Source organism: Lithobates pipiens, unplaced genomic scaffold, assembly GCF_037356315.1.
Source record: "Lithobates pipiens isolate NorthernLeopardFrog02 unplaced genomic scaffold, aLitPip1_a1.2 Scaffold_1, whole genome shotgun sequence".
In the NCBI taxonomy this organism is placed as follows: Eukaryota; Metazoa; Chordata; class Amphibia; order Anura; family Ranidae; genus Lithobates; species Lithobates pipiens.
Window position 1 is genome coordinate 490,917 of NW_027507685.1, and position 72,089 is coordinate 563,005.

At 41.7% G+C, this 72,089-nt stretch overlaps 3 protein-coding genes across 3 annotated transcripts; all 3 read left to right on the forward strand.

The window, feature by feature from the left end:
• The first annotated feature begins 18,962 nt into the window (after window positions 1-18,962).
• LOC143987948 (taste receptor type 2 member 40-like) lies at window positions 18,963-20,260 on the forward strand. The gene has a single exon (XM_077487156.1). The coding sequence runs from the start codon at window positions 18,994-18,996 to the stop codon at window positions 19,969-19,971; it is 978 nt and encodes a 325-aa protein (XP_077343282.1). The 5' UTR covers window positions 18,963-18,993; the 3' UTR covers window positions 19,972-20,260.
• Window positions 20,261-29,630: 9,370 nt separating this feature from the next.
• LOC143987956 (taste receptor type 2 member 40-like) lies at window positions 29,631-35,954 on the forward strand. Its single transcript, XM_077487168.1, has 3 exons — window positions 29,631-29,878; window positions 34,537-34,783; window positions 34,862-35,954. Exons 1-3 carry the CDS (start codon window positions 29,688-29,690, stop codon window positions 35,915-35,917), a joined length of 1,494 nt encoding a protein of 497 aa, XP_077343294.1. The 5' UTR covers window positions 29,631-29,687; the 3' UTR covers window positions 35,918-35,954.
• Window positions 35,955-58,730: 22,776 nt separating this feature from the next.
• On the forward strand, window positions 58,731-59,276 carry LOC143987065 (olfactory receptor 5V1-like). Its single transcript, XM_077485553.1, has one exon. It carries the CDS (start codon window positions 58,731-58,733, stop codon window positions 59,274-59,276), a length of 546 nt encoding a protein of 181 aa, XP_077341679.1.
• Window positions 59,277-72,089: the final 12,813 nt, after the last annotated feature.

Consider the following 72,089-nt stretch of genomic DNA (forward strand, 5'->3'; position numbering starts at 1 on the left):
TAATAAGCTTCAAAAAAAGGGTGGGCTCAGGGCACAAAGCACTGCTCCCCAATCCCACCCAGTTGTGTGCCGATAGAGGAGGCAGGGAGGAGATTTAGTGTGAAAATATTTATTCGCCATACAGAATACGGGTTTAATAAAGTATTCTGTATTGCAAATGGAAATTTGCTATTTTTACACTAAGTCCCCTCCTCACCAATCAGGAAGCGGGTCATGAGACCAGTTTCTCGATTGTCCAAAATTAAGGTGATCCTATTGGATGCCTAGCACCTAGGATGAGGAGAGAGGAGACAGGAGACACCAGAGCCGCTGCCCACCACCCAAGCTGGAGGACACCAGAGCTGCAGGAGGAGAGGAGGAAAGAGGAGAGGTGCCGCAGCCCGCCATTGTCTGCCATGCTGGAGGACACCGGAGCTGCAGGAGGAGAGGAGGAGACGGAGAGGACCGCAGCCCGCCACCTGCCACTGTCCGCCATGCTTGAGAACACCTGAGCCACAAGTGAAGAGGAGGAGAGTGGAGAAGGAGAGGTTCGGCAGGCCCGCCACAATCTGTCATGCTGGAGGACACCGGAGCTTCAGGAGGAGAGGAGGAGATGGAGAGGAGCTGCAGCCTGCCACCATCTGCCGTGTTGGAGGACACCAGAGCCACAGGAGGAGAAGAGGACAGAGGAGACAGAGAGGACGCCAGAGCCGCAGCCTGCCACCCACCACCTAGATGAGGTAAGTGCCAGACCGACCCCCCAAGTTTTTTGCTGCCCCCCCCAAAAAAAAAACTTTCCGGCAGAAAAGGTCCAATGGAATAACTTCATCTGATATTCCAATTGTGTGTGGGCTTCAGCTGACTTTTTTTTCAAAAAGTCTGACGGACCTAGAAATAGAACATGTTTAAAATGTTACGTTCATTTGTATGCTAGTCCGATGGACCAAATACGATGCAAGGGCAGCTATTGGCTACTGGCTATTGAACTTCCTTTTCTAGCCCCGTCATACGTCATCGCGTTCGAAACAAATGGAAATTTCGGTCTTGTGTACGCGGCATAATGGTTACACTACAGATTCCAATAGATACTGTGCAAAAGGAGGAGAGATTTTTTTTATTAAACTGCCTGGGAAAGTTCTTATGCTTGACACCAAGAGAGTTAGAGAGACAGCACTCCTGTGTGAATATTCACCTGCCAGCTGGAGACCATACCAGCGGAGACCGAGCCTGAGACTGGGAGCAAGGACACCCAGGGGCAGAGCAGTATTGCCCACATTACAGCACTTGAACCGCTGCCACAGGGAGACTGGAGTGTCCACTCTCCCCCCTGCTTCCCACTGCTGATCCCAGATGGCTTTCGGGAAGAGACTGAGTGGGCCCCCCTTCTACAGCGAGAGGTCATCGCAGCATCCCAGGGACTAATGAGAGCCATTCTCTATTGCTGATACTTCTAGCAGGGACTAATCCACTCAGAGCAGGATACCAGGTGTACCCAATTCATACCAAACCCATACTGCACTCTATAACTCATTTATTCCAAACCTGGACTGCACCCCTATTATAGTGAAACTTTACTGCATCTAAACTCTATATTGCACCTGTGCCAAGATTATGCCATACCTATACTGTAAAAATAAAAAAAGAATGATGGGATGGTTGACCAACATCTTACAGATGAATGGTTAGAGTTTTTCAATCAATGTGAGAAAAAGTTGCTGGGGTTAATTAAATACAGGAGAAATGCAAATTGAAAAATATTGAACAAAAAATGGCAGAATTAAAAGGGACATATGTTACCCTTTATGGATATGGTAGAATACCAGGAGAAACAAACTAAACTACTAGAAGCAGTGCAAAAAATAGAAAATTACACTAAAATCAAGAAACTGAAAAAGTATGCAAGGGATAAAAAGGATTTTGGCAATAAAAAAATATACAAGTGGCAAGAAAATCCAATAACTAACACTGAAGGCAACTCAGTAAAGACTAGACATGTCTAAGTCATACAAGACAGTTTCTCCAGACCCCAAGCAACAACAACAATTTAAACCTCCTATGGGAAGAGTAGATTCACCACATCACCCCATCTCCACTCATAACAGATATGAACTATTACAGAATGCTCAATATCAATCATCCAGCTTATACACAGGCCCACCAGCCTACTCAAGACCATGGAGAGGCAGAGGCAGGGGTAGCGGTAGAGCCAAAAATAACCAATACCATTATACAAGAGATCCACAATGGGAGGGGGTGTGGAGGGAATAGAGAGATGCCTACAAACCCTACCCCAATATCCCCAATTCTCCGCCCCAATGGGAAGACACAAATCAAAGCGTACCACACAATGTAAACGGGGATGTAGAGGAGGACAATCACGAAAAAAGGAAAAGAGAAAATGAGGAGATGCCATTTTTAACTTAACAGACATTGTATTATCAGACCAAGAGCTACTTGTACTGGAACAGGGACTAAAATATGCACCTACCAAAAATATAGATGAATTCAAGGCATTTATAGACTTGCAAAAGTTTGGAAGGAAATTGGGTATAAAAAGACATTTTGCCACCAAATAAGGTACAACCAGTACAGCACCATGACTAAATACACACATACGCAATGCAACAAATCCATTTTTAATTCAAAGACATCGGCACATCAATATATAGATGTATTTAAAAAGTTGGTAGAAGCAGATATAAGAGGAATCCCAGTACAGAGAGACTTTAAAGATAAACAAACTTGGGAAGGAATCAGAGCTATTGAACAGAGGAAGAATATTGTGATCCGTCCAGCGGTCAAAGGGTATTGTGATTCTAAATAAAACAGATTATGAGATAGAAATGGAACGTATTCTCAGTGATGAGAGCACTTATCAAAAGATTCACTGCAATCCTACTAAAAATCTGAAAATACTGCTACAAAACCTAGTAGATCGAGCGGGGACCAATAATATTCTTAGTAAGAAAGAACAATATCTAGTTCCAGATACTCCCATTATGCCGATACTCTATCAAGTGCCAAAAATGTGGACCAACCACTAGGTAGGCCAATTTTAAGTGGCATTAACTCATTATTTTCTACATTGGGAGAATACATTACATTTTTCTTCAGCCCCTGGTGGCCAAAAGTCCATCTTATCTTAAAGAGAGCAAAGATGTCCTTAACAACCTAAAACATGTAAAAATCAATGCACATAACAAATTAGTTACAGTAGATATGGAATCGCTGTATACTAATATTTGCCAAAAAGATGCCATGAGTGCAGTGAAGGGGACATTAAATAAGTACACTGCTTTAAAATATAGGCAAAAACTATTTATTCTACATGGCCTAAAACTGACTAATATTTTTTTTTGGTATGGTGATCAATACTACACTCAAGTTAAAGGTGTTTCTATGGGTGCCGAATATGCCCCCAGTGTGGCAAATATCTTCCTTAATAAATGAGAGGACAAAGTCATATTGTCACAATCACAATTGCTATAGCATTTGCAGCACTACCACAGACCAGCGGGATAGGTACACAGGCAGTCACCCTGGCAGATGATGCAGGCTCACCTGAGCTGCAGAGTCTAAGTACTAACCAATGTTCACCAGAGCTCCTGATGGTGGAGATGGATTTTGCTGTGTGTTAGTACCAGGTCACGGTCCTCAGGATCGCCCCACTAGGAGGTGAGCAAGCCGGGGTCCAGTAGCGGATACGCAGGTAAGGATCAAACAGAGGGGTGGTCAGTAAACAAGCCAAAAGGTCAGTTACGAGTAGTTGCTGGTTGGGATTAGGCAGAAGCGTAGTTGAGGAACAAGCCAAGGGTCGATAACGAGCATTAGCAAATATGGACAGCAGCAGGGAAGACAGGAGCGAGATACAGGCTGGAGATTGCAATTCCTCCTTGCCAGAATATTGTGCTGAGACATGGCTTATATCAGGAAGTTCGTCGGAGGAGCAAAGTGTTCAAATCAAGGCACAAGACAGGGTTGTTCAAAGGGTCCATCAAGATGCTGCACAGCATCTAAGATAGCTCAGTGAGAAGATTCATTGCCAGACACAGTAGATGTCAAAGGTTCAAGTCCAGGTCCTGACACATATATGGAAACATCTGGTCAGACCTACAGGTATATAGATGACAATTTGTTGATATGCAAGGGGACAGAGACCACCCTGCAAGAATTCATCAACAATAATGTCTACAGCCTGCAAATTCACTATAAACTTCCACAGGCAACATATAGGGGGTTATTTACTAAAGGAAGATTCACTTTGCACTGAAAGTGCACATGGAAGTAAAGTCACTGTAGATCCAAGGGGGGCATGCAAGGAGGAAAAGAAAACAGCATTTTAGCTTGCACATGATTAGATGATAAAATCAGCAGAGCTTCCCCTCATTTCAGCTCTACCCCATAGATTTAGTGCGATTACTCTTCCAAGTGCACTTTCAACACACTTTCAAGTGCACTTGCAGTGCAAGGTGGATTTTCCTTTAGTAAATAACCCCCATAGACTTCTTAGATGTACATATATTCAAAAGTGATGACATGTTGAACACCAAACCCTACTTCAAAAATACAGACTGGAATGGTTAAATTCTAACCCAGAGCTGTCATCACCCAAAGTGGAAGATGGCTATTCCAAAGGACCAATTTACGTCCATAAAAAGGAACTGTACAATACTTCAGGACTACATAGAACAAACCGATGTACAGATACAAAGGTTCAAAGATAAAGGTTACCCTTATGACCACCTGCTAGAAGTGAGCGACCTAGTGGGAAATCTACAGTCAGGCAAAAAAGTATTTAGTCAGCCACCAAGTTCTCCCACTTAAAAAGATGAGAGAGGCCTGCAATTGTCATCATAGGTATACCTCAACTATGAAAGACACAATGTGGAAACAAATACATAAAATCACATTGTCTGATTTTTGAAAGAATTTATATGCAAATTATGGTGGAAAATAAGTATTTTGTCAATATCAAAAGTTAATCTCAATACTTTGTTATATATCCTTTATTAGCAATGACAGAGGTCAAACGTTTTCAAACGTTTTCTGTAAGCCTTCACAAGGTTGTCACACACTGTTGCTGGTATGTTGGCCCATGCCTCCATGCAGATCTCCTCTAGAGCAGTGATGTTTTGGGGCTGTCGCTGGGTTACACGGACTTTCAACTCCCTCCAAAGCTTTTCTATGGGGTTGAGATCTGGAGACTGGCTAGGCCACTCCAGGACCTTGAAATGCTTCTTACGAAGCCACTCCTTCATTGCCCGGGCGGTGTGTTTAGGATCATTGTCATGCTGAAAGACCCAGCCAAGTTTCAGCCCTTGCTGATGGTAGGAGGTTTGCACACTATTTTGAAGCCTTTTAGAGCCTCTGGCTCTAATCAGGTGCTCCAAAAAGTACCACTCCCTCGTGCCATAGGAATCCATGCCTCCAGTGTCCTGAAAGGGGCTGGGTGCATGGATGGGGGGTGGCGCCCGTGCACCCAAAATGCACGGGCCGCCCCTTCTCCGCACTCTTCTCCTGCACATACTACTCACTGCCAAACACTTTGCACTCCTCTCCTTAAACATACTACCCACCACCAGTGGTGGCCCATCCATATGGGGCACAGGGGCGCCGCATCCCTAATCCATGCGCCTGGCCCCTAATCTACATGCAGGTTGCTGGATGCATGGATTTCAATAGGGTTTTTATTTTCTTTGAAGCACGTGATTAGAGCCTGAGGCTCTAATTGGGTTCAAAAAAGCGTGGGCTCAGGATGCAGAGCTCTGCGCCCTGAGTCCACCCAGTTTTGTGGTAATAGTGAATTAATATTCGCTATTGTCCTGATTCTCCTCCTGGCCAATCAGGAAGCTGGTCCTGAGACCTGATTGGCCAAGAAGAAAGGATGAGATTGCACTATGGAATGATATTGGGGTAATGTTAACATAATATTGGGTAAGAGCTGCCTCTAATCGATATGCCCCCCCAGTCGGATGGGGCCTATTGAAATGTGAAAAGGAAATTGGGTAGAATTGGCGCTATACCTTTAAATCAACTATATATTTCAACTCACAAAATCCTATACTCATTTGTGCTGTGAAATTGCTACTTTGTGATGTGCTTAAAAAATTATTAAAATATTAATATACAGGCCCTTTAGCAGGGGCCCCGTGCTGCTATAAATTTCAAGTGTACCTTTTTACTTGTGAAGAGAAAAAAAAAAAATTATAAAAATATATGTGAAAATTCCTTGGTGTTACAAACCATTAATCAACATTTGTAACCAGTACCAAACCAAAAAAAAAACAAATGAAGAAAATGATTTTCTTTTTAAAATTAACAAGTGAATTGTAATGTGCAAAAAAGTTCAGATCCTCCAATATCTTTTCCTATAAGTGTGGAAATGTAGGCAAATGCTTTATAATATGCAAAACAGTTCACGACAAGCCAATCGGGTCTCTCGGGTCTCAGGACCCACTTCCTATTCACCCGGGAAGAGAAGCAATGGCCCTGGAGCAAGAAGCGAGATCCCTGTCATTTGCCTCCTGCACATACTACCCGCCTCCATACACTCAACACCCCTCTCCTGCACATGCTACCCACCACCGTACACTCCACACTGTACATTCACTATTTAACATTACCACATTCTGCACTGTCATCTCAGACTCTAACCACACCCCTTTAAACCATGCCCAATATTTATTGCAATTTAAACCACACCCACTTTTTATGTATTTATCTATGCCTGGGGCCCTTTACTTATTGAAAAATGGTGTTAAGTCTGGAATGAGAAGGGTACCACATAGTATTTTAAAGTTTCTTTCCTGGGTAAGACTGGAAATAAACTTCTTGGGAGTCATGATAGGGGCTTTAGCAATTTCAGCATCCGATAAGCTACAGTTCATTTCTTTTTCACATTCCAATACGTAGCATGGAGTCCCAGGAGTCAATACAGGGAATTTAGTGTATATACCATATGCAATGGGCCACCAGCACCTAAGCATATTACCAAAAATGCTGTAAGGGGTTTATGTAGAGAGCATCTGTTACAAAGGGAGGGATACAAGTCCCTGATTTAAAAATAGGCCAACCATTGCCCTGGGGTCTGAGTTACTCTGTAATTATTCTGTAAGGGATGCATATAGTGGCACGTCAATGCTGTGTGTATTGGAGAGATATTAGTCACAGACCATCAGAACATCCTAAAAGGAGACAGCTCCAGCGGGAACTCCGGATTGGCTAGAATTGGGGTCACTGGGCCTATGGGAGACAACATTTTGTGCATCCTAATGAGCAAATCCAACAAAAAGGCAGAGAGATACAAAGGGGTCACATAGAGGGCAGGATCTGTGACAGAAAGGTAGAAAAGATGGGAGATATTAGTGATCCAATCCGGACCCATTATTTGAGTGACAAATTGAAGATCCCATCTAGTAGTCTAATAGTAAAGCTTTGTAATAAAGGATTAAATGAGGTAGGCCTATACCTCCATCCTATTTTGTTTAACTAGGCCATCCTATCGAAGCTGCACTGAGGAGCCTGCCCATATGTAGCAAAGAATATAGTAGAACAAAAACGCATTAGAAAAAAAGAAGATACAAAATAGTAAATAGAAAAAAAGAAATTATAAAGAAGAAAGAAGAAAAATTAGATGGCACTTAGTGTGTCACCCGCCAACCGCCTAGAAGCTTGACCAATAAGGTGGGTGTGACTTCAGCTGCATGGCGTATATAGTGGGAGTAAAATAAGCCCCAGCATAGATGTCATTGGCAGTAATAGTGTTTTTTTTTTCAGGAAACATTTACTCATCCCCATTCTGACAGGGGAGGAGAGAGAGATCAGCTATTCCTAGTGATTAGGAACAGCAATCTATCTCTACTCCCAGTGAGCCCATTCCCATGACAGTTAGAAAGCACCTCCCTAGGGAACACTTAACCCTTTGATCACTAGCGTTAACCTCTTCCCTGCCAGTGCCGTTTATACAGTGATCGGTGCATTTTTATAGCGCTGATCACTGTATTGGTGTCACTGGTAACCAAAAAATTTCACTAAGCCTTGTTCACATTGGAGCGATTTGTTATGCGATTTGAGTGATCAAATTGCATGACAAGTCGCAGCCTATTGGCAGCAATGACACTGTTCCAATCGGCGTGGCACCGATTTTGCTGCGCCACACTGATTTGCAAAAGAAGTTCCTGCACTACTTTTGCCAATTTCAGGTGCAACTTCAATAGACATCTGTGTATGAACCCACACAGATGTCTATCAAGTAGCACCTGAAATCATGCTGACCTTGCTAATTTGAAATCGCGTGATTTCTAAGTAGTATCAATGTGAACCAGGGTTGAGGGTCAGATTTGTCCGCCGCAATGTCGAAATCCGCTGCCATTTCTTGTAAAAACAATATTCCCTATTTTGTAGACGCTATAACTTTTGCGCAAAAAAAAAAAATGCTTTTTTTTTTAACCAAAAATATGTAGCAAAATTAATGTTGTAAAGCGTTATGCAAACTGAGTAAGTGGGATGTTTACCCGTCATTTGAAGTGCATAGAGAAAATGATCTTTTCAGCCATACTTGTAGCAATCACAGAGCTGTCAAGGGAAAGAATCAGATAAGAAAGGGGATATAATTCTACTAGGATCAAGGGATGGTGCTTGTCATAATTTAGATCTACAATTTGGAAATGTTAAGGGAATGACATGGGAATTAATATATACAATTAACACTAGGAGACCGACACACCTCTCAGTGACTATACAGTATTTATATGTAGGTTCATGTGTGTTAATATAGAGCATCAGCATGGGGATCACACACAGACTGTTACAGGAACACCAAACAGAGGTGAGGAGCAACTATATATCCCTATTACAACCAAAATAAAATCAGCATTTACAGTCACACTAACATATACTAAAACCAATGCGATATCAACATTTTTGGTGTGAGTTTATATTTACTTATGGTTTCATTTTCCCCTTAAGACTCAAAATTTCTTTTAAATCATGTTTTAAATTTGACAAATCAATGGAAATGTGAAAGTGCAGAGAAGCAAGTCAGTAGAAAGTTAGGTGCAGCTCATAAGAAACTCAGAAGTGTTTCAAACATAAGCTTTTTTTAAATTATTTGTAAAGTGAAGCAACAGATAACATTAGAAACAGATAGAAATTCCTTCTTTAGTGGTAATACCATGCTGTAATTAATCAGCAGTTATAATTATTTGAGTTATTCGTTGAATAGTTCAATTGGTGTTGTGCCATACCTGTAATGCAATTGGAACATAGCAGGCACAGTGTGTGTAATTTGCATATATTTTAAAAAGAAAACGATCCTGCTTATTTGTTTTTGCTAATTTTGTTTATTAGATGTTTTTGTGCTGAAATAAACGTAAACAAAGGAACCTGGATTGATAAAAAGATTTTTAAATGTACCTGTGAGGATAGAAATAAAGAACTTGGCATTGTTAACTTGTTCTTATAGTTGCTGGTTATAGTTGCTGAAGCTGACATCCTTCCTTAGGCTTTACAACACGACTTAGTACATGCCTTTCATACCTAAATAACTTGAGTAATGCCTAGTACACACGATGAGAAAATCGGATGAAAGTCTGATAATCTGATCATTAGTATACAGCTTTTGAGAGCCAATCATGACAGTTCATGTAAAAATATCCAAAGGTACAAGCACAAAAATTTCTCTCATACGATGAAAGAACAAATGATTTTCATGTACCTAGTGTGATATTTGTACAAAAAAAAATCATGTGACCAAGACCACACATGCTCAGAAATGTAAGAATACATTACAATACAATACAACACATTACATCACTTTGTATTCTGCCGTAAGAGAATTTATATAACTTTTGCAACCTATTGGTTTTCATGTTGAGACTAGCATGCAATGAAAAACAGACAATCAATTGTCCGACATTCTTATGGTGTGTACAAGGCAATAGGAAGGGTTAAAACCCCTATCAGGCAGGGCCAGATCTAAGGGTCAGATCTGAGGGTTCAGTAAAAAGATCAGGGGGCATACAGTATATAACCATAAAAGTAATGCGCCTGACTTTGCAACTTAAAAGTCAAAACACTGTGACAAAATATGATTATGACTAGGTTAATGAAAAATCAGGGGTACCCTAGGACAGAAGAGAGTAAGTTCTGCAGCGCACGTAGCACGCCAGAGCTGGTGATAGATGTGACAAGATGGTGGAAGTGGATAAGATAAAATTGCGCAAACCAAATACAATGAAATATATAAAAAAAAGATTGTGTTTTAAATACAATTTAAATTGTGTATATATTAAAGTCCATACAGTGCTCCAATGAATAAACCGTGACATAGAACACTCAGATAAGGCTTGGTACTTCTGTTCGGATAATGTAATAAACAGTGCCGTTTACCAGATAGGGTGGATCTCAAATTATAGAATCACATTCGCTCATTCAGGGATAACTCAGCTTTGGAATGACTCCTCCAATGCAGGTATCCTGTCAATGCAGCGGGCTCTTACATTGATGTAATGTTCCTCACGTATGCGGTGATATCTCTTTCCCAGTAATCTCCAACAGTGGGACATATTACAAGAGTATTCATGGTGCAGTACTCCAGTTTAGAAGATTTATTTAAAAACTTCACGGCACTGACTTCCAAAAGCAATGAAAAACGATGGTGGAAGTGTCTTAAAGCGGTAATAAACCCACTGACGTTTTTTTTTTTCTGACCTGCAAAGGAAAAGGCATAATGAGCTAGTATGCACCGCATACTTGCTCATTATGAAATACTTACCTTAGAACGAGGCCCCAACATCTGGCCCGATCCACGCCAAGGGAGCTGACATGTTCCCTCTGTGTTTCTTCCTGGTATCGCGGCCCCGGCACTGTGAGTGGCCAGAGCAGTGATATCGTCACTCCTGCGCATGCGCGAGGGAGATTTCTTTCTGGCAGGGTCCAGCGTCTGCCAGACTTTCAGCCGAGAATACCCTGTGCGCATGCGCCGCTGCAGTCAGCGGTGCATTGCGAGGGGAATATCTCCTAAACTGTACAGGTTTAAGAGATATTTTTTTTTTTACCTACAGGTAAGCCTTATTATAGGCTTTCCTGTAGGTAAAAGTTATAAAAATGACCATACAACCACTTTAAAGGGTGATGATCAAACAGAACCTGTGCCTATTCACAGTATACACTGCACACATACAGTATGCCAGAGCCCTTGAACCTACAAAATACTGCTAACCATGATGAAGAATTGCCCTGATGTGAAGAACGTCCCTGTGTCGATGTGAGTTTTCAATGTCATAATAATTTTAGAAATTTGTCACAGGAAGAAACATTTGTCCCACTGGATTATTTATCTCTTGTTCTGGTGAAAACTTGAAAACTTTTGATTACTTCTCACTTTCTATCTAAATGACAGTGGTCACCAGGACAAGCAGAGGGGTGAAACTCTCCAGCGGTGAATTAGACAGTGATAAAAACGTGACAGTAAATCCAACACTTACAATGTGTTATCCAAAACTAACAAAAAGTTTGTAGCTATCAAAGAGTGCCCATAATTAGGAGGGTTTGTATACTATTTTATTATCTCATCATAGTTAAGTCACTGCTAATGATCACTGCTATGAATCTAAGTTTGACATGGTTCAGTACCAGAGTACCAGCAGCCAGGATGTTACTATGAATGTAAAAGACCCAGGGCACATTTAAGAACAGGATACAGAAAATTTTTTAAGTTTGCATAATTCGCTGTGTAAAACAGTAGATGTGGCCACATTTCAATGGAGAGCAGTATAAAAGTTACATGTGTTAATTAAGCATTGGTATCACTGTATACACTACACACTATATATACGTCACAGTCTTTGTACCAACAAACACATTCATTACTGTGGCACAAAGAAGGATCATGCAGACAAGCATAAACCTCAGAACAAAGGATGATTAAAAAAATAAAAAATAAATAACCCTTTCATTACATATGATTTTCTGAACACAGAATACAAACAAAGTTAACATTTTGTCTGAGCCTACATTAAAGATAAACTTTATCAAAATAATTAGGGACTACTTAGCAACCAGCAACTACATAGACTATAAACTCTTTAATCCAGAGTATGTAATGTACAGGGCACCTTACTGAGTGCAGAAATCAGCAGTATATAACACGCAACACAGAATATAGTGTGCAGTAGTCAGGAGTATGTAAAAAGTACAGAGTTCAGGAGTATGCAACATGCAACACAGCATATTGTTTTCAGGGCTCAGGAATATCTAGTGCCCAATGTCAAGTAGAGAGCACAGTAGTCAGAAATAAGTAGCCTACATTTCAGTGTAATGCATAGCACAGTTTACACAGTGAACAGGACAGAAATATGTAATGCACAGTACAATATGCAAAGTGCAGTGGTCAGGGGTATGTAACATACAGCATAGTGTATAGAGTTCAGTAGTGAGAAGTATATGTAGTGCTACCCCCCAAGTAGCCACTTGGTAATTTGGGTTCTCTGTTCTGCACTTCGGCTTCAAGAACAACCGTAGTCCCTCTGACTCACATGGTTGAATGAAAGTTACTGCAAGCACTTGTAAGAACACAAGTATAGATACGTTTAACTCGGCTGTGAATTAACACCAGGAAATAGACCCAAAACCATTCAGTGGAATATTAAATTAATGTATGTATATGGATTAAAATAAATGTGGTTTGAGCATAAAGAAACACATAGATCGTAGGTTCAGACACAGTCCACCAGACAGTATATTCACTATGCCAAGGTAACTTAGAATAGAGTTCAGTACCTCTAGACTGGGATTAACTCATGAATCAGCAAAGTCAGCAATGAACACTGCATTCAAGTATGAACTGCAATGTGAATAACAATACTATAACTAGTCTAGAGTTCACTCTAGAAGAATTTCTAGGATATGGTGCAATGTCTCTCAAAGGTGCCTTTCACACCGAGGGCATTTTACAGGCGCTATAGCATTAAAAATAGAGCCTGCAATTCGCCCTTAAACAACTGCTCCATTGTCTCCAGTGTGAAAGCCCAAGAGTTTACACACTGGAGCGGTGCGCTGGCAGGACGTCAGGAAAAGTCCTTCCAGCAGCTTCTTTGGAGTGGTGAAGGAGCGGTGAAATCAATGGGGCATCGCGGCTATACCACTGGCAAAATGCCGCTATTGTGGCATATTGCAGGCGGTTTTAAGCCTTTCTCGGCCGCTAGCGGGGCACTTTTAACCCCCGCTAGCGGCCGAGAAAGGGTTAAAACCGCCTGCAATATGCCGCAATAGCGAAAAATTTACCGCAAATCCGACGGTAAAATGCTGCCAAAAATAGCTGCGTTTTACCACCGATTTCATCAGAGGCTCAGTGTGAAAGGGCTGTTAGCAATAACTGAAGGTCTCAGTGTAGCAGCTGTAAAGGGTCTTTAGTCCTTATTCTTAAGTCTGCTAGCTTTGAGGCCAAGTTGTACCATTGGGGCACATGAAAATAGGCCCCATGAAGCCTGCAGGCAGCAATATGGCTACTATATGGCTGTATGATAAGTTCCTAAAGGACTCAGTCTCGCTAGCAGCAGATAGCAAATCCCCACAGCAGCAGCTCAGCAGCCGCAGTGATATTGCTGCTCAATATCCTTGCATACACAGCTATTAATCCACTCACTGCTCCGCACCCAGGTCACCCTGGCTGTTTGTACATCTGGACTCCGGATCTTGCTCAGGCCACTGTTATGAAGTAATGGTGGTGCACACTGGACAGCGATGTGCACTCTCTGGGGTCCCTCATAGCAAGAGGAGGCTGTGCCCTCTGCAGCCTGAGAAAATGCAGCTCTCTCCCATCTTCCTGGCAATCTCCTTCAGGAAACTGCAGTTCAATGGTCAATAGAAGTTCACAGTGTGGCCTACCTTCCTGAATTTCATTTCCCACATTCTACTATGGCCAGCATAGAAGTCTGTAGAGCTTCTTGTCTTCCTGACAACCCATGCTGGTGGGAGGCAAACAGTGAGATGAATCAGCATATCAGTTCAGTGATAGTGGAAAGAGCCACTGCAAACTGTCATAACTTGTTCATCTTAGCCAAGTACCTGACTATACATATAAAACACAGAGTGCAGCAGTCATAAAGCACAGCATACAGAATGCAGAGATCGGTAATATGATATAAACTACCGCCTTAAATTGTAGATCAGTGTATGAGAATATTCCCGTTATATTGGTGTTAGTGGAACACTCGGTCTATAGACAGATGACACCTGAGCGGGAGCACTACAGTACTGGGTAGATGTAATATAATATCCTTCCAGTCACACGCCACCTGTAAAAAGAGAAAAAATATATAAAAATTATTATTGCAGTTCTTTACATACTGTCGCCAGTCAGCGTCCCTGAATCACTGCCATACCAGAAAAAAAAACACATTTTAATTTCTTAATTTTTCTAAAAAAGTGACACAAATCTAAAACTTCAAAAAAACTCTCCATGCCTCTTACTAAATACCTCACACTGTCTACTTTCCAAAAAGGGGTTATGGGGGAGGGGTATTTGTACAGTCCTTGCATTTTAGGACCTCAAAAAATGAGATAGGCCACCAGTACATCAAGATTAATCGATTTTCAAATATACAGTGCTGTGAAAAAGCATTTGTACTTGCCTGATTTTCTTTTCTTTTTTTTATAAATTTTTATATTACACAAAGATAAAACAAAATTGCAGTTTTTAAATTATTACTTAATTTATTAAGGGAAAAAAGTTGTCCAAACCTGGCTGGCCCTATGTGAAAAAAATAAACAGCCCCCATACCCCCCCCCCCCCCTTGCTAAATCATGAATGAACTTTGATTTATCAAAATTTTTGGTAAAACTTAGTTAAACGTCACTTGCCACACCCAGGCCTGATTACTGCCTTACCTGTTGAAACAAGAAATCACTTAAATGGAAAAGGTTAGAGATCCATTTCTAAGGCTTTGGAACTCCAATGAACCACAGTGAGAGCCATTATCTACAAATGGAGAAAACTTGGAACAGTGGTGGACCTTCCCAGGTGTGGCCGGCCTACCAAAATGACTCACAACGAAGACTCATCCAGGGGGTTATAAAATAACCCAGAAAACCATCTTAAGAAGTGCAGGCCTCACTTAAGGTCAGTGTTCATGATTAGAGAGAGACTGGGCAAAAATGGCATCCATGTGAGATTTGCAAGGCGAAAGTCACTGTTGACCAAAAAGAACACCAAAGCTCATCTCATATTTGCCAAAAAAATCATGATTATCCCCAAGACTTTTAGGCAAATATTTTGTGGACTGATGAGAGAAATTGAACTTTTTGGAAGGTGTGCATCCCATTACATCTGGTGTAAAACTAGCACAGCATTTCATAAACAGAACCTACCAACAGTCAAACATGGTGGTGGTAGTGTGATAGTCTGGGGCTACTTTGCAGCTTTAGGACCTGGACCACTTGCCATAATTGATGGAACCATGAATTCTGCCATTTCTGCGCTCTACCAAAAAAATCCTGAATGAGAATGTCCGGCCATCAGTTCCTGACCTCAAGCTCAAGTGCACTTGGGTAATGCAGCAGGACAATGATTCAAAACACACCAGCAAGTCCACCTCTGAAAAATTAAGGTTTTGGAGTGGCTTAGTCAGAGTCCAAACTTAAATCCGATTGAGATGCTGTGGCATGACCTTAAACAGGCCGTTCATGCTGGAAAACCCTCCAATGTGTCTGAATTACAATTCTGCAAAGAAGAGTGTGCCAAAACTCCTCCACAGCGGTGTGAAAGACTCGTTACCAGTTATCACAAATGCTTGATTGCAGTTGTTGCCATCAAGGGTGGCACAACCTGTTATTACGTTTGAAATGAAATCAGCATTTTGTATTTACTCGGGTTAGCTTTGTGTAATATTAAAATGTGTGTGATGATCTGAATCATTTTAGGCCCCTTTCACACTGAAGTCCCGTTCAGGCCCGCCTGTCAGTTTTTCAGGCGGACCTGAACGGGTGCTCCATAGAGCTCTATGGAGCGTCGGATGTCAGCGGTGACATGTCCGCTGACATCCGACCCGCTCCGATCCGAAAAAGTGTGACGGAGGAAAAAGCTATTTTTCTATCCGTCTGCGGATCGGATCGGGTGACGACGGGCACTGCGGTCCGTCGTCATCCGATCTCCCATAGGGGAGAGCGGCGCTGTGACAGGTCCGTCCCTGCGCAGTGTGCAGAGACGGACCTGTCATCTCCCTGCTCAGCGGGGATCGGCGGAGTGATCCCCGCTGAGCAAATGGATATCCACGGGGCGGATCAGAACTGATCCGCCCCGTGTGAAAGGACCCTAAGTGTGACAAATATGCACACAAAAAAAAAAAATCAGGAAGGGGACATATTTTTTCACAGAGCTGTACTGTAAATACAATCATTTGGAGCCTTTATAACTACCCTACAGACTAAATAATATATACTGATTTGGATTATTTTTACCAAAGAAATATAGCAGAATGCATTTTGGCCTAGATTTATGAAAACATTATTTGAAAAATTATATAACAGAAAAAAATAAAAGCATTTCTTTTATTTTGGTCTTTATTGTTAATTTAGCAAAAAAAAACCAGTAGTGATTAAATACCACCAAAAAAAGCTCTATCCATTTAAAAAAAATGTAATTTGGGTACAGTGACTGAGTAGAGTAATTGGGTGCATGGCTGAGTACAGTAATTGGCATTCGAAGTATGACAGCACTGAAATCTGAAAATTGGCTTGGGTAGGAAGGGTGTGAAAGTACCAGGTTTTGAAGTTATAGTCTTAATGATTTTTGTACAGTGAATTCAGCTCGCTTGTTCAATACTTCTATTTTTATTCGAGCAGTGCTAGAGTTCTTCACTCCACCCATGTTATCAGTATTACTATTTTGGTGAGCTGAGAAAAGTCTCCCCCTGTTGTCTATATTTTGATGATATGAAAACACTTGCTTTTGATGCAGGAGAGTTAATCCCAAAATAGTTGTCATTTATAGTACATACAAAAGTGATGATGTCCAAACTGATGGGTCAACAAGTACCCTATGCCCACACTTGAGGTCCCAACACAGCCCCTATAGACTAAAAGTATACCTGTACAGTGTAGCTGCCACTTTAAATATTGTGATAATGTGGAAAATATTTAAACCTCTAAAAAATTTGATAAAAATAGTGGCACCACAATCCAATATTAAGTGAAACATATATATTAACAAATATTCATCAATGAATATTCAATAGCTTGTGACAAGTGTGAAAGTAAGAAAACAAATGATCTATAATAAAGAGTCCATAAACAAATTCTTCCAATATTAAAACTTGTATAGTGTCTTCTCATTTCTTCCACCACACCAATATGTGAAAGTGATTCTGCTCCCCTCAGAAAATGCACTCACCAACTTCCAATGCCTTGCACTCTCGTTTGGCTTAAACGCTTTTAACCACACACAAAGGGGTTAAAGAGGAGGTACACCTAAAAAAATATTAAAAGCCAGCAGCTACAAATACTGCAGCTGCTGACTTTTATTAAATGGACACTTACCTGTCCCAGGGTCAAGCGATGTCGACAGCTGAAGCCGATCAATCGATCGGCTCTCGGCAGTTGCCGCCGCCATCCTCGGTGAGGGAATCAGGAAGTGAAGTGTTGCAGCTTCACTTCCCGGTTCCCTACTGTGCATGCGCAAGTCACACTGCGCATCCTAACTGGTCCCCGCTATCTCTTGGGACCCATGTGTGTCCCAGCAGACAGCTCCGGGGATGGAAAGAGGCATAGACTCCCATAGGAGTCTATGCCCAGAAGTGGGTGCAAATACCTGTCGGGTATCTGTACCCCCCTGCACTCTGAAAGGTGCCTATTTTAACACCGGAGGGGGGGAGGGTTTCAAAAAGCGGAGGTTCAATTTTTGTGTGAACCGATGCATTAAGTGAGCTCCAGTATCCAACTGTGAACATCAATCAGGATCTCTACACATGTAAATAACAAAGTGCTCCAGTGTGATAATGTAAAACCAGTTTAATTAAAACACTCAATCTTCAATCATTGCACTCACATCAAATAAAAAATAAGCAAAAGAAAAATGAAAAGAAAAATCACAGCAGCTCTTCAAGCAGCAGCTCTTCAAACCAGGAATAGCAGCGGTGTATAGTGGTCAAGGCAGACCCGAGGTGTAGAGACAAAAGATGACTCTCACCTGCCCATCAGACTCGGAACAGATCTCCACTTCCTAGTTCAGTGTGCGGCGTCAAAAGTTACACGTGATTGAAGTCACGCCCCGACATATTTCGTCATACCGACTTAATCATGGGATTGGCTGTACGGCACAGCAATCATACCTTTTATACCTTATCATTGAATTATTGACGTAAATATATCGTAAGCATGCAAAGAAGTATTGAAGTAATCTTTGCATACTTGAGATATATTTGTGCAATAATGTTCCATTTACTGTTGATGATCTATTCAAAGACCGGGGTATTGTGAACACGGGGACATGAGGTGAGCGCATGCGCCATTTAGTTACTTTCACACTTGTCACAGTGTGTTGAATATTCATTGATGCATATTTGTTAATATATATACGTTTCACTTAATATTGGACTCTGGCGCCACTATTTTTATCTCATTTTTTAGAGGTTTAAATATTTTCCACAAAAGTGATAATGTATCAGAGTATCAGTACTAAGATGTTTTTCCACAGCCAACAATCAGTTTAAACTCTGTGAATTTAAATGGGGGCAGGAAGCAATAAAAGGATGTTACAATGCACATTTGAAGTATACTACCCATGTCCATGTAAATTGTTCTCACAATAGCTGTAGTAGCGTGTTTCATTTCTTGCCTGAAAGTGTTCTTCATCTAAAAGCCTTCCCGAGTTCTTGTTTAAGAAACGTTAATTATTGAATAATAATTACAAATACTTTTCCCAGAAAGGATTCAACCATCCCAATGTTTCTTTTCAGCTGTCATGCCTCCTATGCAGACTGCTATAGTCAGAAAACATCACTTTTCATAGTGCAAATAATGACATCTCTCTTTGTTTTTGCATCCATGGCCATCCTGGGAGCAACCACTGTCTTTGGAATCTTCACAAACTGTGTAATTGTGTCAGTGAATCTCACTGAAAAGGCAAGGGGCAAGACAAGCCTTGGGTCTTCTGATCTTATTCTAGTCACACTTGGACTATCAAACATCATATTCCAATTAGTAATGACAGCAAATGACTTTCTGAGCCTTCTGTGGAGTGAGCTGTACTACTCTGATGAAGTTTATAATACTTTAAATACTTTGCTCTTTCTTCCAGTATATGCCAGCTTTTGGTTCACCGTCTGCCTTTGTGTCTATTACTGTTTACAGATAGTCATATTCACCAATCCCTTTCTACTACGTGTCAAAGCGGAAATACCCAAACTGGTACCATGGTTCCTAGTAATTGCAGTTTTAACAGCTATTGCAGTTGGTGTGCCATCTTTCTGGAGCACCTACAAGGACATCCCAAGTGGATACCTACCCAACAATCAGAGCTTGGACACGGAGGTTCCAAAGTTAAACCTTACTTATTTGCTAGCTAGCAATATTTTAGGCTGCTCACTACCCTTGCTTCTTGTTGGTATTTCTAATGGATTAATTTTGAAATCACTTGTGACCAGCAGCAAGCTAATGGAAAAGAACACCAGCAGCCCACGCACAGAAGCTAAAAAAAGAGCAGCCAGAACTGTTTCACTACTCCTAGCCCTCTATCTGGTCTTCTACATGTCAGAAATCATGATGTTTGTGGATCTCTTCCCACCTAGCAGCCCTGGTTTTTGCATTTGTTTGATGGTCATTTATATTTATTCTCCTGCACAATCAGTCATCCTCATTCTTGGAAGTCCAAAGTTAAAGAAGGCTTTACAGAGTTTATTCCAACTTTTGGTTTGTTGGAAAAATAAGCAAATGGCAAAATCAAATATTCTTTTCATTACTCTGCCAGGTTCAGAAGGCTCTAGATTGTCAAAGTGACCTTAAAAGTATTTGCTTAGGCTTTGCTTCTCTGTAAGGCACTATTCACATGGACATGTGACATCAAACAATGTGCAAATACGTTTTTTTTTGTTGCAAGATGTACCACTACAAACATTGTGCAACACATTCATTTCAATGGGCTGCCCTACACACAATAAATGCAGCAAAGGAGCTTGTGTGCCTTTTGAGCTTAAAGTATATGTGAACCCCCATTTTGCACAGCAATCCATTCATTTTAAAATGGAAATAGAATGCAAAACCTTTGTCTGTGTTTGTGTGTGTGTGTGTGTGTGTGTGTATATATATATATATATATATATATATATATATATATATATATATATATACACACATACAGTATGATTACACCCCACACATTTTTGTAAATATTTTATCTTTTCATGTGATAACACTGAATAAATTACACTTTTTTAGACACAGGTACTCCTCACTTCTGAATCACCTCTTGTTTCCACCCCTACCCATCTCTGAATGCTGTCTCTTGGTACCACCCCTACTTGCCTCCCAGTACTGACAATTTCAATTTTAGAGAATACACAACCAAGTATAATTTTGTGGTGGTAAGTAAAGTGTATGGAATTTGTTAATGATAACAAGAAATGCAGGAAAATAGATCCCCTGCACCTAGTAACAATAGATTCCCCCAGCAACAATAGATCTCACATATACATATGTATACATATATTTTATGAACCATTATTGAGGATCCATTATTGTGATCCAGACAGCCCTGCTAGAAACACTGCCAGGTCTTTGAGCTTCCCGAAGGCTACTCTGCAAATAAGCAGTTTAATCTGGCATAGAAGCAGCATCCTACCGAGCATAAATTCTTCGGGAGCATAAATAATAACTATCAAATAGATAGGAGAGAGAAGAATATGCTCTTCCCTTCTATAAACATGCACAACTGTGCAAAGCACCGAGACCTAATTAGGACCACAGCCTGCCCTCATGTGCTGTTGTGCAGGACATAACAAGAGGTTGATATCAAGAAAGATTTAGTTATGGATGCCACATCTTGCAGTGGAAAACCAAGGTAAAATTAAAGGGCATTCTGATTTTAGCACACTGCAGTCTTTAATAGTAATTTCATGCTCTAATTTTTTAATTCATTGATTGACTGTATCAAACCACAAAGTGATCTTGTGGATACAGTAACCGTATAAAGTGCCACATCCTGTAAATTTCAAAATAGCAAAAAAGAAATGGGGCTTGGCCTTTTTAGGCACAGTTGACAGTAATTAATAAAAAAGTGTGTTTTTATTACAATGTATCACATAAAACAAAAACTCACTACATATTCTAAAAAATCCACATTGACAATATCGTACAAAATATACAAAATACCACTACTGCACAGAACCAGATGAAGTAACACGAAGGTCAAGGGATGAAATGGAGGTCATTCCTTATTCCTTAGGGTATAAATGTCTGCAGGTATGGTCCAAAAGCAGATAATTGGCGTAATGATGTAGAAAGTATTATACTTTGCTCTACATGTTGCACGCTATGTAGCGCTTCTTCAGGAGCATAAATAATAACTATCAAATAGATAGGAGAGAGAAGAATATGTGTAAGTATAACATTACAAAATATATTAAAATCGCAATCATATTACATACCGTACACATAAGCCTGAGCTGTAGTATCTACGTCCATGTTGGTCTTTTTTGCTATCATGCTCTAATTTGTTGAATTGCTTTTTAATAATGTCTCAATGAATATGCAACTGGGTTTGTGTTGCTTTTATGTGCATGAAGTAAAATGTAATTTATGAAAAAATACTGCATAAACAGTTAAAATAATGTTGAGTTTTCTTGATATTTTCAAGTGTATGTCTGTGTTCATAAGAGCTGTACATAATTAGGGAGAAAGTCCCTAAAAAAAGCATATTAATATTGTAGTGTGTGTGTGTGTGTGTGTGTGTGTGTGTGTATATATATATATATATATATATATATATATATATATATATATTACATTTTTTTATTTTATTTTTTATTACTATGCTATAATGGGTCTTAAAGCCCAAGTTTAGTTACAAAACGTAACAAATATGCACAGTATAGGATTTATGTCCTGGGCAGAAGAAGCATAAGGTTATGAATGGCCATAAATATTTATTAGAGTTCTTAAGTACATTCTGGACTTGTCGAGAACACATTTTAAATATCTTCTGTTCACAATGGTATACTATTTGTTCACGGTGGTGAATTTACAGTTTAACATAGTGAACAGGAAGTTGTATCCAATGCAATTGGATATCCCAGCAGTTGTACAGGAAGTTGTATCCAATGCAATTTTACTTCGGCTAATTACAATGCAGATGATGTTTTTCCAGGCTTTAGAAGTGTCTTGACTTTCCTAAACCCTGTTTCTATGAAGAATGAATACTGAATAAGGAAGCATGGACAAAACAGGGAGGAGAGGACAAGGGGAAATACCAGATCAAATAATAAGCAAGCTTTGGAAGCCTAAAACTGCCACAAGATGTCAGCCTACTACAGTACCATAGAAACCAGATACCATTCAATACAATAGAATACTTGGGTCCAGTTACATTTTAATCACAGTGTAGACAGATTCAGGTAGGTCTGCTGAAACAAAAAGGTTTTTCCTCCAGGAAATGAAGAGCCCCAGGTGCTGGCTTAGGCATATAGAAAATCAAGGTGAGTAGAAAATTCTGGCCAGTCGCACTCCAAATGAAATTTCTCGTGCCTTTATTAGAACATCAGGATCACCCTGTACATGTCACAGCAAAGTAATACAGAACCAAAACTACTGACGCGTTTCACACTAAACGTAGTGCTTACTCATAAGGCATGAGAATTTTAATTTGGAGTGCGGCTGTCCAGAATTTTCTACTCATATATAGCCAGGTGCCGCCAGCTATGTGTCCACCAGCTCACCTCCCCCTTGCTGAGTCTACTGCTGGACTGTGTGTGCAGAGCTGGGCAGTTGCATGCTATATGTGCTGGCTTGCTCATCCCCCCCACTGTGTTCAGTGACAGGAGCGGCTGTGCTGCAGGCTTTCTCTTCCCCCTCTTTCCCGATAGGATACTGTGTAAATATAGAAGAAGGCAGCTGGCTTTTCTCCCCTTGCTGCTGTTGTGCGGGAGTGGAGTGCTTGTGTGTGTGTGGAGCTGCCACCATTGCACTTTGATGAGAGCTCTGTAAAATCCTCTACTCCTGGTTACCCCCCTCCCCCAACAGTGCAGATTGTATCCGATCGAGGACTGAAAAGTGTGAGCCAATAGGAACCTCAGAGAGGACTTGCAGTGCAGGACTTGTAGTTCTTAAAGGGGTGCTGCACCATACTTGTCAATGGAGGCTTGTGGACTTTAATTCCCACAAGTTGCCACACATGGAGGTGGAGAGCTTCACAGTTTTCCCCAGCAAGTTGTTCCAGATCTTGGCCCGTCCTGAGAGGAGAGCGAACGATAAATACCCGCTCTCTGGGTCTGATCTACATTTGAGAGCCCATAGCCAAGGAAAGAGCACAGACCTGATTTTGAGCCTGCTAAGGTGCCCCAGAGACTGAGGCTGAGACAAAGAGTCACTGCATTATCAGAACCAGAGCGTAGAGACTGCACCCTGTGTGAGGATCTGGGACCTGACTTCTAGAATCTGTGGCCATTGGGACCAGCCTAGGTGCATGCCAGAAGTGGTGAGTTAAACTACACACCTTAAACTTGCACCACACCCAGTTAACACCATGGAGACTGCTCTTACCCGGCTGCTTATCTACATTCGCCACTAACACACTAACTCGGTCAACGTCAATTAGTAAGCGCCAGGTATTTTCCACCATCTTCAAGGAGTACACTATACACTAAGAGCACATACACTCACCCACTGCTGTGGTTTGCACATGTGGATCCTATTGTTCTTTTGAGATAGTTGGTGCAGTTCTAGAGACTCTAGTTGCAACTGTTATGTTTCAAGGTAAAGTGATTGTAAACCTTTGTTTTTGTTTTTTTAAATAACAAACATATCATACTTACCTCCACTGTGCAATTTGTTTTGCACAGAGTGGCTCCGATCATTGTCTGCTGGGATCCCCCGATGGTACTCGCAGGTCCTCCTTGCACCGGTAAACCCCCTGGGATAAGCACTCCCGAGTCCAGCATTTGCGTGCATAGACACAGAATGCTGGACTCGGCCCCAGCGCCCGCATCATTGGATTTGATTGACAGCAGCAGGAGCAAATGGCTGCGCTGCTATCAATCTATCCAATCAAGAGCCGAGAACCCCAGGCAGAGAGGAAGAGCGCATCTCCACCGAGGGAATGAAGGGCTCGGGTAAGTAAAACCGGAGGGGGGGTAGAGGGCTGGTCAGTGTCAGAAGTTTTTTCACCTTAATGCATAGGATGCTTTAAGGTGAAAAAACATGAGGGTTTACAACCCCTTTAACTTTACGATACTCTGAGTGCCATTTAGTGAGTCTATGACTGTTTATCTATTATAGTGCCCCTAACTCTGTGTAATTACCGGTTTGTTGATTTATGCCTTGTTAAATTGCATTGCTATATGATTGCGGCCTAATTCTTGTGCATTAATATGAGTGGTAGCCTAGACTGAGCAGTTAGGAGAGTCATGACAGAACAGAGGACCCACAATCACCAATGGCTCCTGTGAGGGTAAGCGCTACATATACAAGGCATCTCTTCAAAAGAGAAAACTGAGACACATTAAAATGCACAGGTGCACAGACTATTGCATTATGGTGTGCACCTCAAAACGCAAACACACATGCATGTGCATGTGTGTGTGTGTGTGTGTGTGTACGGTATCTCACAAAAGTGAGTACACCCCTCACATTTTTGTAAATATTTTATTATATCTTTTAATTTGTCAACACTGAGGAAATGACACTTTGCTACAATGTAAAGTAGTGAGTGTACAACTTGTATAACAGTGTCAATTTGCTGTCCCCTAAAAATAACTCAACATACAACAATTAATGCCCAATTAGCCATTTACCCTCCCCAGTATGATGTGATTACTTAGTGTTACAAGGTCTCAGGTGTGAATGGGGAGCAGGTGTGTTAAATTTGGTGTTTTCGCTCTCACTTTCTCACACTGGTGACTGGAAGTTCAACATGGCACCTCATGGCAAAGAACTCTCTGAGGATCTGAAAAAAAGAATTGTTGCTCTACATAAAGATGGGCTAGACTATAAGAAGATTGCCAAGATCCTGAAACTGAGCTGAAGCACAGTGGCCAAGACCATACAGCGGTTTAACAGGACAAGTTCCACTCAGAACAGGCCTCGCCATGGTCGACCAAAGAAGTTGAGTACACATACTCAGCTTCGTATCCAGAGCTTGTCTTTGGGAAATAGACGTATGATTGCTGCAGTGGTTGAAGGGGTGGGGGGGTCAGCCTGTCCGTGCTTAGAACATATGCTGCACACTGCATCAAATTGGTCTGCATGGCTTTTGTCCTAGAAGGAAGCCTCTTGTAAAGATGATGCACAAGAAAGCCTGCAAACAGTTTGCTGAAGACAAGCAGACTAAGGACATGTTTACAGTTGCACTGTCTTTTGCACTTACAGTTATTGATACCATTATTACTGGAACCATGTCCTATGGTCTGATGAGATCAAGATAAACTTATTTGGTTCAGATTCTGTCAACAGTGTGGTGGCAACCAGGTCAGGAGTACAAAGACAAGTGTGTCTTGCCTACGGTCAAGCATGGTGGTGGGAGTGTCATGGTCTGGGGCTGCATGAGTGCTGCAGGCACTGGGGAGCTACAGTTCATTGAGGGAACCATGAATGTCAACATGTACTGTGACATACTGAAGCAGAGCATGATCTCCTCCCTTCGGAGACTGGGCCGTTTGGCAGTATTCCAACTTGATAATGACCCCAAACACACCTCCAAGATGACCACTGCCTTGCTAAAGTAGCTGAGGGTAAAGATGATGGACTGGCCAAGCATGTCTCCTGACCTAAACTCTATTGATCATCTGTGGGGCATCCTCAAATGGAAGGTGGAAGAGCGCAAGGTCTCTAACATCCACCAGCTCCATGATTTTGTCATGAAGGAGTGGAAGAAGACTCCAGTGGAAACCTGTGAAGCTCTGGCGAACTCCATGCCCAAGAGGGTTAAGGCAGTGCTGAAAAATAATGGTGGCCACACAAAATATTGACACTTTGGCCCCAATTTGGAAATTTGGGGTTGTGCTCACTTTTGTTGCCAGTAGTTCAGACATTAATGTGTGTTGAGTTATTTTGAGGGGACAGCAATTTTACATAAGTATAGTTATATGAGCTGTACACTCACTACTTTACATTGTAGCAAAGTGTAATTTCTCCAGTGTTGTCACATGAAAAGATATAATAAAATATTTTCAAAAAATGTGAGGGATGTCCTGTGTATGTGTGCATCTGTGCATGTGTGTGTTTATATATATATATAAAATTTATCACACATACATGCATGCGCAACGACACACACCAAAATAAATAAATGTAAATAAATGTAAACAAACATTTTAACATTTATTAAAACATGGATGGTGTCAGTAGAGCAGTGGCTGTGTCAGTAGGGCTGAAGTTGGTGTCAGTAGGACAGTGGATGGTGTCAGTCAGTAGAGAAGTAGGCTGTGTCAGTAGGGCAGTGAAATTTGTCACTAGAGCAGAGATTTTGGTTAATTTTATCTATTTTGATCTAATTTTTATGATTTCTTTATGTATTTTGTATGCCACATTATTGTGCCCTCTTCTGGTTATTAGGGCAGAGATTGAGGTCAGTGGGGCAGTGGATGGTGTCAGTAGTTTTTTATTTTAACTTTTTTTATAATTTTTTTTATATTTTTAAATATTTGTTACAATATTATTTTTTTATAATTTTGTTACAACTTTTTTAGGCGCACCATTGGGGGCTTTGGGGAAATATCAGGGGTCTAAAAAAAACTGGTATCTCACAGAGTACAGAGATTCAGTAGCTGGCAGAAGAGGAGAAGCGAGAAGCCAGCAGCGCTTCGGGGAGGGGGGGCAGTGGAGGGGGCCCCGGCAGCAGGGAGAATCTGCACCGCACAGGGTGATTACAGTACAGGGACACTTGGCACATCCTGTGCACACACCTATGTTAAATGTATGTGAACCCAAGAACAAAAAAAGTCAACAAGCAAAAAATTTACATTGTGAACTTTTTGTATGTGTTAATATTTACTTTGAGCTTCTCCTCTCCTCTGCCTGGCCTAATTTTGAGCATGCCACATGGATTTGTAGCAGTTTTGTTAGGTAAAAAAACGAACACTTTCATGTCCAAAGTGTTAAAATTATATATATATGTAAATTATAGGAGAAATACAAACAAGACATTCTTCTTTATACATAATATGTAAAACTTGCTGACATGTTTATTTCTGCAAATTATATAAGTCTGCTTCAATTTTGCTTAATATAACAGGATAAATCCTGCTTGATTTGTAAGGGTCATAAGCATTATCTCTGTAGGGTTCTAATTACAGGGTAGTTGCAACAACAGGTAATTAAGTGCATATAAGTGATTATTGTTTTAGCACCTGTAGCTTCCTCTATATTGTATGATACATAATGAACTGGTATATATTGTGGTAATAAAAATAACACCACTTCAGAGATAATCTAATGATGAAGATAACTATAATGAATTCTGAATGTTGCCTGGGTAAGTACAATGAGTTCTACCTGACTAGACTAAACATTAAAGTGGTTGTAAACCCTTACAACACACTTTTTACTACAGGTAAGCCTATAATAAGGCTTACCTGTAGCTACCCTGGATATCTCCTAAACCTAAACAGTTTAGGAGATATCCCCTGTATTTGCAATGCTGAAGTCATCGGCACATGCGCACTGAAGCAAACTGAAGCAACGGCACATACGTGCCGTTGCTTCAGCGAGTGTGGCGTTACCGGCGACAGGAGTGATATCATTGCGGCTCTGGCCAATCACATCACCGGAGCCCACGATATCCGGAAGTAACTCCAGGAGCGATTTCGGCCACCGGAGCTGTGTATGAGGATGGCTGCAGGGGCTTCGATCTCAAGTAATAATTCACAATGAGCTAGTATGCTATGCTCATTATGACTTTGTCTTGCAGGTTTTCTTTTTTGTTTGTTTGTTTTTTCTTGGGTTTACAACCACTTTAAGGTGGTAATTGTCCAAAAAAATATAAGTTTGCTGATATAAAAAAAAATAAAAGTTGGTACTTAACATTTGATATTTTAAACCTATAAAACAGCTAATATAAAAAAAAATAAACAAACAGGAATGCTAATTATTAGTTTTCATTTGTATACCAGATCCAAGTTGCAGAATCAGTGTTAGAGCATGGAGATCAATTAAGAAGAGCAAGGTAAAGGATCCTGTTCACAAAATGTAGTTATACAATTCATAGTGTGGTAAAGCTTTACTGCATAACTTAAAGGACACAACAATTTTGTAGATATTAAATTAAATTGTATCTAAGCCAAAACTTTCTTTTTACGTTTTTATAAATTGGTGAGGTGAGGGGGATAGGTGTGAACTGCTGTTTGTGTCCTAGTTTAGAAGAGTCGCCATCAATGTCTGCCATAGTAATCACTATAAATGGGACTGAATGAAGGGGAAAATCCTAAATGTTGAGTTGTCACCAGAACAGGAATAGAGGTCTTCGAAGAGCGACAATTATTTTAGTTACGTCTATCTAAGTGGAGATTTCTCTCACTTTGCAGAGATTTCATCTGCTGTGTCTACAGGACAGAAATTGAAATTAAATCTCTATAATAGGCCACAGATGACAAATAAAAAAATTAACAAGAATGTTTAACCATTTCTTACTCGGTTTAAAGCTAAAATTACATTTGGACATTAAGAATACTTGTGTGCAATAGGGGGATAGATCATGAACAGAAGTGTAGACTTTCAGGTCTGCCAAGGCCAGATCAGTATCCAGGATGGATATGGTTCAGACTGGACATTCCAATTAAGCTTACCTATTCAGTAATTTTACAGGTCTTCATGAATACATTTCTGTCAAGTCACAATAGACAGAAACAGTCGTTTAGCTCTAGTTACGTGATTTTCTTTTAGGCTGAGCCTGGATAATGTCTGAACAAAGATGGCTCAGTTCTTCAAGAGAGAAAATCAGATGAAAGCATTGTCAGGGGGGAAAACTGTGTTTCTATGAGACATAATAAATGAATGTCACTTAAGCTGGCCATAAACTAACCAATTTGTTAATCCACACAAAAGGTGGATGAAGGAATCCTCCACACCATAAGAAACTGTTTAGAAGGGACCACCAACTGTGTAGCACAGAGCATTTCTCCTGTTAGAGTACTGGAACTATAGCGATAGCTGTACACCCAATGCTCAGTAAAAATGTAAATAGTAAATAAAAGAGAGAAATCCACTGTGTCACACACCTTGTTGAACTTGGTTTTGCTTTAAAATGCAATTAGCATTTAAAATGACAATTTAAAATTCCAATAGAACTGTAATATTTTACCAGTTTTACTGCATTCTATACATATTCCTGAGCTCATCAAAACAATAAAATCATCTGTATTATTACTTGTTGCTGGATCACTGCTTACACGTCCTTACCTATCTATTTGTTTATTATAAATAATGTGTTCTTCTCTCTCCAGCAGTACACTCCGTCAATAATATCTTCTGCTATTATTGTCTTATTCATCAATGTGGACAGAAGAAAGATGGTCAGTTATCTATATACATGTCCACCTAACAAGGAGTTTGGACAGTGGATTATTCCATTGCTTCTGGTGTTCCTGCTATTTCCAGAAACAACTGAGAAAGACTCATCAGAAATAGCTCTCTATGACAGAAATTCACAGCAGCACTTAATTAAATGCAGTCGCTCTTCATTACATCCCATGTATGATAAGTGAGTATTCTTAATTAACAGTAACTCTAATGTGTGCAATGGTGTCAAGGAAATGTTAGTTTGGATATTTGACTACACAAAACAAACACTAATGCTTCATTCGCACCATATGTGCATTAACACTGATGGAAAAAACACGCAGATTTCTCTTGCATAGGCTTGTTCACACCATGTACAGAGATGTCAGTTATTCTGCACGGGCTCAAAAAAATAACAGTTGTTCGCTATGTATTCTCTACTTGCTTTAGGTAGTTGTGTTTTTTTTGTATTTATTTTTTAACAATGAGCAAAACTGGGAGTTTTAAAGTAGCACTAGGCAAAACTTACTTTTTTTCCATTTTGGAAGGGTTTTAACCACGGTCAGTTTTTGCCATTTGTGTCCCTTCACTTCCTGTCCTAAAACAGAAAATGAGAATAAACCCCTCCAAAATGAGGGATTCCCTTGTCTATATATAAAGCCTCTTGTGTTTCCCCTTTAAATAAATATGAACCAATAATAATGCAATAAACAATCAAAATAGACCGCACTCACTTTTTCTGAAGTAGCTGGCAGAGACTGGCGAAACTGATCAGGTTTACTATGACCTGTATGTCACCTACGTGACACCTATGGAACGGTATACCCTGCAATGGATGTTTTTTGTTCATCAATCCAAGGATATCTGTGAACAACAGGACCTGATAACAATACTTACACTTTTCCTGGATGTGGGACTTTTTTTGGATCATCTTCTGTGCACTATCACTTTGGATCATAGTTGGTCCTCACAGGACTGTGACTAGTAGCTCAAGACTGTTGTGTAACCCTACCTAAGTTACAAACTTTTCAGTGTGAGGGAAGTTTTTCAGGGTATGGAATTTTGGGCCATTTGACCTTGTGATTACATCTGTATGACACCATACACCTAGATCCCTGAATATTGGACCACCTCTGGACCACTGCACCTTTCTTGGTTACACTCAGCTATCTTACCATCATCCAGCCATATCATTTTCTGTATGAACTATGTGAACCTTCATTGATTACATCCAGGAAGTGCATATTTATTATGAGTTATTTCATGAAAAGAACTATAATGGAACAACCGTTTTCAGGAGTATTAGCCCAATATCACTGCATCCTGCAGATTCATAATCAGCTATAGTGGCAACACAAGCCAGGGAGAAGGTCCAATACACGTGTGTTAACACTTAACAGACACCTGACATCTCCCTTTTGAGACCCAGCTTCAGCTTCACTAGAGATGAATGGACAGGAGACAGAGGCTCAATGGACAGGAGACACAGTTTACAATGCTCAGTTATAAATGGACAGAGTCAGTGATTACTGATTCTATTCATTCGTAAAAAGGAAGGAGTCAGTAAATGACAGATTTTCTGGCTCCTTCTTCCCCTCTCCATCCTGACAGATCGAGGACAAAGGGGGTGGAGGAGCACGGAGGGGGATCAGAGTGGAGCATGGAGGGAGACTGGAGGAGGACGGGGGAGGACACAGAGGGGGACTAGAGGAGGACACTGGGACAGTTCAGGGGTGATCGGTGCTGCAGTGGGGGAGTTACAAGCAACGATCCCCCTGTATAGATTTCAATAAAGCACCTGAAAGCCATGGGAGGGAGAGGAGGAGAGACGGCTGTCTGCTGCTTTATTGAAATCTATACAGGGAGATCAGTGCTTGTAACTCCCCCACAGATAACCCCTGACTGCCCAGGTTTTGGATCAAGCACCGGAGCATGTGCCTGAGTACAAGTACTCAGGCAAATGCTCTTTATCCACACTGATACTAGTATTGGAATTGGTGCAACCCTAATTAATATAAATGAAAAAACTCCACAATAGTCCATCCACAGGTGAAGTTCTGATTGGAAATCACACATGATCACTCCAGTGCTCCACACCAACCACAGCCCCATAACAGGGCTATCAGACCTCTAACATAAAGGTCATAAATGCATGAGGACTATCCAGGGTAATCATTAGATGAACCCCCTCAGGCAGACATCACAACATCTGTGTGTATGTGAAGATAACACAAGGATTAAGGACTTTACAGAGGTTGCTGTTGACACTGACATTTTTCCCCTGGGACACTTCCAGTCAAGAAGGGCTGAAGTCAGCCATACAGGAGAAGGCTTCAGGATCATTTTTGCTGCAGATCCCTTTTTGTATGCTGTACAGTAAGAAAAGTTTGTTTGTTCAGTAGTGTAGATCTATTGGCTTTAGAGCTTCTGATCATCCTAGCCAGCACTGAAATTATTGGTTATTATTATTTCTTCTACAGCTCTTGTTTTCTTTTTCTTATTACTGATTACTACACCACTTGCAGTGAAAAGAGTGGGAGAACCTAAAAGTTACACCAAGGGCCTAACATCTCAGATCATGGGCTTCCGCAGAACTTTATTCGGGGGGGGGGGGGGGGGGCATCATTTTAGGATCACCCATGCACCACCCCTTTTCGACACTGTCATTATCACATTATCATCGTCAGAGACTGCAGACATAGTACAGTTCCTAAGATAAGTAATGGATAATGACCAACAGGCCCTTTTACCAGAACCAGCAAAACTACAGCAGTGATCCCTTCCAGCTGGACGACCGATCACTCTGGGTCCCCCGGGGGCGACTCTGGTCAGTAGTGTAGCATGTCTGTACCCTGGTCTCTCTGGCTTCCGCCCGGCACACTCCTCATTCTTTGTCCTGTAGTGCTCTCTCCCTCAGCTTTTTTCCAGGCTGCAGTCTCTCAATCTCTCTGTTGATCGAGCTGTAGCCTCCTCCCTGTGGAAAATGGGGCTGCCAATATTTGGGACTACATGTCCCATGATGCTCTCCTCTCCTAGTCTCCTTTGATTGGCCCTCAGTCATGGCCAATAGGGAAGGAACGGAGCGGGCAGGAAACCCTGATAGCGACGCAACTGTGCTGAATTTAAGATCTGATCCCCAATTCCAGGGGGGGGGGGCATTTGACCCCCCTTGCCCTTACCTGCGGATGCCCATGTCTCAGATGACGAAAAATATGGATGTGGACATATAAAATGTATGTTAAAAGTGAATTCCCTCCCTCCCAAGTGTACTTATTATGTTGACATCTACCTACCTGCTACCTTTCCTTGATTTAGACATACTTTATGTTAAGATCAATGACAATAGGGGGGGGGGGGTCATCATCAAAATTTTGGTTAGGGGCCCAATAATCGATAGTTATGCCCCTGGTGGACATAGTATTGTAATGTAGTATAAGTCAATGTAGTAAATGTCAGTGTAATGAAGCTGTGTTGCAGAGGAAATGATGAGGCTTAAATGATTGTTTTTCTGTATCTATGCATGTTGGTTTGAAAAACGTTTTTTCTGTTGTTTATGGAAATAGAAGCTGACATGAATTATAAAATCAGGCAAATGCAGCAGAAAACTTCTAAAACATACACATCTATAGGACTCTGAAATGAACCTATGTCTAACTAATGCCGCGTACACACGAGCGGACTTTTCGAAGGACTAGGTCCAACGGTCTTTCCAACGGACTTTCGGCAGAGTTCCGACGGACTTTCCGAATGAACGGACTTGGCCACACACAATCACACCAAAGTCCGACGGATTCGAACGTGATGACGTACGAGCGGACTAGAATAAGGACGTTCATAGCCAGTAGCCAATAGCTGCCCTAGCGTCGGTTTTTGTCTGTCGGACTAGAATACACACGAGCGGATTTCTCAATAGGAACTGGGTCCAGCGGAGTTCCGGTGAAATAATTTGAAACATGTTCTATTTCTAAAGTCCGTCAGATTTTTGGACAGCAAAGGTCTGATGAAGCTCACACACGATCGAATTGTCTGCCGGATTCGTTCCGTCGGATCTTTGCTGTCAAAAAGTCTGGTCGTGTGTATGCGGCATAAGAGTAGCAAACCAACATACACACCCTAAGGTGCCTGCATGTATGCTTCATGGGTGCACCTGGAAATTGTCATGGTTCCTGAGTCATTATGACTCAGCAAATAATTAAATGATATTGCATAAAAAGCACATAGCACTGTTTAATCAGTGTTCTTAGTGGTTATTGATTATAGGGGTGCATTAAATCCAGCAGATTGAAGGTATTCATATACTAGAACAATGATGGAGAAGAAAAATAGTGCACAGATCTAGTGGAATAAAAAGTAATACCTGGTTATCCTGACAGCCCCCCCCCCCGCTTACCTGGAGCACATCCATCTCAACGTGGTCAGTTTTCTGGGGGCACTCATGTGGGCTCACTTCCAATTTCTGCTCTGTGTATCCATTGGCATGCACATTGTGGCTCGGCCTCACCCTACTAACTGGCTATGAATGACAGTAACAGGAACCAATGGCTCTCGTTGGTGTCTCTGGACCAGTGAAGAAAGAGTAGTGATCCTGCTCTCGTGCACAACGCTGGATCAACACCCGGCTTAGGGAAGTATAAGGGGGGCTAGAGTGCTGCACACGCAAAGGTTTTTTACCTTTATGCATGGAGCGCATTAAGGTAAGAAGAACCTTTTGCATTTACAACCACTTTAAACTAATAGTTCAACTAAGCATTAAAAATTGGCAGAAAAATCACGTAGAATCTAAAAACCACTGCCATGATGAAAATGGGTAAATCTGCTGAGCAACTTATGATAATCATTAACTTACTTTTGTAATTGCAGGTCGTCGCATTTGTTCACCATCCAGTTCTATGCCATTCTGCAATCGAGCTATCAAGGATTACATGTCAGCTCCAAATTAGTCCTAAACTCTTTGTTCTTTGATTTCCAATCCAAAAACAATATAAATAGATATTCTCATCAGCAGGAAAGCAGATGTTCAGACATTTATGTGTTGTATATTGGAGATGTGCATAAACCCCCAAATTACATAATGCCTATTATCCTTTGGATGTATCAATACCGCCAAGTAAGTTATGTAAAAAAATTATACTCCTTTTTCAGTCTAATAATTTATTTGTCATCAGTTTTTATATTTTATTCACAGGATATTAAAGCCAGGACTGCAACACAAATGTTCACCTTCAGAAGAGATGGAGACAGTAATGAGACAGCTGAAAGTCAAGTATTGCCCATGTTTGTTATTGTATCTCTATCTGCTCTGGGCATCAGCACTGTGACTGGGTTTTTTACCAATTTTTTTATCATTGTGGTTCATGGAGTGGACAGGCTTAAAGGTAGAAATACGAACCCAAGAGAACTGATCCTATTCACTCTAGGTTTGTTCAACACTGCCTTTCAGTGTACCATGGTGGCCAACGACTCCCTTCTCTTTCTTTGGAGTGATGTGTATTTCTTGGACAATGTTTATACCAGCTTCTCCATCCTTCTGCTCTTCACAATCTTCTCCAGCTTCTGGCTTATGTTTTGCCTCTGTGGCTTCTATTATTTGATGCTTGTTACATATGAACAAACTTTCTTCATGCGTCTGAAGCAAAGCATCTCTGATGTGGTCCCCTGGATGCTGTTCATATCTGTATTCATATCACTTATTATCAGCATCCCAGTTGCTTGGAACATTAAGAAAGAGGAATATTCTGTTCAGGTAGATAGTAATCTTACTGGCAACTCAACTGTACAATATGGAGCTCCACACATGAGTCTTCAATACCTGCTGGTTGCTAGTATTATTGGCTGCTGTGTTCCTCTCATTTTGGTTGCCATAGCAAACACTTTTATCATAAGATATCTTTTTGTACACGTCAAACAGCTCAAGAAAAGTGCAACTGCAATGGGTGTACAAAGTATGGAAGCAAGTGTATCTGCAGCCTGCACTGTCACCTCCCTTCTTATTCTTTATGTCAGTTTCTATGTCTCGGAAACTTTACTGATACTGGACATCTTCAAAGTGGACAGCCCTTGGATTTCAGGATGTTTAGTGACTGTTTATAGTTATGGTCCCATACAATCACTTATACTCATCCTGGGCAGTCCAAACCTCAGACAACTGATTCGTCAATGGTTATGTTCTATAAATGTTTCCCTCATGCCTTCAGGTTTCAGAACAGATACAAGCTCATCAAATTCTATTTTGAACATGTAACTGTCTATGAATAATTGTAATAAAAAAATCTTAATTACTTAGCACAAATTTAGCTATGTATAACCAGTCTAGTCCCACATGGCACAATAATGTAGTTCACAAGTAGGGTAAAGCCAGAAGGAGCAAATTTCTTTCCTGCAACCACAGTCAGTGTTGATGGGTAGTTCCCTCCACTGAGCTATTGTGTGCTCCCTGCGGGGGAGGCACCAGGAGTCATCCATGGTGGGAGAACACACGGTGATAATTGGCAATAATCACTTGAAAATATGACAGGCTGATTGTACCCATGTTCAGGGCAGGACTTACCATTGGGCTTGACTGGGCTCAAGCCCATGGGCCCCGCCCAATAGAGGGCCCCACAGAGATACATAGCCAAGTGTACTCGGCTCGGCTCCACTCACAGTCCCGCTCTATGATGGACATAACACAGGAACTGGGCATGACTGTGAGCCGAGCCGAGTACTCTCAGCTACTCTCGGCTCCACTCGGGACTGCGAGAGGACCCGAGAGCCGCCGAGAGGACCAGAGAGCCGCCATTTTTAAACTTCAGGACTGCAATGACAAGGCTGCAAATGACACTGGGGCAAGGCTGCAAATGACAAGGCTGCAATGACACTGGACGAGGCTGCAGATGGATGGGCAAGGCTGCAGATGGACACTGATAAGGCTGCATTGATGGGCATTTAAATGTAAGTTTTTTTCCCTTAAACTTCCCTAAAAGTTTTTTTCCTTTAAAATTCCCTCCTAAACTTGGGGTGCGTGTTATACACTGATAAATATGGTAATGTATAGACGGTAGGGCCCAAAAGTGACTCAAGCCCAGGGGCCCCCACCACCCTAAGTCCTGCCCTGCCCATGTTGATTGATCGATACATAGTTTGAATCTCGGCCAGTTCCTGCTGAACTGGCGAAGATTTGAGCTGCCTATGGCCTGCTTAATGTTTAATCTTTCACACAGTACAGAATTTTTGTCTTATCACAAGACACAACTTGTCTATTGCTTTATCGCCAGCATATAGGAGTCAATATTGGTCAATCAGGAGCTAGTGTTGATTACAACACATTTCATTTTTAATTACTGCTTCAATGGGAAATGATTTTAGCAAAGGCCACTGCTGACTGCTGACATCATGGTAAATACATCCATCATGACTGAAACATGGACACTGCCATTGCTGATCTCCCTTTAAAAAGGCTAAATATTATGTTCTGTCTTGCTTCAGTACTTGTAAAGTATTGAAAATTAAAGATAAAAAACAGACTTCCTCATCCCTATACTTTAACAATGTATTGACACTAAAGCAGTAGCGGCCGCTACATTAGGGGCGCCACCCGCCCAATCCATGGACCCAGCCCTTAATCTACATGCAGGGCGTCCGACACATGGATTTCAATGTTTTTTTTTTTTTTTTGAAGCACGTGATTAGAGCCTGAGGCTTAAAAAAGAGTGGGCTCGGAGTGCAGAGCACTGCATCCTGAGCCCACCCAGTTGTGTGACAATAGCAAATTAATATTCACTATTGTCTTCCTGCTTCTCCTGCCAGCCAATTAAGAAGTGAGTCTTAAGACCATATTGGCCACCAAGGAGTAGACGCAGGGGGAAGCTCCTGAGGAGGAGAAGCAAGGGGAAGCCGCAGAAGCTGCCCGTGACCTAGATGGGGTAAGTGCGGTGCTGGTGGGTGGACGTTTGAACAATGGTGGGGTGGTAGGTGGTTTGCAGATCGACAGGGGGTATTTTGACTGACCGACAGAATAGGGGGGTGGGCCTTTTGACTGACTGACTGACTGAACCAGGGGTGGTTTGTTTGCCACCCCACCCCCCCCCCCCCACACAAAAAATGGAGCTCTGACCGCAACTGCACTAAAGTATTAGCCTAACATCCAGGCAACTATTATATTTAAAGGGGAGTAAAAATAAAGGACAAAGCAGCACAGTGGTGTAGTGGTTAGTACTTTTACCTAGCTGCAAAAGGGTTCTGGTTAAAATCCCAACCAAGACACTACCTGCCTAGAGTTTGCATGTTCTCCCTGTACCTGTGTGAGTTGTGGACCTTAGATTGTAGGCTCCTGGAGGGCAGGGACTGATGTGACTGTGGAATATATATGTAAAGTTCTGCATAAATTGACGGCGCTATATAAGTGCTTGAAATAAATAAATAAGACAACGTTTCACCATGGAGTTTAATCAGAGCGACTTGCTTCCAACACAGTCTCTGCTCTAAGCCTGTCCCTCTGATTTGTTTCACCCCAATTGGGCTTATTTGTAGATGTTTGTAGATATTTAAAGGGTTAGTCCACCTTTTCAGAAAAAAAAGAAAAGCAGTTCTGATTGGTTAGCATGATCACATTCCAGCACTGGCCAGTCAGAACCTCTCTGATCTGTCCTGGTCATACCTAGAGAAAGAAGAGGAAGAATTCTGTGCTTTTCAAACTTCAGGACCATTGGAGTAGGCTGTGTGGATGGTGAAACTCTTGAGATAATGTCAGTATTCGCATTGCACATATTCCTGGATTGGTCTCAGAAGTGATGGGTGCTGCAGTAAAAATCAGCTGGAGACATCCCAGATCAATGTACATCCAACACACCACAGATCAACAAATACCATATTTTATCATAGAATGAGCACACAGAGTGCAACATTTCAGAGCCGTGCAGAACCCCTTCATCAGGCATGTGACATCACATGCCTGACAAAGGGGTCCTGCGGGGCTCCAAAACACTGCACCCTGTCCATTGTGATGTGATCATTCTACAAATAAACTTTGAGATGGTGCTTGTTAATCCATGGTGTGCTGTCAAAGAGGTGCATTGATGGTGAAACTCTATTACCCACAGAGGTAAGTGCAGTGGGGACCAGGAGGTGGGGAGGATGTAGCGTGATAGTTTACCTTTTCCTTTTTCTGAAGGTGAACTAACCCTTTAAAGAAGAGGTTAGCAATCATTGCCAACATTTTTTTCAATATATTTTATTGGTTGTTACTTTGTCAAGATGACAAATAATACATAAAAAAAAGACAGGGGTTCACAGCCCCACATTACAGCAAATGTTCAGGCAATAAAATGTACGAAGATAAAACAAAGACATTGTAATGCCTCAGCACATCCTATATATCTATAGGCTTGTATGGTGCAAAATACAGGCTTCATTATAGCTTTAATTGTAAGGCCTGGGGTGGTTAAAGAAGTAGCACTAGCTCGGAACCAGCCAAGGTCACTATTTGAAAAGAGAAAAGAGGAGAAAAGCAAAGAAAAGAGAATAGGGGAAAAAGGGGGAAGAGGAGAAGGGTGGCAGGACACAGAGAACTTCCGGTCAAAATATGGATTCCTGATGGGCAAACAAGTGCTATACCAAAATTGCAGGATGGCGTGGCGATATGGAATCCATGGATTCACCATCTTGAGAAATGTGTCATGGTTATTAGTAAAAACGTTGATCAGTTGTTCATTTATGAAGATTCCATCTAATCTGGTTTTAAGTTTGGAAAAATAAACAAATTGTTTCTTTCAGGTTCTAGCAGTTGTCAATTTAAATCTAAGAGGACAAAATGTGTTAGTTCAAATTGTCGCTTGGTAAGACCCGGTGGTTTAAAATGTAAAACAGCTATCCAGGGATCTCTAAGGAGGTGGGTCCCAAATAGTCTACGCAGAAGTTTAAAGTTCATCAAATATGGAGGACATCGCCTGGCTCTTGGAAACCTCTAAAGCAGTATCGCAAATGCCCAGGGACTATATGAGTGAGTCTAGTAGGTGCCAAGTACCATCTATTTAAAGACTTATATGCTGACTCAGTGGTAGTAACACTTATGGTGCAGTTAGCCGTGGTGGACCATGTGACCTACCAATATTTTTCCAGTTTATTAGCCTTTAAATTTTTCTTTCCTATTTGGCAACATAGGCATGAATAATAGGAGAGGACAGATAGTTACTATGGGAATAAATTGTGTAAATCAATTTAAATTTCAGGGGGATACAGTGACATGTATGTTCAAAGATAGTCAAAGAGGAGAGAGAGATCCTTGTCACGAATGACTGAAGTAAGCTAATGCTGGAGTTGGGTATAGCTAAATTGTTCAGACCATTCCCTGAGAGTTGGCCACAGTATGAAAAATGATTTTTTCTAAGAGGGAAAATGCAAAGGTGAATCCGTGTGAAGTCCAGCAGAAAAAAGCACATGGGGAATTGAGTCATGGTGGGAAATAGAGGATTTCCTGATAAAAGGGAATAGAGGGAGGTGAGCAGAGAGTATTTATTACTATCCCAGACACTCAAGGTATATTTCATGGGGGACTAGCAGTCCAAAAGTTATGGGGATATGGGGAGTCCAGGGCAGTTATTTCACATCTACAGGAGCACAAGAGGTTGCTTCCAGTTCTACCCAAAGCGTGGGCATATAAGGCAATCAAGGGAGTGAGTCGAGCAGCCAGGTAATATTTCAGGAAATTTGGAAAACCTAAACCACATAACCACCTTTTCTAGTTTTAGAGTGGGGAAGGATTGAAATCACTGTCAGGGGCTTTGTTGCAGAAATATCAACGTTGACAGCAGTTATCTATTGTACAGTGTGGTGGGGTACCATTCACAATGAATAGTACCACATCACAGCACACACAATGCAGGTGCTTTGCTGTGGGTTGCTAAATAATGTTCAATAATGTGCTTTACCATGCATTACAGAACAAATGTACATATGTGTTAAGGTTGTTTAGTATAATTTAGGTCCTTAATGTATATGTATACATTAATTAAAAAATCTAAACAAACTTTAAATTGATATGCAACATTAGCAGAAAGGAAAAAGAAGATAGATAGACAGACAGATAGATTAAGGTTGGGTTCACACTATTGCAAATGGGATGTGGGTTTCCCCACATCCAATTTGCATGTCAGGAGATTGTGACCGGCTCTCTATAGAGCCATTTCACACATCTCCGAAGCGGCTCCAGGGCAAATTGAAAAGGGGTCCTGTGTGTCTTCTGGTCCATCTCAGGTCCGAATTCAGCCAAAAATTCAGACTGAAATCGGACCCGAAACGGTGAACAGGGATGCACCAGACCCCTGCTGTGAGCCACTCTTTGCGTCAGTGTGAACCCAGATAGATAGACAGATACAGTAGATAGACACGTAGACAGATGGATACTTGTGTCTAGAGATTGAAACACTACAAACACGCTTTATTCCTTTGAGAGTTCGCAGTTATGTTTTTATTTTCCCCAAAAAATGCGAGTATCGGTTTTTAATTAGTCCCACTTCACTGCAAGCAAAATCTCATTAGTAATTTAAAACAATTTAATAAGTCACATTTGTGCTATTAAATAGCTCTGTGTATCATTATTATTAGACATGTTTAATACGTGCGCTTAGTTACATGAGGTCGAGGAACATTATTTCTTATCCATCTCATAATACTGTTTTCATTAAAAAAATTGCCTCTCAGAAGTCTGGATACAAAAAGGTATAAATAAGGTTCAATAAAATAAAATGTATGTCCATTAGATGCAGCCTCTACCAGATTTTGAACAGTGGCTGCTATGTGTTTAGGTCTGATGTATTCAGACTGCAACGCTAGTATATATACTCCTTTGTGATCTGTTGTATCTAAGGGAATTACTAAGTTCCACATTTCCCTACATTTGAGATGGCACACAACACTTTTGGTTTATTTTTAGGAGAGTATATTTTAATTAAATCAGCTTTGGTATATATTTTGCACTTATTGCTGTGAACATTCTGTGAATAGGTTTCTCATTTCACTTGTTTTCAGCTGTCTGGTAACTATACATTTTTTCTGTATATGCTAAAGTGCAGAGCTCTTGTCTTTAAATATTCCTTTGACTGAATATGTACAACATAGGTGCATGACTTTCTCAGTATCGATTTTGTTACTTTATGTCTATTTCAATACTAATAAAAACTGTTCTGGATTAAAAAAAAAACAAGAGAACATATTAAGAAATATATAATATATTTTTTAAAGCAATCTGGAGGTGTTATGTAGATATTAAGGATCACAAAACTTGAAAAAAAAAACAATTTATGATCACCAAATTGGGGGCAATGCTGTTAAACTATCTTTTACCATTTTTTTTGTCTTAAAGTGATTGTAAACGATCACCTTGTAAAACAGCCCATTCAGTTTAAAATAGAAATGAAAGGCTGTGTATGGATATAAAAATACATTATAAATACTTTTCCCCCTTTCTTATAAGTGATCAAATTCCCTCTGTTCTCAGCTGCATATAGGCTGGGGGAGAAGAAGCAGCTTTCCCAGTGAAAGGCTGTGCTGGGGGGCTGTCAGGACAAGTCTGCTCATTGGAAAGAACAGGCTGAGTTCCCAGTGTACCTAGAGAACTGACCATGGTGTGCTCTCCTGCTATAAGGTAAGTTGCAGCTCAATTAGTTAAATACATTTTTGATCCCCAAGCAAAACATGACTTACTTGGTGGAGAAACCCTAGTTGGCAAGCACAGAGGTAAGACATTTATTGTAGTTGGTGACATCTCAGGAGGGATTTTGGTCCACTCTTCTTTACAGATTTTCTCTAAATCCTTAAGGTTTCTTGGCTGACTCTTGGCAACCCAAAGTTTCAGCTCCTTCCATAAATTTTCTATAGGATATAGGTCTGGAGACTGACTAGGCCACTCCATAACCTTAATGTGCTTCTTCCTGAGTCACTCCGTTGTTGCCTTGGTGGTATGTTTTGGGTCATTGTCATGCTGGAAAACCCATATTCAGTGTTATGGCTTAGGGAAGAAGGTTCTCATCTAAGATTTTACAATGCATGGCCCCGTCCATTGGGCCCTCAATGTGGCAAAGCTGGCCTGTACCTTTAGCAGAGAAACAGCCCCAAAGCATCATGTTTCCACCTCCGTGCTTGACTGTAGCGATGGCGTACTTAGGGTCATAGTGGGCATTTTTCTTCCTCCAAACACGGTGAGTCGAGTTGCATAGTTATATACACTACCGTTCAAAAGTTTGGGGTCACCCAAACAATTTTGTGTTTTCCATGAAAAGTCACACTTATTCACCACCATACGTTGTGAAATGAATAGAAAATAGAGTCAAGACATTGACAAGGTTAGAAATAATGATTTGTATTTGAAATAACATTGTTTTTACATCAAACTTTGCTTTCGTCAAAGAATCCTCCTTTTGCAGCAATTACAACATTGCACACCTTTGGCATTCTAGCTGTTAATTTATTGAGGTAAGCTGGAGAAATTGCACCCCACGCTTCTAGAAGCAGCTCCCACAAGTTGGATTGGTTGGATGGGCACTTCTGGCGTACCATACGGTCAAGCTGCTCCCACAACAGCTCAATGGGGTTCAGATCTGGTGACTGTGCTGGCCACTCCATTACCGATAGAATACCAGCTGCCTGCTTCTGCTGTAAATAGTTCTTGCACAATTTGGAGGTGTGTTTAGGGTCATTGTCCTGTTGTAGGATGAAATTGGCTCCAATCAAGCGCTGTCCACTGGGTATGGCATGGCGTTGCAAAATGGAGTGATAGCCTTCCTTATTCAGAATCCCTTTTACCCTGTACAAAGCTCCCACCTTACCAGCACCAAAGCGTCAGGCATTCTTCCAGCATCTTTTCATTTGTTCTGCGTCTCACAAACATTCTTCTTTGTGATCCAAACACCTCAAACTTGGATTCATCCGTCCACAACACTTTTTTCCAGTCTTCCTCTGTCCAATGTCTTCTTTTGCCCATCTTAATCTTTTTCTTTTATTGGCCAGTCTCAGATATGGCTTTTTCTTTGCCACTCTGCCCTGAAGCCCAAAATCCCGCAGCCGCCTCTTCACTGTAGATGTTGACACTGGTGTTTTGCGGGTACTATTTAATGAAGATGCCAGTTGGGGACCTGTGAGGCGTCTGTTTCTCAAACTAGAGACTCTAATGTGCTTATCTTCTTGCTTAGTTGTGCAACGCGGCCTCCCACTTCTTTTTCTACTCTGGTTAGAGCCTGTTTGTGCTGTCCTCTGGAGTAGTACACACCGTTGTAGGAAATCTTCAATTTCTTTGCAATTTCTCGCATGGAATAGCCTTCATTTCTAAGAACAAGAATAGACTGTCGAGTTTCAGATGAAAGTTCTCTTTTTCTGGCCATTTTGAGCGTTTAATTGACCCCACAAATGTGATGCTCCAGAAACTCAATCTGCTCACAGGAAGGTCAGTTTTGTAGCTTCTGGAAGGAGCTAGACTGTTTTTAGATGTGTGAACATGATTGCACAAGGGTTTGCTAATCATCAATTAGCCTTCTGAGCCAATGAGCAAACACATTGTACCATTAGAACACTGGAGTGATAGTTGCTGGAAATGGGCCTCTATACACCTATGTAGATATTGCACCAAAAACTAGACATTTGCAGTTAGAATAGTCATTTACCACATTAGCAATGTATAGAGTATATTTGAAAAGTACAGTGCTTTTCCTTCAAAAATAAGGACATTTCAATGTGACCCCAAACTTTTGAACGGTAGTGTAGTTAATGCCAAAAAGCTCAATTTTGGTCTCTTCTGACCACAGCAGTTTCTCCCAATCCTTTGCTGAATCATTTAGATGTTCATTAGCATGACTGTGCATGTGCCTTCTTGAGGAGGGGGACTCACTGTGTATGGAGTAAGAAAAATGCTGACTATGACCCTAAGAACACCATCACTGAACACTGAAAATGGGTCATGGATGCGTCTTTCAGCATGTCAATGACCCAATACATACCACCAAGTCAACAAAGGAGTGGCTAAAGAAGAAGCATATTAAGGTCATGCAGTGGCCTAGCCAGTCTCCAGATCCTAATCCTATAGAAAATTTATGGAGGGAGCTGAAACTTCGAGTTGCCAAACAACAGCCAAGAAACCTTAAGGATTTAGAGAAGATCTGTAAAAAAAAAAAAAAATGGACCAAAATCCCCCCTGAGATGTGTGCAAACCTGGTAACCAACTAAAAGAAATGTCTTACCTCTGTGCTTGCCAACAAGGGTTTCTCCACTAAGTGCTAAGTCCTGATTTTTGGTTGCTATTCTCTATCATTTAAAATACACCTATGATGTTTAAAAAATAATAGACCCTTCATTTCTTTGCAAGTAGGCAAAGTTACAAAATCTGCAGGAGATTAAATAATTATTTTACCCATATATATATATATATATATATATATATATATATATATATATATACGTATATAGTACAGCAGGCACCTATCAGGAATATGAACTGTTGGGGTAACAAATGCATTAAGTACTTGCAAGTCCTCACTTCCTATTTTATTTATATTATTTTATTTATCTATAATATAGTATCATATATGTTATAGCATATTTCTATCTATTAAGAACCATTGAGGTTTACTATAGGCAAATCCACAGTGCAGTACAAGTGGACTGCAAGTGCACTTGGAAGTGCAGTCGCTGTAGATCTGAGGGGGGCATGCAAAGAAAATAAAAAACATGCACATGATTGGATGACAGAAATCAGCAAAGCTTCCCCTCATTTCAGATCTTCCCCTCAAATCTACAGCGACTGCACTACCAAGTGCACTTACTGTGCACTTGTAGTGCACATTGGATTAGCCTTTATTAAATAAACCACATTAAGTTTATTTTTTTAAGCTACTGTAAGTTTTTGTGTAAGTTTGCCTATAACTCAGACTCATGTAAAGCCCTGTACAACAGGCAATATGGCAGCACTAGTAGCACTTAGTGCTGATCCCTGAGCTCTGTATCATTTTCTACTGACCCCCTAAGCTCTGAGTCACTTACTACTGACACCATAACTGTGCATCACTTACTACTGGCCCCTTAAAGTGGAAGTAAACTCCCCTATCATTTTCAGCCAAGGAAGCTGCCATCTTTGCCTCTGTTTAATCTTCAACTGCTATGGTGCTGCACATGTGATTCGTTATGACACCAGCCATTGGATGGTTTGATAGTTTGGCTCAGAGCACAGCCAATGTGCAGTTAGTATTCCCGGCATGCCTTTTTTTTTTTAACTGTTTAAATCCATGGGTTTACTTCGACTTTAATCATTACTGACCTACTTATTTTACTGTTGGTCCTGGAACTCTGCATCACTTACTGCTGACCCCTGAACTCTGCATAATTTTCTACTGACCCCTAAGTTCTGGGTCACTTACTGCTGCCCCCTGAACTCTGAGTCACTACTGACCTGATAACTCTACCTTACTTACTACTTACGACTGACCTCTGAACACTGCATCCAGAGCTGTCTTTAAGGCAGGGCAAAATAAGCACCTACTCCGGGCCCTGTCATTGTTGTGGGTCCCAAAGCAGCTACCTCATACTTGCCAACTATATGAATTCCCTTGTCCCCTGAAGTTTTAGTCCCGTGCTGTATCCTAATATCTCAGTTGTGAAGTGTTGCTACTAATGCTGCCCAGCTTTTGCCCTATTATTGTGTACGGATGACTCACCTGCAGACCCTGTGTTTACAGGCATTGATATGAAAATAGCAGCTGCATTCATATGTAAATAGCCATGGACTATTCATATGTATATCATGCCCCCCTGAAGTCATGTCCACCATCACCTATACTGAATACTGCCCACTGGGGAGATAAAGGGGCATGTTTGAAAGTGCTGCTTGCAACTGTGGTCATTCAGACTAATATCAGCCTGTTTTGCAAAGGTAAGCAGATTGGTGGATGGAGGGTAGTGTGGGGTGTGCAGAGGTAGGCAGATAAGGAATTACAGTTTGGGTGCACAGGTGAGCAAGGAGGGGATGTATAGAGGTAAGGAAGGTGGGTGCAAAGATGAGCAGAGGAGGCAGGTACAGTTAAAGGGGTGGAGGGTTGGAGTGGAGAGGATTAGGTTAGCAGGGGTTTTAGGATGCAAAGGTGTACTTACAGGGTGGATAAAGATGTAGGTTGCATGTAGGGTAGCCCAATTATTTCAATGGGTTGCTCTGTGCACTAGAAATGCAAAAGAAAGTCCCTAATGCTTTTTCAAAATCACACGGTTGCATAGCACATGTCAGCGGATGCGTGAGGGTGTCATTTCAATAATGGCACTGCTGTGTATCTGTTAAAGGGAAGCACGTTTCTGTGGTGTCAGGAAAGCGATTTTGCATGCGTTCCTGACACACACAAATGTGAACGCAGGCTAAGTGTCTCAGAAACATTGGTGGTCAGTGTAAATCTTCTCATTACATTGGGGCTTGGTGTAGAATACTAGTGGCCAGTGTGAATGTCCGCCTTACATTAGTGGTCAGTGTAAAGCCCTCCTTACATCGGTGGTTACTGTGAATGCTCCTATTATATTAGTGGTCAGTGTAAATCCCCTTTACATTATGGTCATTGTAAATCTTCTCATTACATTGGGGCTTGGTGTGCAATCCTTTTATTCACACTAGTGGCCACTGTAAAGGTCCGCGTCCTTACATTGGTGGTTACTGTGAATGCTTCTATTACATCAGTGGTCAGTGTAAACTCCTATTACATTGATGGCCAGTGTTGAAACTCCTCTTTATATTGGTAGTCGGTAAAAAAAAATCAGCATTGCCATTGATCACACCCTACCCTCCCCCCACCACTGCCACTGATCCCAGGAGTTCTAAGATCCCTAGGAGTTTTTTGTCTATTGATGGGTCCCTTCACAAACCAAGTCCATGGTGTGCAGGCAGATGGAGAGCGAAATTGCATGGGGGGGGGGGGGGCAGGAAAATGTTTGCCCAGGGTCCAATCAATATTAAACATGGCCCTGACTGCATCACTTACTCCTGACACCTAAACTCTGCATAACTTACTATGTACCTCTGAACTCTGCATCACTTACTTCTGACCTCTGAATTCTGCATCACTTACTACTGACTGATAAGCTCTGCATCACTTACTAGTGATTGCTTAACCACTTGCCGAAGGCTGCCCATCATATGATGTCTTGGGCTTTGTGGGGGGATATCTGAATGATGCCTGAGGCTACAGGCATCATTCAGATATCGGCTTTTTCAGCCAGCTATTCCCTACACCATAGGAATGATCACAGCGGCTGGTCAACCACTCGATCATTCTTGTGGTTGGTGAGAGGGGACATCTCTGCATTCAAACAAACGGCGCCGGCTCGGCTGGGTAGCCGAGATTGTTTTTTTATTTTTTTATTTCAGGCTTCCCAGCCTAGAGGTGAGATGTGGGGTCTTACTGACCCCACATCTCACTGTAAAGAGGACCAGTCATGCCATATTCCTATTACAAGGGATATTTACATTCCTTGTAATAGGAATAAAAGTGATCTATTTTTTTTTTTCAAATGTCAAACTAAAAAATGTAAAGTAAAATAAAAAAAAATTTAAACGAGGGATATGTAGAGGGTAGCTGTCGAAAAAAAATAAAAAATAAAACCTAAATAAAATAAAAGTTTGATTATATAAACTACATAAATATAAATTTGAGAGCAAATGTAGGGAGAATAATTCGTTCATGTAATAGTTGGAATATTAAAATTAGGTTATCTTATAAATAATGGCCATAGATCTGCTACAGATAACCTGCCCCCCCTCAATTAATGGGGAGGTAAAGTTATCGAACACAGGTGGCAGCAGATAATGCAATTTGAAAAGAATGAACTGAGTTTTAGAGCATGATAGGGGACATAATGAGAAACTGCAAGAATGCATCATATAATCAAAGAAAAGGAAAAGAATTTCATATGGGATTTTACCTTGAAACAGCATATTGCCAACAGCGTCTAACCTTAGTGTGTCGGTCGATATAGTGTGAGACAAAGCATGATGCCCATGCTAGGAAGCTATATCATGCCACGCCTGCCTCTGAAGATGGTCAAAGACCCGACACCTGGAAAAATCCAGGGAGAAGAAATCGGCACAGACAAGAGACCTCATGCACATTGGATCATTGGAGCGGAGACGAGTATCTGCTGCTTTAGGCCGCGTACACACGCGCGGACTGTTCGCCCAACCTTGTTCGTCAAACAGTTTCGGCAAACAGTCCGCTCAAAATTAGCATGGACGGACATGGCCACACACGACGAACGAACAGTTTGCTGAAACCGTGCGCGATGACGTGAACGGCACGTACGACGGGACGAAAAATACGACGTCCTATACACTGCATTATAACTTTCGGCGTGTAAATCCTTTCTGAGCATGCGCGGAACTTAGTTTGATGAACAAGCCTACACACGGGCGGACTGTTCGCTGAAACAAGGTTTCAGCGGACAGTTTTTCGGAAATTCCGTAAAACCTTGTTCGTCAAACTGTCCGCTGAAACTGTCCGCCCGTGTGTACGCGGCCTTAGTTGTGCTTTAAATGGTTTTCCTCAACCCATTTAAAAAAATAACAGTTACTGGCCTGACCACAAGGGAAAAATATAAGAAAAAAGAAAATGAATATAGCCACCATGTTTAAAATGGTTTTAAAGGCTCAAGGTTTTTTACCTTCATGCATTCTAAGCATGCACCAGTGTCCCCAGAGCAAGCGGCTTGCTTTTGGGGGCACTGGCTGAAGAGGAGGAGCTAGGAGCCCCGGCGGGGGAGCCCAAAAAGAGGAGGATCAGGGCTGCTATGTGAAAAACCACTGCACAGAGCAGGTAAGTATAACATGTTTGTTTTTTTAATAAACCTTTATTTTCACTTGTAAGGATTGGTAAACTGCAATATGTTATGTTACATTTTTGCTTTTCGGGGTTAGAGACACTTTAGACAGGTTCCCTTTAAATTTCAGTTTTGACTCGAGTTCATATTCACTGCAGCTTCTTGAATAGTGGGAGTAGGGTGAATATCACAAAGAGGTATTGATGAATTAAAAGATTACTGTATTTTTTGTACAGTTATTCCATAAATGCGGGACCCAATCAACAGGAATAAAAAGAAAACAAACTTTGAAATGGTTGGGAGACTTTCTGAAGGTAACCAGTGGCCCTGCGGTAAATGTTTCCATTTAGAGATACATAAGTGGGGAACTTGGATGACAGCTAGGGGGACTACTACTGTAACTTTACTAAAAGTGTGTGCTAGACTGAAACCCACCAAAATATGTTGCAGAATTATAACTGTACAATATAATATTATTTGTTTGTTGAAAGGCCCACTGGTGGTATATTTTACTATTCTTTATCAGTGGAGCATTGTGCATTTTGATCACATTATGGCCTTATTCTTTACTGATTAATAATTTTCTTTAAGCAATTTAATTTTAATGAGAAGAAATAAAATCTAGGCAGTCCAGGGGTACTATAATTATATATTTTATATTTTTTTGTTGAAATTTTGTTGAAATCAAGGATCTCTAAAAGACGAAAAAGTATATGGTCAAAATCATGGTCCTCTGACAACCTTGGTTTACAGTCATTGGAAGTCACCAGTCAACCACATCTGAGATTTCAAACCAATGGATTTGTGAAATGGAGATATATAGAATGACCCTCACATCTCTCTGCTATACCAATATATCTTTACCCAAGACAATGAGCTTGTGAGCTAGGTTGCATAATATGTACATCATTTATAATTAAGCCCTGTGGTGGCTTTGAATGTGTGAAAGATAACTACTGTAGCTTGGTTTTATTAGGTTACGTTTTAGTTTCTTCTCAGACACCCATGAGAAATGGCTGAAATGAGCCCGAAGTGTTCAAAAATTGCTTGAGCTCCAGCAAAGCAATGTAAACCTGCAAGTGTAGTACAAACTACATACCACTACATAACACATATCACTACATAACACATACAGTACATACACCACATACATAGGTATACATATGGTGTAATCAACAAAGTTGCTGGTGACAAGGTAGTATAGTGAAACATAAACCTTGTAGTCAGGGGTCAAGTCCTGGTGAAAAAAGTATGGGAACTCCCACCCAAGATCCACTCGCCCACCCAAAAAAAAAAAAATGATACGCTCATATGCACGAACGCTTCAAAAGTGGTATTTTTCATCCAATTTTGTATTGTGTGTATGGAGCTTAACTGTTAGTACATACCAAAAAAACAAAAAACCTCAATAAACATAAATACGGTAATTCTCTGAATAATTAGCATTCATTCAATTGTGCTTCCATGCAAATGTGAACATCATGTTCTGATCTTTATTGGGGAATTTTATTTTGTATATAGAGTGTTTATGTGGTGAGTTTACACTTTTCATTGAACAGAGATTGGATAACACGGGGTTAAATGAAAAGGTCATAAATTAACTGCACATTATCTGTACAGAATGCTTAGGGAGATAGTGATGTGTTCCTGCTTAGGAGATGTACAGTATGTTAGCTTGGGGGGCTGCAAACTCTGCAGGGCTCCAACACACACTCGCTGCTATTCCAACCCTTCACATATTTCCACATAAACTTCCCTCCTGGCATTAAACTTTACCAGGTATTGTGCTCAGCTTACCACCCCAAACTGATGTTCCTCCCTCAGCTCACCTCTCTCCCTGCATGTCCTGTGAGAAGAATAGCTGTGCTCCTCCTCTGGGTTCTCTCATCATATGGCACTGAAGATAGAGGGGGGGGGATTCATCGGGACACACAGAGCAAGTATGCCAGAGACTGGGGGGGGGGGGAGATGAGGAGACGGAAAATCAGGAAGGGCCGGCGGGGAGGAGTACATCAGGAAAGGTCTGAATAAATACAATCTCTTAGCAGCAGGGACCCGATCTACCCGTCAGCTAGCTGTGATTGACAGGTAGATCGAAGCGGAAGCTGTCATGGAGCCCCCTACTGGCAATACCTGAATGATCAGGTATGCGGTCTTACTATTGCGAGCTGTGTCAGCAGCTGCTGGTGTAGCACCTTCCACACAGCTCGCATACTTCAAAGTCTTGCAGGACGCGGCTGCTAACGAGAACGGAGTTCCTGTTGTGGAAAAAGTACAGGAACTCTGTTCCCATGCGTCTCCACAGGACTTGAGCCCTGCTTGTAGTATTCAACCCAGCTGCTTAGGAAGGAGACAATAATTTGTATTTTATTTTATGAGCACATACTGTATGCTAGTGTTTAATAAATTTCATAATGTAATGTTTTTAGAGCTTTTTTCAGCTGCCTCTTGAATGCTTTCCACACACTAATTATTTTTTTTTTATTTTACCAGTCTTCTCTACAGTTTTTCTCTACAGATAGAATATTCCATAGAAGAAAAAAAAATGTTAAAACCAAATACAAGTATGATTTGGGAAGTTATTATTTTGGGATTTCCTGAAATGACTGAAAAACGCATATTGCTATTTGGGTTAATGTTTAATATATATGTAATGGCTTTAACTGGCAACCTATTAATAATGATTGTAACAAACCTGGATGCAAGTTTACAAAGCCCAATGTACTTTTTTTTAGGTTATCTATCTATGCTTGACATATGCTATATTTCTGCCACAGTGCCACTAATGTTAGTTATTTTGGTGTCACATCACAACCATTTGTCATTCAGTGCCTGTATTGTACAGCTGTATATGGTGGTCTTCTTGGAGGGGGCCGAGTGCTTTCTTTTGGCTATCATGGCTTATGACCGATATGCAGCGATCTGTTGTCCATTACACTATAGCATAATCATGAATAGTGATGGACGAACGTTTCGCCCGGCGGTCGTTTCGCGGCGAATTTCCGACATTCGCGGTCCGCACGTTCGAACGCCTTTTTCCGTCGTTCGCCGCGGCGGACTTACGTGTTTAATGTATACAAGAACTTTAACCTTTGGTGACACGTTTATCATGTGATACAGGACAGCCAATTGAGACATGACAGCACATGGACACTTGGACATTCCCCCTAACCTATAAATACACCCGATCCGGTGGCCATTTTACATTCTTTCTTCTGTTACGATAGGGACAGGTTCCTGTGTGGAGTAGGGAGAGATAAACCACTAGCTATTTGGTACACAAAAGTTCTTTTCAGGACTGGTATAGGTGTTAGGTGTTGATAGGTTTGCTGTGCTGCTGATTCTTGCAGCAGCCTGAGTGTCTTTTGTTAGTTTAGAGAAAGGGAAAGGACGGTGTATGCTACAGGGACAGCCAGATTAGTCTTTCATCATCATCATCATCATCATCATCATTAGCTGTTACTATCAAGGTCCACAAAAGAGCTGTTCCAGTAACCACTAATCGTTCTCTTTTTTTGCCAATTTGTATAGGGACAGGAAGGAAGCAGTGTTGTCAGGCAGTGAGGGTAATTTTAAAGACTTGCTGTTATTATTAGTTCCACAAAGGTTCTTTTCAGGACTGGTATCAGTGGTACAGTAATAGGCTTGTACATGTATAATATTCTTTCTTCCAAATATAGAAAGGATATTATACTTGACTGCTGCCCTTCTGCTGCAGTCTGCTAAACATTCACAACTCACTTGTTCCACAAAAGTTCTTATAAGGACTGGTAACTTGGTATAGGGTGCTACGGTACATAGGCTTGAGTGCGGTACAGTCTGCTGTTCTGTAAGGACCGCTATCGGTCCACAATAGATAGGGTTGACGTGCACCACTGCTGACCGCTGCCCTATACTGCAGCAGTCCTTCAGCGGTATAGGGACTGACGTACAGTCTGCTAATCACTAACACACAACCTGCTTGTTCCACAAAAGTTCTTATAAGGACTGGTAACTTGGTATAGGGTGCTACGGTACATAGGCTTGAGTGCGGTACAGTCTGCTGTTCTGTAAGGACCGCTATCGGTCCACAATAGATAGGGTTGACGTGCACCACTGCTGACCGCTGCCCTATACTGCAGCAGTCCTTCAGCGGTATAGGGACTGACGTACAGTCTGCTAATCACTAACACACAACCTGCTTGTTCCACAAAAGTTCTTATAAGGACTGGTAACTTGGTATAGGGTGCTACGGTACATAGGCTTGAGTGCGGTACAGTCTGCTGTTCTGTAAGGACCGCTATCGGTCCACAATAGATAGGGTTGACGTGCACCACTGCTGACCGCTGCCCTATACTGCAGCAGTCCTTCAGCGGTATAGGGACTGACGTACAGTCTGCTAATCACTAACACACAACCTGCTTGTTCCACAAAAGTTCTTATAAGGACTGGTAACTTGGTATAGGGTGCTACGGTACATAGGCTTGAGTGCGGTACAGTCTGCTGTTCTGTAAGGACCGCTATCGGTCCACAATAGATAGGGTTGACGTGCACCACTGCTGACCGCTGCCCTATACTGCAGCAGTCCTTCAGCGGTATAGGGACTGACGTACAGTCTGCTAATCACTAACACACAACCTGCTTGTTCCACAAAAGTTCTTATAAGGACTGGTAACTTGGTATAGGGTGCTACGGTACATAGGCTTGAGTGCGGTACAGTCTGCTGTTCTGTAAGGACCGCTATCGGTCCACAATAGATAGGGTTGACGTGCACCACTGCTGACCGCTGCCCTATACTGCAGCAGTCCTTCAGCGGTATAGGGACTGACGTACAGTCTGCTAAACACTAATACACAACCTGCTTGGTCCACAAAAGTTCTTATAAGGACTGGTAACTTGGTATAGGGTGCTACGGTACATAGGCTTGAGTGCGGTACAGTCTGCTGTTCTGTAAGGACCGCTATCGGTCCACAATAGATAGGGTTGACGTGCACCACTGCTGACTGCTGCCCTATACTGCAGCAGTCCTTCATCGGTATAGGGACTAAGAGTTTTGTCACAGGGTCATTTAAAAAATGACAGGCAGAGGAAGAGGCAGGCCCTTCCGCAGGGGTGGTAGGGGTAGGGCAGGAGCAACAGGCTTGAGCCAAAGTGGGAAGTTGCAGAAGGTGCGTTCAATTACTTTAAAGGATGCACCAGACTTGGTTGAGTGGCTCGCTCAGCCTTACTCTTCTGCACCCTCCTCATCCTCTCGATCTGCACCCTCTTCTTCACTCTCTGCTATGTGCACCCCCAAAGACACTACCACCAACAACACGACCACCACCACCACCACCACATACCTTCCGCTTGAGTCACTGGAATTATTTTCCGATCCATATCAAGAGGACATTTCTGATGCGCAGCCACTCTTGGTATTGGATCAGGAAGAGGAGGTAGCAACAAGCGCTACTCAGCAGTCTGACGACAGTACCCAGATCAGCCCAAGGAGGAGGTTGGTCCCCGGTGTTGCTGCCTACTCCGAGATCTCTACTTATAGCGGTGGGGAAGGTGACGTTGATGATGACGTGTCTAGTGATGTCACGTGGGTGCCCACAAGAGAGGAAGAGGAGGGGAGTTCAGAGGGAGATATGGACCAGCAGATAGGGAGGAGAAGCAGGAATAACTTACATTGCACAGGAGGGACAAAGCAGACTGCAAATGTATCAGGAGCGAGTCATCGACCATGTACGGTCACATCTGGCGCTCCCAGGACACCGGCACATGGCTCCGCAGTGTGGGCTTTTTTTAACGTGTCCGCTGCTGACAATAGCGTTGCCATCTGCAATCTTTGCAGTCAACGCGTTAGTCGCGGTAAGCCCAATACTCACCTAGGGACGACCGCCTTAAGAAGGCACATGAGCAGCCATCACCGAGCCCAGTGGGAGCAACGGAACACACAAAGCCACACTGCAGGCTCTCACCGTCCAGCCTCGTCTTCTACTTCTCCTTCTCCTCTCTCCTCACAATTGTCCTCCACTCCACCTTCCATCACGCCAAGCTCACATTTTTCTGCAAAAAGGCAGGCTTCCGTGGGCCTAATGTTTGAGCGTAAAAAAATGATGACGCCGGATAACCCTCTTGCCCAACGGTTGGCGGCTGGCTTGTCAGAACTCATAGCCCGCCAACTACTGCCATATAAACTGGTGGACTCGGAGGCCTTTCGCAAATTTGTGGCCATTGGAACACCACAATGGAAGGTCCCAGGAAGGAAGTATTTCTCAGAGAAGGGCATCCCAGAGCTATATGGCCATGTTCAGCGGCAAGTGAATGTATCTCTGGCACACAGTGTCGGTGCCAAGATACATCTGACCACAGACACGTGGTCTAGCAAACACGGGCAGGGAAGGTATATCAGTTTTACTGCCCACTGGGTGAACCTTCTGACGGCCGTCAAGCATGTAACCCGTGGCACCCGTGTAGATTTGGTTTTACCGCCACGGATTGCATGCAGGCCTGACTCTTCTTCTCCTCCTCCTACTCCATCCTCCTCCCTCTCCTCCTCAGCTGCCTCCTCCTTTTCCGCTGCTAGCGTCTCTTCCGCTGCACCGCCCAAGCTCCCCAGAACCTATTCCACATGCCAGGTGAGACGTTGCCATGCCGTGCTGCGTCTGTTGTGCCTGGAAGCAAAGAGCCACACTGGCCCGGCACTCCTTTCAGCTTTGCGTTCACAGGCAGATGAGTGGCTAACACCGCTCAATTTGACAGTTGGTAAAGTGGTGTGTGACAACGGTGCCAATCTGCTTAGCGCATTGAAACAGGGCAAAATCACGCACGTGCCGTGCATGGCACACGTCTTAAACTTGGTCGTGCAGCGATTCCTTGTCAAATACCCTGGGGTCCAGGACATCTTGCGGCAGGCAAGGAAAATCTCGGCCCATTTCAGAAGATCTTACACGGCCATGGCTCGCCTTGCTGACATTCAGCGGCGACACCATCTGCCGGTCAGACGTCTTATTTGCGATTGCCCGACGCGATGGAACTCAACCTTCTATATGCTTGATAGGCTGCTCCAGCAGAAACGTGCAGTTAACGTCTACCTGTATGAACTCTGCGAAAGAAACGGTTCTGGGGAGCTGGGTTTTTTTTCACCGCGCCAGTGGCTGCTCATGCGCGACACATGCAGACTTCTGCGGCCATTTGAGGAGATCACCAAACTGGTCAGTCGCAGCCATGGCGCCATCAGTGACATGGTACCTTATGCCTTCTTTCTGGAGCGTGCATTGCGTCGTGTCATTGATCAGGCTGTGGAGGAGCAGGAGCGGGAAGATGAGGAAGTCGCAATGCTGGATGAATTCCCAGGGGGGGCTACTCTATCTGAGACAAGTCAACAACAGGAGTCTGATGAGGAGTCAGAGGAGGATGGTGCCGGGGCGGATGAGCAGGAGCAAGAAGAGCATGCTTTAAACCTTTCTGGGATCCCTGTTGTGCGAGGATGGGGAGAGGAGAATGAAGAGGACGACATTATCCTGGATGATGAGCAGGAGCCAGGCCACCACACCGCTTCCACTTTAGTGCAAATGGGGGCCTTCATGCTCCAGTGTTTTAATAGGGACCCCCGTATAAAAAGCATGAGGGTCAAGGACCAGTACTGGGTGGCAACGTACTTAGACCCCCGGTACAAACACAAAATGGCGGAAATGTTACCGCCGTCGCAGAGGGCTGTCAGAATGCAGCACTTCCAGGCCTTGCTTCGAGAAATGCTGCATTCTGCTTTTGCGTGCGCTGGCAGAGGAGCAATTCCCACTCCCAGAGAAGGATTTGCGGGTACCAATCCAACAGCGCCTGCAAGAAGAGGCCGGTTTGAAGATGTGTTGGTGACTTCGGATATGAGGTCATTCTTTCAGCCGACCCATCGACAGGTGTCATCCGGATCCAGCATCAGGGAACGCCTAGACCGTCAGGTGTCCGACTACATTGGGTTAACGGCCGATGTGGACGCTCTGAGGAGTGATGAACCCCTAGACTACTGGGTGGGCAGGCTTGACCTCTGGCCAGAGCTTGCCCAATTTGCAATCGAACTGTTGGCTTGCCCCTCATCCAGTGTCCTGTCCGAAAGGACGTTCAGCGCAGCAGGGGGGATTGTGACCGATAAGCGTACTCGCCTAGCTCACGACAGTGTTAACTACCTCACATTTCTAAAAATGAATGAGGCATGGATCTCGGAGGAATTCAACACATGTGACCAGTAGACCATGTATATGTCTATAAACTATTTTTTTAATCAAGCACACAGACCTTCTTAATTCATTTGGCTCACTTCCTTGACCCAAAAAAGCACACCGTACTATATGCCCCTACCCTCCTCTTTGAAGAGGTTGAGCGGTGTCATATTTCTACTGGGGCTGCTTATGATATCCCTGTGCTGTGCTGACTTCCTCCTGGGGGTTCTTATTATGAAGGGATCACACTATCCCTGTGCTGTGCTGACTTCCTCCTGGGGGTTCTTATTATGAGGGGATCACACCATCCCTGTGCTGTGCTGACTTCCTCCTGGGGCTGCTTACGGTGCTGCTGTCAGTGCTGTATGTCACGGTGCTGCTGTCAGCGCTGTATGTCACGGTGCTGCTGTCAGCGCTGTATGTCACGGTGCTGCTGTCAGCGCTGTATGTCACGGTGCTGCTGTCAGCGCTGTATGTCACGGTGCTGCTGTCAGCGCTGTATGTCACGGTGCTGCTGTCAGCGCTGTATGTCACGGTGCTGCTGTCAGCGCTGTATGTCACGGTGCTGCTGTCAGCGCTGTATGTCACGGTGCTGCTGTCAGCGCTGTATGTCACGGTGCTGCTGTCAGTGCTCTGTATTACGGTGCTGCTGTCAGATGCCTCTATCACGGTGCATGTGTCATTCCGGTATGTCACGCTGCTGGTGATCATCTCCTGCACCCTCTTCTTTGCCTACCCTGGTCCCTGACCTTCCCTCTCCTCCATTGCCTTCATTAGCTCCATAGTCCTGAATTGTTAGAACAATTTCCCAAATAAAATAAAAATGCTTGTAGTTATCGATCCCAAATTCACCTCATACATGTATTATGTCATTGTCCAGATGGTGGGACTACGTTTTACCCCCTAATAATTACCACGTGGCCGCAAATTCGACATGAAGGTTTGCAAAGTTCGCCTCCCATTGAAGTCAATGGGGCCCGCGGCGAACGTTCGGTTTCGCGAACGTTTGGGTCCGTTCGCATTTCGCTTTCGCGAAACGTCCCGTCGGAAGTTCGTCCATCACTAATCATGAAGAGAGAAGTCTGTTACAAACTGCTTTTGGGTGGAATCTTGTGCAGCCTATTGCACTCAATGCTCCATACCACCCTGATCATACGCCTTCCTTTCTGTGACAATGAAATTAACCATTTGTTCTGTGATATTCCACCCTTGCTGAAGCTATCATGTGTTGATACCTATCTAAATGAGGTTATACTCTTTGGAGTGAGTGCAGTTTTTGTAGGACTCGGACCCCTTGTATATATCCTTATCTCTTATGTATACATAATTCTTACTATTTTGAAAAATACATCCAATGTAGGGAGACGAAAAATGTTTTCAACCTGTGCATCTCATCTTATTATTGTTAACATATTTTATGGAACTGGAAGTTTCACCTATGTACGTCCCAAATCCAGTTACTCATTGGAACGTGACAAACTAGTTTCAGTTATATATAATGTGGCCACTCCATTACTGAACCCCATTGTCTACAGTCTTAGAAACAGTGAGGTTAAAAGGGCTCTAACAAATGGATGTAGAAAATATTTATTCACAAAGGGAGAGAATAAATAAAATACACTACTTTGTAAAGCTGGATACACACTATACAATTTTCTGTAGACTTTGTTTTCTTCAGATTTACCAAAAGCATATAATAGGAGGTCAAACCGTAATGCCACGTACACATGACCAGTTTTTCTGTCAGAATAAACTCTGGCGGTTTTTCAGACGGAGTTCTGACAGAGTTCTGCTGAAACTGACTTGCCTACACACGATCACACCAAAATCCGATCGTTTAAAACGCAGTGACGCAACACGTACGATGGGACTAGAAAAAGTAAGTTCAGTAGCCAATAGCTGCCCTTGCGTCATTTTTGGTCCGTCGGAACAGCATACACACGAATGATTTTCCCTATAGGAATTGATTCCGTCGGAAAGATTTAAAACATGTTCTATTTCTAAGTCCATCAGAATTTTCGAAAAAAAAGTCAGCTGAAGCCCACACACGATCAGAATATCCGATGAAATGATTCCGTCTGACTTTTTCTGACGGAAAGTCCGACTGTGTGTACACAGCATCAGAGTTTAAATTTGTATGCAGTCAGGCAGGCCCTTGCACTACATGGTTTTGGTAAATTTAAAGGAAATCTGACAACAAAAGTTGTATAGTGTGTATGGGGTCTAAATGAGGGATGGTTGTCTGTGTGCGTTGGCATGAAGGCAATCAAAGAAAAGTAAACCATTTTACAGCAACAAAGGAAAAGATGCAAGACGTGGTACACTCGGCAATTATGGTCCAATATATCTAAACAGAATCTTGTTGATAGAGAGGACTCACTTGCCAGGGGTCACCAAAAGCACCCTGAGTGGAATTCTAAGGTGCAGAAAAGGTGAATAATTATATGCCACTGTTCTTTGTGTCTGAAAATAACAACTTCTAACTCATAATCAACCTAAAACAAATGATCTACTAACTGCTAAAACCAGTGGCTACTACTCCATACTACTGATACTGTTGACCATCTCCTCCTCAAAAAACTCCACTCTCTTGGCCTTCAAGACTCTGCTCTCTCCTGGTACTCCTCCTACCTATCACAGTGCTCCTTCAGTGTTACCTTGACTCTTGACTTTGTCACCTCCTCTCCCCTTGCTTTTTCTGTAGCCCCCCCCCCCACCCCAAGATTCTGTCCTCAGACCCCTCTTCTTCTCCATTTACACCTCCTCCATTGGTCACTTGATAAACTCCCGTGGCTTCCAGTACCATGTCTATGCTGACAACACAAATCTATCTCTCCACTCCTCACCTCACTCCTTCAGTCTCCTCAGCATTACTAATTTACTAACTGACATATCAGAATGGATGTCACATCACTTCTTTAAACTGAAGCTTTCTAAAACTTAGCTCATATTATTTCCTCTGGCCCATGCCCCTTACCCTGACTTCTCCATCAAGGTCAATAATACAACCATCATTCTCTCCCCTCATCTCAGGGTGCTAGGTGTAATCCTCCAAATCCAATCACTGTCCAAATCTTGCAGACATCACCTCCATAACAACTCCAAAATACGTCCTTTTTAACCACTAAGCAACCTATTCCCTTCCTTGTTATCTCTCGCCTTGACTATTGTAAGTCCCTCCCATTGGCCTACCTCTCTGCAGGCTATCCCCTCCTCAGTCTATCATGAATGCTACTGCCAAACTCATCCACCTTACCAACGGTTCCGCCACCCCTCTATGCCAACCCCTCCACTGGCTTCTCATTGCCCGACGAATAAAATTCAAAACACTAACAATAACATACAAAGCCATCTACAACTCTGCCTCAAGCTACATCACCAATCTTCTCTCTAAATATCCCCCTAAACATCCTCTCCACTTCTCCCAAGGGCCACTGCTCTCTAGCTCTCTTGTCTCCTCCTCCCATGCTTGTCTCCAGGACTTCTCCAGAGCCTCTCCCATCCTTTGGTACTCAGTACCCCAATCTGTCTGGCTATCTCCTACTCTGTCCCTGAAAACTCATCTCTTCAGGGAGGTCTACCCTGCCTTCAGCTCAACAACGAAATATTCTACTTCTCCAATCAATTCATCCCTCACAGTTACTACCTTTTGTTTCACCAGCCCCTTCCTACTAACTTTTAAGCTCACAGGAGCAGGGCCCTCCTAACCCTCTTGTATTGAATTTTGTTGTTGCTGAATTGTCTCCCTTTATATTGTAAAGCACTGCTCAAACTGTTAGTGCTATATAAATCCTGTATAATAATAATAATAAAACTGAAACAAAGCTTTAAATAGTATTAGGGCTTAAGAACAGTCCCCTGTCATCAGGGAAGTCTCGTTGTACACCGTGTCATCCTCATTTATACAAAATTTGCAAGTCTGTAACAAAATGTTTATATTAAAATTTGATGTTTGCGCTATAGCAAGGGGCGACCCAAATAAGACCGAACATCCCCACACTGGAACACCACCAACTAAAGCAGATCAACTTACATACACTTTAAGCAGGATCATAAATCCAAGATCCTTGAGGTAGTGTAAAGAGGTTCGCAGAATTAAAATGTAGCTCTAGAAGGTATGTCACAGATCCAAACGGTAAAATTTACAAATATGCTCCTTCTGCTGTACCAGGTTGCTTGCTGGTCAGGAGGCTCTACTTACCTTTATACAACATTAGCTATATTTAAACATCACTGCACAACTGTTACTGGCACAGCTCATGGCTTTACATTGACCATACAATGATGTAATGTTTAAACCACAATTTCTTCAGTGAGAATACAGAGCAGCTCTTGAATCTTTACCATTCCCATTAACATTGATTACTTGACAAATCCTGAAATATTGAATAGCCTTGCTCTCAAAGTAACAATAATGCATCAACCGTTTCCATACTACTTTATTATCCAAAAATATGAAAGTTTAAATGCATTTTATGTAAAATTGAACTTTGTTTTTTTTATTATAGGTATGGAATAAAATCTTGTTACAATCCAATCTAAATTTCTCTCTCTCCTTTTTTTGTATATGCAGTTGGTATAGAAAAGAATTACCCCCCTTTTAAAATTATCACTTTTTTGCTTTGAAGCCTGAAATGAAGACAGACACCGTTTTTGATTTGTTCAGCTGTAGTTACTCAGTGCAACTTATAACATCCAAGTGAAAGATATAAAACCAACATGTCAGAAAAAAATTTGGAGTTAATTGTGTCAGTATTTTGCTGAACCACCTTTTGCTTTAAGTGTTGCCTTTAGTCTGTTGGGATATGTCTATTAATTTTGCATATGTAGACTTTGCAATATTTGCCCACTCTTCTTTTCAGAACTGCTCAAATTCAGTTAAATTTGATGCTGATCATTTGTGGAATGCAGTCTTTAAGTCATTCCACAGATTTTCAATGAGGTTGAAGTCTGGGCTCTGATTAGGCCATGCAAGGACATTCACCCTTTTCTCCTTCAACCACTGTGTGGTCATTTTTGCTGTGTGCTTTGGGTCACTGTCATGTTGGAAGGTAAACCTTCTTCCCAATGACAACTTTCTGGCAGATGGCAACAGATTTTCCTAAAGTTTTTTAACGGTATTTTGTCCCATACATTTTTCCTTCTATCCTGATAAGTGCTCCAGTCCCTGCTGCAGAGAAACACCCCCAAAACAGGATATTACCACCTCCGTGCTTTACTGTAGGAATGGTGTTATTTAGATGGTGAGCTGTATTGGATTTCCGCCAGAAATATCGTTTGGTGTTGAGGCCAAATAATTCAATTTTAGTCTCATCTGACCAGAACACCCTTTTCCATGTGGCCTCAGAATCTTCAAGGAGTGTTGTGACTGCATGTGGCCTTTCTTGAGGAGTGGCTTTTTTCTTGCAATCCTCCAATACAAATCACATTTGTGGAGAATTTGTCATATTGTTGTCACATGCACACAATGACCACTCTTTGTCATAAATTCCTGCAACTGAGTTGCTGTAGTCCTCTTGACAGTGTTAAATCTAATTAGGGAGTCCCCAAAACAAGACATTCAGATGATATAGTAGATACAGATAGGTGCATTTTTATTCACTGCAGTAGAGAAATACAACACAGTTCTCAGCTACTATAACCAAGTAAAAGTGAAAATGTGTTTCTGAGCTTACATCTACAGGTTATACAATTTTATACGTATGAATATGCATAAAATATGAGTGTGTGTTAAGTGTATTCTAGGCATAATATAGGTGTGATCATATAGTTTAGTCCAATCAATGTCCATATCTTCTTAGTAGCAAGGGAACAGTTAAATGGGTGTATACATCATGTGACTGCCAAAAAAATAGATTTCAGCAGTATTTGGTCAGTTCAGATGGGTTTTGATAAGGAAGTAATTTTGGGCAACTTTTTGGGTTCATCAGTAGTTTGTGTCGTCACATATCCAGTAGTATTTTATATATATAAATATATAGTGTATTTCCCAGGAACTGAAACAAAAGAAAAGGAGAACCTCTAAGGAAAGTAAAGAAAGTTGCATTACTTATTCTTAAATTATAGTGTCATATATATATATATATATATATATATATATATATATATATATATATATATACACACACACACACACACACACACACACACACACACACATTATCAGACCCCTATAATTCTACTAATTTCTCTCCTCTTGAGGGGTCGCTACCATATCTTCCCTACCTAGTATGATAACAGAGGGTCCACAGTACTACTTCACATCTAAGTGGAGCACAATTCTTCTTAGGGTGTATGTGGATACATATCTTTACTCATTCATATCACCCATCTCAGCATCATACAAATCTGACTGATAACACGCTATCTCTTCCCTGGGGTTATCTTTCTCAGTTCTAACTGTCATTTTAGTAATCTTTTGTATTTCACATTTAATACACCTGAAAAAATAAACAAGCAGTCCTATAACGATGATTCCTATGAGAACAAAAAAATAAAAAATCTGTTGAATCCATGAAAATTTACCATTTCTAAACAAAGTGTGAACTGAGTTAGTCATATTTCCTATCATAATGACACATTGTATACCTCTTTCCCTTACTAAACAAGGGGCTATTCCCAAAGGCCTTAAGTTATATTTAGCATAAAATGTGTTTTCACAATAATAGAACATTTGTGATATTCTGGACATACTAGTTTTTGGGCAGCCTTGTATTGCTTAAACTCAGCATGAAAGTACTAGGTGTGTACCTTTTTTTTTTAACTGTCTGGCCTATGTGAACATATCTAGCAATTACTCAAATTACTCTTTATGCCTGTTAGCATGTGTAATTTGTACAGGTGATCTTCCTCTTAGCCTTGACTGCTAAGATCAAGCAAATGCATAACAGTAGTTTACTCATCTTTTGAAATTAGCTGTACTTTCTTGCAATGGGTGGCGTGTAGGGATGAGCCGAACACCCCCCTGTTCGGTTCGCACCAGAACCTGCGAACAGACCTAAACTTCGTGTGAACTTTAGAACCCTATTAAAGTCTATGGGACTCGAACGTTCACAATCTAAAGTGCTCATTTTAAAGGGTAATATGAAAGTTACTGTCCTAAAAAGTGTTTGGGGACCTGGGTCCTGCCCCAGGGGACATGGATCAATGCAAAAAAAAGTTTTAAAAATGGCCGTTTTTTCAGGAGCAGTGATTTTAATAATGATTAAAGTGAAACAATAAAAGTGTAATATTCCTTTAAATTTCGTAGCTGGGGGGTATCTATAGTATGCCTGTGAAGGGGCGCATGTTTCTGGTGCTTAGAACTGTCGCTGCACAAAGTGTCATTTGTGCAGGAAAAAAAGTCTTTTAAAATCACTTGCGGCTAAATTGTCGGGTCTCCGTAATACAGAGAACACTCAATGAGTGTTCTCTGTATTAGCCGACAATTCATTCATTCATTGATTAAAAAAAAAAAAAAGCGTGGGGGTTCCCCTAAATTCAATCAAAAGGCCCTTCAGGTCTGACATGGATATTAAGGGGAACCCCGTGTCAAATTAAAAAAAAAAATTGACGTGGGGGTCCCCCCAAATATCCATACCAGACCCTTCAGGTCTGATATGGATATTAAGGGGAACCCCGCATCAAATTAAAAAAAAAAATTGACGTGAGGGTCCCCCTAAATATCCATACCAGACCCTTTATCCGAGCACGCAACCTGGCAGGCCGCAGGAAAAGAGGGGGGGACGAGAGAGCGGCCCCCCCTCCCTCCTGAACCGTACCAGGCCACATACCCTCAACATTGGGAGGATGCTTTGGGGGTCTGTGACCCCTCAAAGCACCTTGTCCCCATGTTGATAAGGACAAGGGCCTCATCCTCACAACCCTGGCCGTTGGTTGTGAGGGTCTGCGGGCGGGGGGCTTATCAGAATCTGGAAGCCCCCTTTAACAAGGGGACCCCCAGATCCCGGCCCCCCCCCTGTTTGAAATGGTAAGGGGGTACAAAAGTACCCCTACCATTTCACAAAGAAAGTGTCAAAATGGTTAAATAAGACAAACACACTTTTGAAAAATTCCTTTATTAAAAATTAAAAAAATTAAAAAAAAATTCCAGCGGTGCTTATCCACTCTTGCTATCCAGCGACGGGTCTCCGGGGTCCAGTGACCCCGCCCCCTCTGATGTAACGGAAACCTGCGTTACATCAGAGGGGGCGGGGTCACCCACACGTCACTGGGGAACCCCTGGCTTCCCTCTCCTGCGTCAGAGGGGCGGGGTCAGGTGACGGGTGGCCCCGCCCTCCCAATATAAGAAATGTCAGCGCTGGGCTCTCTGCAGTGTCTCCGGAGAGGAGACAGAAGAAGCATGTATGGACAGCGCTGGACTGAGAGATCCCCCGTCGCTGGATATGATCATCCATCGCTGGACCCCGGAGACCCGTCGCTGGATAGCAAGAGTGGATAAGCACCGCTGGAATTTTTTTTTAATTTTTTTTATTTTTAATAAAGGAATTTTTCAAAAGTGTGTTTGTCTTATTTAACCATTTTGACACTTTCTTTGTGAAATGGTAGGGGTACTTTTGTACCCCCTTACCATTTCAAACAGGGGGGGGGGCCGGGATCTGGGGGTCCCCTTGTTAAAGGGGGCTTCCAGATTCTGATAAGCCCCCCGCCCGCAGACCCTCACAACCAACGGCCAGGGTTGTGAGGATGAGGCCCTTGTCCTTATCAACATGGGGACAAGGTGCTTTGAGGGGTCACAGACCCCCAAAGCATCCTCCCAATGTTGAGGGTATGTGGCCTGGTACGGTTCAGGAGGGAGGGGGGGCCGCTCTCTCGTCCCCCCCTCTTTTCCTGCGGCCTGCCAGGTTGCGTGCTCGGATAAAGGGTCTGGTATGGATATTTAGGGGGACCCCCACGTCAATTTTTTTTTTAAATTTGACACGGGGTTCCCCTTAATATCCATGTCAGACCTGAAGGGCCTTTTGATTGAATTTAGGGGAACCCCCACGCTTTTTTTTTTTTTTAATCAATGAATGAATGAATTTTAAATTTGATGCGGGGTTCCCCTTAATATCCATATCAGACCTGAAGGGTCTGGTATGGATATTTGGGGGGACCCCCACGTCAATTTTTTTTTTTATTTGACACGGGGTTCCCCTTAATATCCATGTCAGACCTGAAGGGCCTTTTGATTGAATTTAGGGGAACCCCCACGCTTTTTTTTTTTTTTTAATCAATGAATGAATGAATTGTCGGCTAATACAGAGAACACTCATTGAGTGTTCTCTGTATTACGGAGACCCGACAATTTAGCCGCAAGTGATTTTAAAAGACTTTTTTTCCTGCACAAATGACACTTTGTGCAGCGACAGTTCTAAGCACCAGAAACATGCGCCCCTTCACAGGCATACTATAGATACCCCCCAGCTACGAAATTTAAAGGAATATTACACTTTTATTGTTTCACTTTAATCATTATTAAAATCACTGCTCCTGAAAAAACGGCCGTTTTTAAAACTTTTTTTTGCATTGATCCATGTCCCCTGGGGCAGGACCCAGGTCCCCAAACACTTTTTAGGACAGTAACCTGCATATTACCCTTTAAAATTAGCACTTTAGATTTCTCCCATAGACTTGTATAGGGTGTTCCGGCTTTTCGAATTTGCTGCGAACAGCCCAAATTGTTCACTGTTCGCTGAACAGGCGAACAGGCAATGTTCGAGTAGAACATGAGTTCGACTCGAACTCGAAGCTCATCCCTAGTGGCGTGTATCCACGTCACTTTACAGCTGTAGCAGTTGTCAGGGGCACTTGGAAGGGTCCTTTAAACTTTGGTCCCAAAGATACTTTCACATGTTCTTTTACTAGGACCCAATCACCTGGCTGTAAATCATGTGTTCCAGTTACTTGATCTGGATCTGGAATTGAATCAAAAACATATTTGTGCATCACAGTTAGTTGTTTGTATTAGACAAATACATAAAAAACAAAAATCATTATACATTATAGCAGTCTAATGTGGAAAATACAACCCTGTCTTAGGTTGGCCCAGAAAACAAAATCTCATAAGGGCTCAAGTTCTCTGACTTATAAGTAGGGGTAGTCCTGATGCTGTAAAGAACCAGAGGCAACAGTTCTGGCCATTGTTTCTTTACTAACCCATCTTCCCTTTTCCTGCATTCATTTAGCTAGCCTGTCTTTAATGATCCCACTATATTTTTGCTACCTTCCCTGAACCCTGAGGATAGAAGGCCTGCACAATTGCCACGTCGTTGCATATAATTTGTATGATCTGTCCAGTGAAATGTGTTCCTCTGTCACTCTCTATGCTTTCAGGGACTCCAAAGTTTCATAAAGGAGCTTCTTTGCTGTTGTCTTTGCATTTTCTTTAGCCACTGGGCAGGCTTCTATTCAGCTTGAAAACATGTCTATGCACACCAAAACATATTGATATTGGTCTGATTTGGGCAATTGGATGTAATGAATCTGAAGTCTTTGGAAAAGAAAAAGTGGCTTGGCCAAATATCTTTGTGTTACTCTGGTCGGTTTTCCTGGGTTATTTTTAGCACAAATTATGCTTCCCCCAAAGTCTTGACATGCATTTTATATTATTATTATATTATTATATTATATTATATTATATTATTGAAGTATTGAATAAACCAACCAGCCTTGTTTATGTTTCTCTCCATTGCCTTAGGGCCTACATAACTCGGGCCATGGGTTAGATGCATGATCATCTTCTCCGTTTGAGGTGGGACACATATTCCATTTTCCTTGCACAAGAGTCCATCTTGATCCTTCTTTGCTCCGTCCCTTTACATGATTTTATTCCAATCATCAGGTGCAGATTCTTGCAATTTCTTAATCAGTTCCTTCACTTTCTGTATTTGTTCTCTCCTTTTTCTTCAATCTGTTACGGGATCCCTCTTATTCCTTTGCAAAATCAGTGATTACGGCCATGATTGCTTCCATTGGTGTTTCAGCGGTCTTCATGGCAGTATGATTAGCCAACTGGTTTCTTTTTTCTTCCATGGTTTGTCCTCCAGTATGTGCTTTGACCTTCAGAATAGCTACTTCCTTTTGGGAGGGTGATTGCTTCAAAATGTTCTTGAACATATTTCCAGTTTTGAATTGGTTCTCCTGCAGCAGTTATGAATCCTCTGTTCTTCCATATGGGTCCATAATCATGGACAACTTCGAGAGCATACTTGCTATCATGTTAACAGTTTGATCCTTTGCGGTCTCACAGGCTCTTGTGAGTGCTACCACTTTAGCAACCTGTGCTGAAAGTGATACAGGGAGTAGTTGGGTCTCAATACCTTCCTCCAATGTTGTCATCGCATATGCCATTCTTGGGACACCACTTTGCACAGGAATGAACCCTCTGCAAACAGGATCAGATCAGAATTTGCTAGAGGAGTGTCCTTTACTGGGGAGATTTTCTGCATTTCTTCTTCCATAAGTTTTAAGCAGATGTGGTCACCCTCCTCTTCGAAGTCTTCTCTCTCTAGGAAAAAGCTGGGAGGATTGATTGTAATACTTGTTTCACTTCTATTTCTCCTAAGGCAAGCAGTATTGCTTCATACTTGCTTAGCCTTACTGATGACAGATGTTTTGTCCTTTCTCTTTTCAATATATTTTTTCATAACATCTGTTCTAAAGCATATCTTCCCTTTTGTACAGCACCAACTGGCACAGGTTGCAGCTGCAGTTTTCTTTTTGTGTTTTTGCCATAACATGGATATTGGTGCATCCACCAACCAGATCTATTTTATATACGGTTTGAAAGGGTTTGTGGTCAACAGGGTGGCTTCACATAATTTAAGAATGCAGGATATACAGAAAACGTGACAGCAATATTCTGGAAAGCCAATCTCCAGAGAAAGACTGTTCAGACAAATTGGACACCTCTCAGTTGAACTTAATGCTAAAGGGACTGGAGCCAGTCCCATCTTTGCCTTTATCACCATCTTGTTCACAATGTTCTTTGGTATCTGCGCTTCTTGGCAAGATGCCCAATTGTATTATAATTTAAACATTTCCTGTTTTTTCTTTGAAAAACACATTATCTTCTTGAACCTCATCTTAGGCTATACAAGCATTAAGTCTGTTGTCTTCTCTTTTCTCTACTCTCTCTGGGCTTCAATGCTACTGCACACTTCTCTTAGCAAAGCCCATCCAAATCCTTGTTTCCTTATTATGGCAGTAAAGTTAGTACTCAGTCACATCCACATTTACTGTCTCTGCCATAGACTGGACACATTTAAAGTAATCAAAGACATCCTCAGCCTTTTCTTCTCTCACATCCAGCAATCCTCATTAATAATTTTACAACATTCTGTCCACTTTCTAGTGCAAATCACTTTCATGTTTCCTATCTACGTCTTTAAATCATAAATAACCTTCTGATTTATCTCTTCTGTCATGTGCTTCCTTGTCTAATTGCTGCTTCTTAACTTGCATAGTTCCTTTAATATTCTGGCATGCTAAAATACTAAATCAACCTGGTCTTATCAGTGAGTGGAACCTTTTACCTTTTCACACTCAGTTTCAGTACCTACCATATAACCCTTCTGTATTGTTCACTTTTCTCATTAACAACTTTCTATAGTACACAGATATTCAAAAATCTCTGGCTTCTTTCTAGATTGTAAGCTCTAACGAGCAGGGCCCTCTGATCCCCCTGTATTGATTTGTATTGTAAGTGTACTGTCTGCCCTCATATTGTAAAGAGCTGCCCAAACTGTTGGCGCTATATAAATCCTGTATAATAATAATAATAATTCTTAATAATAATAATAATAATTCTACTTCTTTTTGACACAGAGACACACAAGCGCAAAGGAGGGGTGAGGAAACTGCAAAAAACGAGCAGGCTTCTCTCATCAGTATCTTACAATCATCCACATGCAGCATTATCCTTTTGCTTCTCAAACATTTAGATAACACTTGCATTGTTAGGTCTAATTCTCTTTTGCTAGACCAATCAGTAATATACATTAGAAAAACATTGACAGGCTCATAACTAGTTAAAGTTCCATCACGTTGCATACTTTCAAAAATCCAATATTGTACACATTTAATTCCCTTATCCAACTCTGTCAATCTGCCATAAAAATTTAAATATTGTACACATTTAATTCCCTTATTCAACTCTGTCAATCTGCCATAAAAATTAACAATCACAGAAACCCAAGTTGATCAGAACTTCTTCTGCTGGTATTGGATCTGGTCTGTTTTGGTCCAGCCTATAATAGTCTTGGTGTCATTTCTTAACCACTGTCCACATCTGTCTGTAATGTCTGTCATATTACTTATTTGACTTTTGCCCCTTCTACCTCTCCCGGATTGAAAGGTCCATGGGAGCACTGTACTCCCAATCTAGAATCCTCACTCTCGAGTCTCTACTTATAAAATTTGTAGGTCGTCATCCAAAATTTCTCCCAACATTTCTCAAAATTTCTCAAATTTCCACATAGGCCTGTACACTTGCCACATTACTCACCACACAGGCTCACTACTACAGTCCTCTGGTCAGACCTTTTCACAAGTTTCATAAATCTATTGACACCCCAAGCATAAAAACAAGACTTCAACATTGATAATTATTATTGGCTCTATTATTTCTGCAACAGGTAATGTAAAAGTTATTTGGGTCAACTTGTGTAACATCAACATTACTCTTAATTTTACTTTAATCTCACCATCTCATCAACAGTTCTTGGTTACTATAAGCAAGTAAAAGTGAAAGTGTTTCTGAGCTTATATCTACAGGTTACACAGTTTTATACGTATGAATATGCATAAAATATGGGTGTGTGTTAAGTGTATTCTAGGCGTGATATGGGTGTGATCGTATAGTTTAGTCCAATCAATGTACATATCTTCTAGGTAGCAAGGGAACAGTTAAAACGGGGGCCTGCCATTTTTTTTTTAAAGTCAGCAGCTACAAATACTGCAGCTGCTGACTTTTAAAATAAGGACAGTTACCTGTCCAGGGTGTATGCGATGTTGGCACCCAAAGCCAATATATCCCTCGGCTGTCGGGTGCTGCCGCTGCCATCTTTGGTAAGGGAATCAATGAATCAGGAAGTGAAGCCTTGCGGCTTCACTTCGGCTTCGGAAAGTATTCAGACCCCCCTTGAACATTTTTCACTCTTTGTTATATTGCAGCCATTTGCTAAAATCATTTAAGTTCATTTTTTGTCCTCATTAATGTACACACAGCACCCCATATTGACAGAAAAACACAGAATTGTTGACATTTTTGCAGATTTATTAAAAAAGAAAAACTGAAATATCACATGGTCCTAAGTATTCAGACCATTTGCTATGACACTCATATTTAACTCGAGATGGTTCTATACCTTCATTTGAGTCCAGCTGTGTTTAATTATACTGATTGGACTTGATTATGAAAGTGACACACCCGTCTATCTAAGACCT

Excerpts from the sequence above, each read along its gene's own strand:
- LOC143987948 (XM_077487156.1), top strand. The coding sequence starts at position 18,994 with ATGACATCTCTCTTTGTTTTTGCATCCATGGCCATCCTGGGAGCAACC.
- LOC143987956 (XM_077487168.1), top strand. The coding sequence starts at position 29,688 with ATGGTCAGTTATCTATATACATGTCCACCTAACAAGGAGTTTGGACAG. Across the intron at positions 29,879-34,536 it reads TTACATCCCATGTATGATAA|GTCGTCGCATTTGTTCACCA; the intron begins GTGAGTATTCTT and ends TTGTAATTGCAG. Across the intron at positions 34,784-34,861 it reads GGATGTATCAATACCGCCAA|GATATTAAAGCCAGGACTGC; the intron begins GTAAGTTATGTA and ends TTTTATTCACAG.
- LOC143987065 (XM_077485553.1), top strand. The coding sequence starts at position 58,731 with ATGAAGAGAGAAGTCTGTTACAAACTGCTTTTGGGTGGAATCTTGTGC.